General features: G+C 27.2%; 1 protein-coding gene and 1 non-coding gene across 2 annotated transcripts; one reads left to right on the top strand and one right to left on the bottom strand.

Annotated features, from left to right (window-relative positions):
• Positions 1 to 432: 432 nt before the first annotated feature.
• Positions 433 to 32,915, bottom strand: LOC129983966 (ubiquitin-like modifier-activating enzyme ATG7). The gene is made up of 18 exons (XM_056093697.1): positions 32,583 to 32,915; positions 30,412 to 30,469; positions 29,146 to 29,263; positions 27,283 to 27,360; positions 25,269 to 25,382; positions 23,133 to 23,267; positions 22,955 to 23,043; positions 20,620 to 20,741; positions 19,014 to 19,101; positions 16,543 to 16,687; positions 14,257 to 14,415; positions 10,794 to 10,851; positions 10,053 to 10,183; positions 7,427 to 7,588; positions 5,986 to 6,101; positions 4,689 to 4,857; positions 3,303 to 3,422; positions 433 to 797 (listed from the first exon to the last, which is right to left on the bottom strand). The coding sequence occupies exons 1-18, from the start codon at positions 32,719 to 32,721 to the stop codon at positions 765 to 767; spliced, it is 2,034 nt and encodes a 677-aa protein (XP_055949672.1). The 5' UTR covers positions 32,722 to 32,915; the 3' UTR covers positions 433 to 764.
• Positions 32,916 to 38,766: 5,851 nt separating this feature from the next.
• On the top strand, positions 38,767 to 38,838 carry Trnah-gug (transfer RNA histidin (anticodon GUG)). The gene has a single exon. It is a non-coding gene; the product is annotated as a tRNA-His (tRNA).
• The last annotated feature ends 22,110 nt before the right edge of the window (positions 38,839 to 60,948 follow it).

Raw genomic sequence — 60,948 nt, 5'->3', positions numbered from 1 at the left:
TGATTTATATTATTTTCTATTTGGTACTCATAAATATTTACTACTATATAAATATTTATTTTGTATTTTGTGCATTTTGTTTGATCATTATGACCCACAAACTATTTCAAATCATATTGTTAGGAACATTAACTTATAATTAAATATTTTAATATTCTCATCTTTGGAAGCCATGCTATTTCTCAAAGGCACACATAAAGTATACTAAGAATATTTAAAGCAACAAAAATAAGAAAATTGGGATGGAGGAGGATAAAAAAAAAAAAAAAAAAAAAAAAAAAAAACACCCTTTTTTCAGCATTTGCTGCTGCAACATTTTGTTCATCATTTGCAACTGTTCCAAATCTTTTGTCATTGCAAATGTTTTTTTCCCTTACAATGAAAACATACATAAAATTATAAATAAAAACGATACATATAAGACAAAATTAATTAAGCTAATAAAAGCCATCTTTAATTAATTTTATACAAATTGGCTGCTTTGCAAAAAGCATAGCAGAATATATAAAATATATATTAAATAAATATAATACAGGTGTATTATAATACTGCTGGCAATCAATTGCTATTGTGCCACAGTCTGTAAAAATTGCAAATCAGAAAAGAATTTGCATTCTTATAATGATATTGCAGTACAGTAGCAGTGAAATAAAAAAACAATTTTGTGCATAAAATATCTGCCTATCATCTGGGCATTTCTTTTTCCATCTGACTGTTATCAATCCATAAGGCTGAATTAAATATCACTGGGTTATGTTATGGCATTAAAAATCATCATCATCACTGAAAACAAGGACCTAAAAAAAATATAAGATCCTTAAATTAAAATAATATTCAAATTTAAGAATTATTCTTTTGAAAAATTATCTTGAAGAAAATAGTAAAAACCAAATTATGAAAACATCATTTTTCTTAGATTTGATTTTTTATGATTTGATTTTTTAAAAGTGTTAAATTGAATTTAAGAATAATACATTTATTTTGAAAGAAGAGAACAATAATGGTCAACATTTAGATTTCACGCATATCCAAATCCAGAAATACCTTTTTTTATATTTTAGTTCTGTCCAAAAAACTACCATTCAAATTAAATTCACTTTTAAAAGAGGATATACAAAAAAGGGGAGAGGATATTTTTACAATGGTTAAAAGATATCAAAAGAGAGCATTTGCTCATGATTCATGAGTTGGAATTTAATTGCTGTTTATTTTGAATATTGACTTTTCATATTCTCTCCTGTGCATATATATTTTACAACCATTCATTTTTTATCCTTTCAAAATAAGACTTAAAGAAAAGAATTAAACAATGAGATTAATTTTCAAAAAAAAGGCGGGAAATTGGAAAGATTTGAATTTTTAATTTGAAATACCATAAAATTATAAGATATTAGGCTTGATTCACCTATGTTTTACATTGATTGCAACACCCATTGCATTCAAGTAAAATTTTTACATCATGTAATTCAAAGAAAGAAAATGGCAAAGATAATAAACAGTGTCAAAAAATTCATTTTTTGTCTTATTAAAACTGTTAAAAAATTTCTCTTTATATGTTTAATTTTTCAGGTTTGTTTGTTTTTAGTTTTATATTATTTTCAAAAATTAACTTTTCATTACAGCAGTATACACAAAAATGTATTTTAACATCATTACAATTCAGACATAAATTCAGGAAGTAAAACAATGAAAATTAGGGTTATAAAAATATTTTATGAAAAAAAATCAGATAAAAAATTATAGAGAAATGAAATTATTATCATTGAAAGAACTAAATTTTAGAATGCATAACAATACATTCCAAAGTTACTGGGAAAAAAATAACATATCCATTAATTTATAATTAAAAATAGATATAAAATGTTTGAAAACATTTCTTTACTGATCACTTATTACCCAAACATTAACTACATACCAAATTTAAATACAAAATCATATAAAAAATGGCCAAAATTCAAAAATAATTTAAAAGTCATTTGACACTTTTATTCATTTGATTGTGCTATTTGGTTTGTTTTTGTTTTTGTTTTTTAATCACATTTTAAATAGATAAAACACTTATCAACAAAAACATCACTCAATATTCTAGACAACTCCATGGTAGAAATTTCTACGGGCAGTTTTTCAATAATTTCAAAGGATTTTAAAGAGAAAATTATATTTCAAAGATTATTTTATTATTATTATTATTATACTTACACATAGAATTTAGACACAAATTATTAAGATTCTCAAAGAAAATAATCCAGATCAATGAATAAGGGACATAACAAAAACAAAAGACAAATTAAAACAATATGCATTAGTAATCATAATCAAAATTTTATCTGAAATTCCACAATAACACAGAGAGATAGCAAACAATGCAAATATGAAGATAAATCCTTCTCTATATTTTCAAATTAACACTAAATATATAGAGAATTAGGAAAGAATCACACAGGGAATATATTGAGAATTAGGAAAGAATCACTGAGTCAGAATCACAGAGGGGAAATTAAATCTGATATCAACAGAAAAGTTTTATTCAATTAATCTCAATGTAATGGTTTTTCAAATACAAAAGTTTTATTCAATTGTTCGAAATGTAATGTTTTTTCAAATACAAAAGTTTTATTCAATTGATCGCAATGTAATGGTTTTTCAAATAAAATCCTATCTCATTCCTAGGTTTATTGTCTCATATACCAAGGAAAATTGCTAATACATAAGTAGAAAAATACTATCAAATTCACTAACTGCTGAAAAAATATATTTACATACATGCAAAAAAAAAAAAAAACTCCTTATAGGATTTAATTTTATTAATAATCACCATCAATAATTCTAGTAGACATTCTCAAATCAATTCCATCTGAATTAAATTTGTCTTGGAAAAGATACATAGGTGCATTTGTGGGAAAAAAAAAAAACTCATTCTGGATACCAAATGTTTCTAAAATTCCGGAAGCATTACAGAAAAAAAATGACCATAATTCAAATTTTAGAATCAAGAAACTCTTCATCATCTCTCTTCCATCATTAAATTAGATGGTTCCATGAATTTGAAAGGAGTGAAAAAAAAACTTGAATAAACAATAGTTTAATTATTTTTAAAATATTAAACTTTACTGATTTTGATACTTGTGAATTGAATTTTCCTGCGAAATAAATTTTGTATAAACATTTTGCTTGTATAAACATCATTAACTATTTTCATTGAAATTTCTTGTATAATATTATTTTTACAATTATTTATAAAATTTATAATATATAATGGCATTGAAAGAAAGGCAGAGATTTGAGATATAACACAATATTACCTCATCTTCGTTAACATTCTCCATGAGTTTGTTCAGACCTGTGATTTCTTCAAGATAACCAGATGTATTCATGACTTTCAGGACAAAATCAAATCCATGTTTCTTGTATTCATCTAAAACCTGTTCCCAAAAAGAAAAGAATTAGATTGGCCAGGAAAAGTAATATTATTTTGAGAACAGCATCCCACCCACAAAAAACACCATAAATTTATTTATTTTAATTAAAGCAAAGTATTTGTTAGCTTAGTAAAGAAAAAAAATTTTCAAATAGCATTCATAAATATTAACAAATAAAACAATTTCTAAACTCTGAATCTTTATTTAAATTCTGATTGAATCAGGGTGATTACAATTTTATTTTGATAGTTTACAAAATATCACTAGGATATAGATTGTCAACATGGCCAACATATTTATGAAAAATATTAATCTGTTTACATTAATCATTAATCTGTTTACAATTTGGAAGGGATTCTCCTATCAAATGGAACCATGCTTAACATCATGAACAATTTTTATAAATATCTCAAAACATTCAAAAGATGGCCTTCTTCTTATGAGATTTGGCAAAGTCTGCTGCTCTTTTGTAATAGAAATTAAGCAATGCTCACTTTTTAATTGCAAAAAAGGCATTCATTGGAGTTACGCAAAAGAATTATCTATAGTAACTACTCACAGAACTCGTATATAGCATATTTATAAGACAAAATTTTATATAGTGTAATTATATATAGTCAAATGTCTTTAATTATATATAGTTTAATATATATAATTAAAGACATATATATTTATTATATATATTTAATTATATATATATTAATTATATATGTTTAATTATATATAGTCAAATGTCTTTAGTGTCGTGTGCCGCATAACCTTGCATGTATTGACAACACAAGCTTTCAAACAACTACAAAAGTTTATCCAGTAAAAATTTCACAATCACAAAATTTACAAAAACAAATCAAAACAAAAAAATTCAATAGTATACAAAAAAAAAAAAAAAAAACCCTTAATGCGACTGAATCCCTGGCACTAGTAACTTGCACTTTAGACCCAACCTTTTAAATAGCCAAAAATTATGATAAACTTATTTAAAATTATGCAATTGCCCCAAATGGGAAAAAAAAAAAAAGTTAGATGCATATATTTGTTCAAAATAAAAGATCAACAAATAAAATCTAATGAAAAATTAACTATAGTGAGCTAAATAATTTCAAAAATAATTAACAAAATAATTTTACAAATGATAATGAATTATTAATGAATCTTTCTTGTCCTCTCTTATTTTTCAAAACAAGATTTCCTTGCATGCCTTTTAATAAATAGATAAGAGACTATACATCACTTACACAAAATTATAATGATTTTTTTTTTTAGACTTACCGTTGGGGAGCATGCAGTACACTGTTTAAATGATTTACTGATCAGAAGTCTATTTTGAAATCGATCCAAATACCCCCGAATCTGATGTGGAACAATACCAAGAGGAGTACAGAATTCAGTGTTCAATTTCAAAGTACTAGGATCAGAAGTAGTCGCAGGAGCCAAAGCTCTACAAGTTTTAAAGAAAATTATTTGAAATTGTAAATGTTAAGTTATTTCAAAGAATAGTTTATTTTAGAAAAATAAATTCACATAAAAATATTAGTGAGTTTATAGCATTCAATGGTAATACAGTATTAAATAAAAGTCAAAAACACCAATTGTTCAAATTTCCTAGTCTATGTATAGATTTTATAATGGGGAATATTATATAATTAGGAGACAAAACATTATTAATAAGATCTTCTTAAATAAATCATGACTAAAACATTAAATTGCATTTTGGTATCAGATGATCTAGTTTTCAAAATCAATATCAATAATTATTCTTAAAATAAAAAAGTATATAAAATTTCAGAAGTCTTTTAATATAGTATATATTATTTTGATTTGATGGCAGCAAATATCAATCTTAAAGGTGGAGAATGTATCAAATTGAACAACACATTATCAGATATTTATAAAAATAGTTTAGAACATTACATTTTTATTAAAATATTATCTAATAATTTTAGATTGTTATGTTCCATAACATTCTGTAACCATGGCAAATTGTTTAAGAAAATCCATCACAACAATAATTTGCAGTAGCCTCTTGATAATACATCATATTATAAGTGGTAGTAATAAAATACATTTTTGCTTTTTATGTTTTCCATAATATGCTGTCAAATGATAAATTTAAGCAAATTAAATTAAAAAGATATTGTGTTATAAAATTCAAGAAATAAGATTTACAATAATTGACTGTGATTTTTAACCATAGTTATAAGAAAAATGTGATTTCACTCAACAGTTTTGTGCCATTCATAAATTTGTCAAATGCAAAAATGTCTCTTTTCAGGGATTATATGTATTACAGAAAATATTTAAAGAAATTTTTTAATTCCATTGATTGTTAAATGAAATATTTTTAGAAATGGTAATCTTTCTGAGGATATTTAGTTCTAAATTTAATAACAAGAATTAAAACTATGATGAAATATGTATTGATTTTTAAAAACCTGCAATGTTTCACTGCATAGACTACAAATGTATTACATTTTTAAAATCAGAGTGAAACTGAGAAACTAAACAGTCACAAATTGAAAATTTATGTAGAGAATTGATGGAATTGGAATTTATGAAAGACAGTTACTTCTTGGGATGTTGAAGAATGGACACTGCAAGCTCTACAGCAATGCCAGCAGCTATATAAGATACTCCTGGCCGAGTAACTGTACATTGTTGATCTAATGTTCTGTCAGCTAGAGACTAGAGAAGGAAAATGATGATCAAAATCAAAAATAATGATGAGTTTTTCAAGAATCAATTGAAAAATATAGTAATCTCATTAAATTTCAGTTAGATTATTTCAAAAATTACTTTAAGCTCCAAAACTAATTATTTCAGAAATGATTACTGAAATTTAAAAACAAAGATAAAAATGCTAAATTTAGTAACAAAAAATCTTTATTATTATTTTATTTTTAAAAAAACTAATAGAAATATGTTGCATGTAAATTATATGCTTTTAAGCTTAAGACTTTATGATCAGCATAAACCATTTCTAAAAGCTTTAAATATCACACAGATTTTATTTTTAAATGGAAGAATAATAAAAAAGCTAAAATTAATGCACCAATATAATTATAAATCTAACATGATTATAAGCCTAAATATAAAAACCTTATAACAAAATGCAATTTAAATATAATAGCTAAAAAATGTTCTTTTAAGATAATGAAAAAATAGCTTTAAGATATAATATATTCCTCTCAATATAATAATTCATTTTTAAATAAAATTCACAAACCAAATGCCCTATAGAACCAAATTTTTTCAGGATTTGTTCTGTCAGATGAAAAAACATTTCATAAAAAGTAGTCAGATTAAAATTATTTTAAAATAAACAATGATGTGTCTCTCACTCTAGAAGAAAAACTCTGAAGTTATTGGACTAAAGTTGAACTACCACAATAGATACTATCAGCTATAATAATACATATTTCTCGTTTGTTTTTTATCGTTAAAATAAAATATCTCAGTAGTCTTATTGTATGGATAATCTGCAATGCACTCACCTAGTGCTTAGTCAACTTTTAGGTTATTCATTTTGCTTTCTTCTTATTGTCACAAACTTATTATCTAATTCTTTCAATTAATATTTTAATCAATTTTATCTTATTTCATAATTTCTTTCAGATTTTAAAATATTCAGCAAACATATAAAAATGAACAATGTTAATTTGTATATAAAATCATATTAAGATTACATAATTCAACATTCTCTTATCAAACTGAGACCTAAATGTTAATGTTATTTTTTCATGTCTTTCTCACTTGCTGTTTAGGCAACTATAATACAATGAACTGGTTTGTATACAATACTATTATATCTCTATCTCTTGATCTATACTTTCTTCTCTTCATTTATCATTTCATTTTCATTTATCATCAAAGTTTCTATCAAATATTTTTCCCAGTTTTCACTAATAAGTTTCATTTTAGAAACATCAGGATTGCAAATTTTTATATTTTTAAAAACAGATTTAACCTTGCATCTGAAATAAATATAAAAACAAGTTACGTTTACTTACGTTTCCAGGAGCAACAACATCATTACAGAAGTAGCAACCAAGATCATTCCCATCTTCTAGTGTAGAAATAGGCTGATCCCCACAGCCTTTATCGCCTTGCAGTCTATAACCATGGCGCATCACCAAAAATGTGTCATAACCAAGGGCTGCATTGACAACTATCTGGTAATAAAATTTTTTAAGCCCAGTTAATAAGAAAAAGGCAATGACAGCAAAGAACAAAAAATATATAAAATAGTAGTTCTATGTTTTAATGAAAAATTTGTTTCAGAATTCTGTCTGAGAATTTGGCGGAATTATGAATACATATATAATCGATTTCACTGGCATTAAATATAATTAATATCACTGGTGAACCAGCTGGTCGTGAAAGATGACTAATAATAATACTTGTAAAGAGTCTAAAAAATGTTTAAACACTACAAAATTGAACATTGATAAATTTCACATATCAACAGTCCCATTAAAATTGTAGCCTTAAACAGAATTGTACTAAGGAGAAAAACAATTTAAGTAAATGTTGGAAAATAATATTTAAAAAATTATTTTTATTTACTATTAATTTTACTTAAAATATTCTAATGGGGCTGTGCCAATTTTCTGATTTATCCATAAAAATCGATTTTTTTTTCGATGCCAGTTTCGAAAAATATTGATCTATCGAAATCATGTTCATGAATAATAAATAGTTCACAATGAATCTTGATACAATAAATTGATATTCACAATTAAGTTGTGTTTTCGATTTTGTTTTGGTTAATGGTAAGTGTTTATTTTTGTTGCTCTTCATTCTCTTTCACTTTCATACATAATTTTTGTTAATATTTCTGTAAATACTGCCATGTTCTAATATATAAAAATACTTGTTTTAAGTATGTCATTTTGGAATAAACTGTTTTCTGTTCCCTAACACAATGATAAAATTACAGAAAAATAATTGCGGTTATCAGAAATTTGGTGACTATCCTTTTGTTTAATAATGAAATAAAATAAAAAAACAAAAAAGATTAATTCAAATTGAACCCACAATTTTATTCACAATTTGCATTTTCACACTCAAATGTGCTCGCATTAAAAAAAAAAAAGGCGAGGAGGGGGCTTATCTTTCCGTTTTAGCTTGGCAGCTCACAATAAATCACGATACAATAAATTGATATTCACAATTACTTTATGTTTTCGATTTCGTTACCGGTGAGTATTTGTAGTTCATTCTTATTGATCTACATACAGAATATTTGCTAATATTTCTATAAATACTGTCCTATTCTAATATATAAAATACTTGTTTTAAGCATATCATTTTGGAATAAATTGTTTTCATTTCCCTAACTGAATGATACCATTATGGAAAAATAATCAAGGTTGTCCGAAGGTTGTTGATTGTTCTTTGTTTAATTGCTAAATATTCATCTTCAAAAATAAAAGGATTAATTCAGATTGAATCAGCAAAATTCATGCATTCAACTGACTTAAGAAATTTTTTGCGAAATTATTATTTTTCTGTTTTTAATATAAAAATATTTTAGTGGTCATTTTTTAATCTTTTAACTGTTTTTATATACTCCTTTTTTCATTCACTTACTTCATTTCAATTTTTCATGTTTTATTTTAATTTTATTATTTCATTTCAAATTTTATAATATGCAAAACTGTTGATAGAATACTTAGAAAAAAAAAGATAATTAGCTAGAATTTTAATATTCAGAAACACTGCATTGTATTTGAATGTTGGTTATTCTTTCATTGAGATTATATTAATGATATTATTATATATAATGGCATATTCTTTTCTTCTTTTATTAGATCATGATCACGACCTTTTCCACAATTTTTAATGCATTACATCATTCGTCTGTATATAAATTTACTCTCCATAATATTTGTTATTAATGTTTTAGTCATTTTGGAATTACTATTTCTCGTCTCTTTTTGAGTTTTGAAATAGTAAACTGAATGATTAATTTTAGTCATATAACATATTTATTGTTAAAATTCTAGTGCATATTTAAGTTAAATCAGCAATAATACTATTAAAATAAGAATAATGTATGTAATTCAAATACAAAATTAATTTTTCAAGACATCAGATTTTGAATCCATGATTTATTAAAACTACTTAATTTTACTTGTTAAAGGCATTATGATGTCGTTTTCCTTTTTTTCTTATGAAGAATGAAAGAAATTGAAATTTTTTTAAGTAAGTAGTAAAAATGATAAAATTTTAAAAATTATTATGCTGAAAAAACAATGTTATAAATTGTAACATGCAGAACATTACTTTAGCGTTGACACACTTTATTAAAGGGGTTTTAACACAATTATTTTTCTAATTATTTTTATTCAAAAGAAAACAAATATTTTTATTATATAAATTGAAACTTCCTTTTATTTGGAGTCGTTCTGATCAGACAATATGTTAAGAGATACTATTTATAATTTATAATAGCTATAATTAAAAATGATATCAGGATACATCGAAAAATATTGATATGTGTTGGATGATATATTGTGATGATGAAATTTGGTCATTGTCCAGTCCTACTTCCTCATATAACAATTATGCCTGTAGAAGTAAATTATTTTTATTTAAATAAGATGTAAAAATAAATTTCAAATTTAAGATTACCTTTCCTTTTGAAGCACTAATTAATGTTGGCAACCAACGACTTTCTCGTGTATCTGTTAAGAGGAATATGACATCATGGTCTGCTATCAATTGTTCTACTTGTGCCACATCTTCACGAGCTTGGTCCAGTACTATAAATTAAATAAATTCAGAGAGATATGCATAAAAAAAATCATGAGATGTATATAAATTTTGCATGTTGATCACTAAATATACAATAACAAAAAATAAACTATTTTGCATGGCATATATGAAATATAATGCTGGAAAATTGCTAACGATGGATGACTACAACCCATAACAAACACAAGATAAAGGAAATCAAAATGTGGAAAATTATAGATACAATAAGAAGAAACATGATATGCAAATTTTCTTCAGCACACCTGTTCATCACATGATACTGATAAACAGGGCCAGCCATCTCATTAAATGGGCACTTGGCAGAAATTTTCTAATCACCTTAAAATATTTTTATTCCAAAAAAGAAAACAGTAATAAAAATAAATATTAAACTTAGTTAATAAGAAATACACTTATTTAATTATGCAATTTTTTTGTTCGTTAATACATTTACCAACCCCAGGTATATAGACCAGAAATTTTGGATTAAAGATGTGGAAAAAAAAGCATAAAATTAATAAAAGACGTGGCATCTTTTAATAATTTTTAAAAATATCCTTAAAAATATTTTTTAAACAAAAGTTATCTAAGAACAACTAAGAAAGATAAATGACTTACAGTTTTCTGACACAGGATGGCCAGGCATAGGTACACTCAGTGTTTTACCTTCAGATTCCTGAAAAAATTAAAATTCATCATTATTATTAAAAACTAAATTCTTAACAATAACATTTAAAAAAATACAAAAACATTAATTCTCAAGTAAAAACAAATTTCAAAATTCTTAAATTAAAAAATATTTTAGAATTCAATTTTTTAGAAAAATACAAAACACATTCGGTAATTTAAGCAATGTTAATCATGCTTCAATACAAATACACAATAAAGATTTATAAAAAATAAACATAAAATAATTTTCAAATACTTTTTTTACATTAATCTTATAAAAAACTAACAACATATTAGAAGTTTTATTTTTTATTTACATTAGAAGAATCAGATATATAATTCAGAAAAAACACTTTTAGACACAATTAATCAAATGTGTTTCTAGAAATGTATTATAATAATAGAATTAATAAACATTAAATGAAAAGAGCTACTTTCAAAAAACATAAATTTATTAATTTCAAAAAGCATCAATAAATTGTCAATTTTGCACTATTCTTAGTTCTCAAATTAAATTTTCAATTTGCATATTCTTTTAAATAATTACTTTAACATAAATCATATCATAGATTACAATTGTAATTCAATTTAGGCTATCGCTACAGTAAATACCTGTTTTGCTTATATAATGAATTTCTTTGAAACTCTTAATTTTAAAATGATTTTATTTGGCCATTTTATCTTCAATTTATATCAATACTCTTCAAATTGAAACAATTTTTCAAGAGAAATTAGCATTAAAGCAATATGGCTCTTTGTATATTTCTTTACTCATTTTTAAATCAACTATGAATTTAGAATACCAAATTTGATATGCAATCTCACTATGCTTAAGATAAAATGGTTGATGCCTCGATTAAGAGGGCCTCTTGATTGTAGAATATATTTTAAAAAATTTGCTGCTTTTATTTTTTCCACAAATCAATAAAAAAATCAGTATAAATAAAATGAGATTGTAATTAGGATTTGAATGTACTTTAAAAAACACTAATATGAGTTACTTGTTATTTGCAGTTCAACTTTACAATATTCATTTACAAAGTTTAAAATTTTCAATTGTTGTTTTCTTAGGGATTTTATTTACATTTCAGAGTAATTTTAGAACCCACAATTCACAGAACCTGATAAAACTCTTTCCTCCATCCCTACTATTGATTTAATTTGGAGTTTTCAGTTCATAGTTGTGAAAACTGTTCAATAGTACAACTGCCCTTTGAATTTTGAGGACCAAGCAATAATATACAATGGGGCCACCAGTAATATAAAAGGTCTTATTATTTTGCATTATTTCTCAAAGAAGAAGAAAAATCAAAATATTACTGTATAAATCATTTCCTGACAGATGGAATTAATTATACTTACACTAAGCAACAAAAATTTATAAAAAGATAAAAACAAATAGGTTTATACTTATTCACTGTTTAAAAAAAAATTTCAAATTAAAATTGCAATGCAATTAAATATACATTGCATAATTTTGCATTGTAATAATTTATTATTAAACCTTCTCACAATCTATTTTTGGGGGAGTATCAAATAATTTAGTTAGAATATATAATCTTGTGATAGTTTTGATTGATACATGAGATAGAACTCAGTGTGTAGCTCTTCAACACAGAGATATGAGAACTTGTAAGATCGATTAACCTTAGAGATGCTACAATTTCATGATGCTGTAATTTGAGGAGAGAAATTCTACAAATTGTTTTTCATATTCTAAAGACAAAAAAAAGAAAATGTTTTCTCTTATTCAAATACACAGCCACCACATATGGTATACATTGCATATGTACTTCAATTAAAATACCTAAAGATGGCATTCGACAAAAGACATCCATTAAAAGTGAAGAGAAGTCTCAAGCAAATGTTCAATTTCAGGCCTATAACAACTAATCATACATACCCTTTCATAGGAAAACAAGCAATTTTAAAACATGTTGTAGTCTCCCTCAATAGAATTATATGAATAGATATGAACAAATATCTATATCAGTTTACATGAAATAGAATCTAATACATTCTATTTCATATAAAATCTAATTCAGAATAAGTTCAGCATTTATAAAATACCTAGCCTTTCATCAAGTTGCTTAAATAAATTTTCAACAATATCTGTGTATTAGTGCTCTTTAACTGAAAAGCAATAAATCATAGATGAGCTGGAACAGTCCAAGAATCAAATAACCACAAACATAATTTTAATAAGCAGTGATGCAAGAATGGATTATTCAATTCCAAGCCTGACACAATCTAATATTCACTATAAAAAAATCTTATCATTCCTTGGATTCCAAAGAAAGTAATGTAAATTTTATCGTAGTAGTTTTATCCAACATGAAGCAAAATATTAACCTTTTAATGCTATCTGAACATAAAGTACCACAATTATTTAAACTTGTGAATTCTTCAATTGGAATTCAATTTGTCCTTTTCCTAAGGATATACAAATATAAAATCATAAGAAATAAAACAGTTTAAATTTAGAAATAAAATGAATAAGAGAATCAATGAAAGTAAACAGAATTCAGTAAATACATAAAATTAAATTGTGATGTTTGGCCGCCTTTAGTGACGTCTGCAGAAACGATTGGCGAGATTCGTTGCTGCCGTTGGGGTTATTGTGTTTATTTAAATAGATAGGATTGAGAAGAGCTTTTGCGGCGGTGGATAGTTGTATTTTGATTTGATTTTTAATAGATTTTTCTTAAGAGAAGTCTGAGTGGTGCATTTCTTTTTAAGAATTATAACACGCCTGTGTCATTACATAAAGTAATAAGTAAAGTAACAGAGTAATAATAAGTAACAGAGTAGAAATAATACAGTAAACAAGTGAAATAAGATTAATTAAAAGATTAATTGATTAGATTATTAAGAATACAGAAAGTACAAGAACAAACTTATTCTTTTATTTCCAGGGATAAACTTTTTTAAATTGTATTTTTCAAACCCTCTCCATGAAAAAAAATCTGGGAAACAGCATCCTAATGAAAATTTTAAGCGGAGATTATGATAAGGTTTTAATTAATCCAACTAGTGCATATAAAAAAATTACAATTTTTTCTTTTTATTTTTTTATATATTTGAAAATTTTTATCTAAATGACGACAATAGAAATGACACACTGAATTAATGCACATTTTAATATTCAATTAATTAAGAAATGTCAGCATTAATTTGTGCCTTTAAAATTCATGTAGTAAAAAAATTATTTCATGTTAAAGTTTTAAGAAAGTAATTCAATAAAATTATATTTCGTTATTTTCAAAATACAAATAAATCACCAATAAGTACACAAAAGATATAAAAGATGAAAAAGGGAAAAAATAAATAATGGCATAAGTAATTTTTAAAAAAATGAGAACTGAAATGACATTAATGACAAAAATTATTTATAACTAAAAAGTTAACTTACAACACCTGGAAAGATACTTTTAAGAGCATCAGCAGCTGCTGCTGCTTTTGGCTTGCCACCTTGCAGACAATCTTCAAACTTAAACAAGGTTTGTCTCACAGGATTAGAGAATGATACAAATGAGTTATCAACAAAAGTAATCTTTCGAACACCCCAACCCTAAAAGGATAGAAGCAAATAGATTACATTTTATAAAAAGTTTATAGAAATACTACATCTCATTACATACATCTAGTTTAGCAAAATATATTACATAGGAATTAAATTACTTATATCATTATAATTTTTTTTTGTTTCTATTAACATTAAGGAGGGTTCTTAACCAAAAAGTTATTTCTATTTAAATAATCTGTATTTTCAACAATCATGAGGATGGATTTTTTTTTTTTTTTAGTTCTTCCTGAGTGGTTCATTTAACTTCTAAAAATAACACTGCACTTGAATAATATCAATGGCTTAACTACAATGGGTCAGATAGGGCACAAAACCTGGGTACCAGTACCAGGGAATGCAAAAATATGGTTTAAGGAATGAAATCATTCTAACACATAAAACCAAAACAAAGTTTAGGTTTAAATGTCCTACTGGGCTCATTCTACACTAAAAACCCTTTTGAAAACTAATAAAATTAGTTTAATCATGTTTTAACCTATTCTTCGAAATAAACAAAAGGAAAAAAAAGGGGATGGGTGATTACAGAACACAGTGTATTATTTCCTTGTCAAAAGCAAATTTCATCCAGTCATTGACTCGCAGTTTATGGAATATTGTAAAGGTAGCACAGATTAAAACTTAATGAAAATTCATTTCACATGTCAGCATTTAATATAAAATGGTAATTGAAATTAATTTATCTGCAAGAATTCCATGACATGTTTCACAGTCAATTTATCTATTGATAACAAAATAATGCTAAGAGTTAAAACAGTGTTTTTCTCATCAATAAAATGCATCATCTTCAAGAGTTGCTTAAATAATAAAAGTTGAAGCATGAAGATAGATATATATAATAAATAATAATAATAAACAAAATAAGGAAAGGTAAAATCTTTTAATATTTTCCCCCCAAAACCCCATCAGAATATTGTGCATGCGCATTTGTAAATTATAAAATGTGTCAAAAATATTGGAATCTGTAAAAAGCCACCTTTGGCAGCTAGCTGTTTTGATGAGAATACTGATTGTGTTTATTTTTAATTAAATCTCTTAGCTTATTATTGCATAACTTATTATTCATGAAAGAAACCCACACACAAATATTTTTAGGCGTTAAATTGTGACAGAAATTAAAGCATATTAGCTTCATAGATTTATAACTAATACATATTAATTATCCTATACTTAATGTATATTAATTATCTTTCTGATATCAGAGAATAATGTGCGTCACAAAAAAATTTGGACAATTAAAAAAAAATCATTTTATTCACAAACAATTCTTTAATCCAATGACTGAAAAAATCATGAAAAATAGATAGTTTGTTTTTTAAATAAAACTTTTAAACTTTTGTTAAATAAATATATATTGATTTCTAGGATCTTTGTAATTAAATTTGAGTTAAAAAGTTACCTTTATGTCTCCAATTTGAGCAAACTATCTTTAATAACATAGAAATAAAATGCTTTATTTAGTAGCAATTTAAAGAGGATTTATTTTTTATTCAAAAATTTCCTTAAAGTATATTTTATCTCACTACTTTTTAAAAAAAATTTTTGCAATTTTAATTCTTAACCTAACACACATGCCCCCCAAAACCCCATCAGAAAAGTGAAATATCTTTCTTTAATAAAGGGATTATATTTGATCAATATATTTGAAATTACTCATTCAGTTATAAATTGTAGTTTTTAAAGAAGGCATGAATGAATGAATCATAGATAAATTCTAAATTCCCTGGCTTATAATTTCTTAAAATCTGCACAGCGTCATTCTGAAAGAAAATAGAAATGATGAAGATACAATTTTAATGCTTGCATTCGGTAATGTTTCCTGTATATATGCCTCTAAATAATACTATTTCACTGCTTATTTACGTTCCTCTTTTTAACATTGCCCTATCATTTAGAGCACTTTTTATCTGTCCCCTAAGACTCCAAAACTACTTTTTATATATATAAGTGATTTCCCATGATTAACACTTCACCCTAAATTACTCTATAATCCTTCATGTTCCTTAAAAAGGGTAACATATGAGTAATGCTGCAATTTTTAATTTGAAAACTGCAGGTGATTGAAAAATTAGAATGGTTTTTGCATAAATCTTAGAGCTCTGAAATGTGATTTACCAATAAACATCTTGCAACATTGCATCCCAGAGTTCCAGCTCCAAATAATAAGCAACTAGATGATTTGATAACTTGCAGATCAAGATCAGGAACAAGGCGCCAATGCATAAGCTTCAAGTTAAGGTCAACAGCAGCATCAGCTAATCTATATAGATAAAAAAAAATCAAAATCACTGAAATTTAAAAACATGCTAAATTAAAGAAAGCTATGAAGGCAATTATTCTTAATTGATGAATGACAATATCCTCTCCACACACATTATTATCAAGCATGCAAAGACACAGGATAGTAATCGAATAATAATCTAAAGAGATATAAATCTAAAAAGATTGTGAACTGGGATGGTAGGAAATAATTCAAATCTTATAATATCTTCTGAGCATGCAAAACATCTCAACATTTTTTTTAAAAATTGAAAATTTTAATGTATGTTAGCAATTTCTTTCTTTCTTTTTTTTTTTTTTTTTTTTTCCTTCAGTTTTGCTCCCATGTTTACAATTTCTCTTACATGAAGTATATAAAATATTGTAATTGTCAAAAAGTTAAACCTCCAGATTTTGATGAATCTGCATGTTTATGTCCTTCCCGAGTCTAAAAACACATTCTTGGAATTATGTCTGATTGTCTGTGAACACAACAACTCAAAAATGCTTGAATTAAATGGATGAAAATTAGTATATGATCTTTACATCAAATTTACAAATTTCTATCAAATTTTGAATGAAATACATTCACAAGAAGTTCTTTTGTCTGTCAGAGAGCAAATGAATGTGATAACTTCAAATTGCAAAATACTACATCAATAAAATTGTGTAAGTATGTAAACTCAAAAGTGCCATGTTGCTGCTTTGCAAGAATTTGCGAGGAAGCTTGAACTCAAGGTTCTTAACATCTAAGCATTACAGATGGTTGAAAGTTGGCTTAACAATGATATAACTTAGTAGCATGTATCAGAAAAATCAATTACAAGACACTTAACTAGTATTGAAGCTTATTGAATAATTAAAAAGAAAAGAAAAAAAATAGTGAACATTACATAATGAAATAACTGGTAAAAATCAGACACAGTCATGTTGGTATAGTAAAGCAGCAGGAGGTGTCCACAATTTTTACATGGGGGATATGGGAGAAAAAAACCTTTATTACAAGGTATATTAGAATGTTTAGGGGATATCAGTTTTCAAAACTATAGTGCAAAAACTTGCATAGGTTGTTACATAAGAAAACTTAATTTCTCCATCTGAAGAATATCTTTAGGAATTTTTTAAACAATATTTTTGACAATTTTTATATGCAGGAGGGGATATATGACAATTTTTATATTATTTTAAAAACAAATATATCATTTCCTACTGATATGTGATGACTACCAAAATATTCAAATAGCTTCATAAATATTTTTAAAAGAAATAGTGACAATAGTTTAGTTTTAGTGCATGTTATTGGTTTTAATTAATCATTAATTTCCCAACTGGCAATGATTGAAACTCTGGCTCATTCATGCCACTCACTCTAGTAATAGTTCCTCCTAAGCTCTACTGTGTTCACTATCTTGCATTAGCAGTCTATTGTGTCTATATCTACTAGGTTCTAAAAATCAGGTCATTAATGAATGATAACCTTTATTGTATGTCATACCTGGTATTAGTCTCTCAATATTGTTCATTACTGATTAAACTATGGATCTGTCAACATCTAAGAAAATTACAAGATAATCTTTTCTGTAACATATATTTTATAGATGGCTGTTTCTTTAATAGAATAGAAGCTTGAAGAATTTGAATTTTAATTCATAAAATAAGAATTTTCTAATTTTTATATATTATCTAGCATAGAGCTTTTCTTTCTTAATCTTTAATATCAATCTTACATACTGAATTCCAACTATTCAATTAAAAAAAAATACTAGGGGAAAGTTCATATTATAATCATCTAAAAATTGATGTAGTTTCTTCCATCCTTCTATTATTTATAAACTTTTAAATGAAAGAATTTTGATCATAATTGGAGTTTTGAATACAAATTTATTTCTTAAAACCGTCCAAGAAATTTCCATTTCAACTACACAACAATAGCAGAGAAACCCAAACTATTTTCATTCTCAATACTTTTACAGAATCCAAATTTTTCCCTAAAACTCTGCACTCTCCAATGAAAAATTCAACATTTTCCAGGGCATTTGAGCTGCACACGTTAGAAAACCACTGGATAAGGACTTTATTTCCAATAATTTACTTCTTTTAAGGTTATCGTAATTTTTTTTCAAAAAGATGAATGTTTCATTTGTCTATAATTTCTCTCTCAAATTTTCTTTAATGAATAATTGATGAATCAAAAACTTTTAAGCTGTAATTATCATTTTTTTTTTTACGTTACACATTTATTATTTTGTATATAAAATAATACTAAAAAATATTTCTTAAAATGACAGTAATTCCTTAAGATGTACAAAATCAAAATAATTATGTACTTTGTTGGATCCATACTGGAACTCATATCTACTTTTCGAGGTGTAAGCTTTGATTTATGCTTTTCCCAGCCAACTACTTCTGGACATTCTACAAATAAAGAAAATACAAATTTTTGAACTGGAGTAAACAAAATTCAGCTTATAAATTATTAATCATCCAAGTACAAATATCATGAAGTCATTGATATTTTAAAATCTTGCAAATGTATTGTGGTTTGGTTCACTTCTTAAAATGAATGATATAGTATATAAATGGCTAAATACTTATATTTCTGTATAAAATTAAATGCAAAAAGAAGTGACACCATTATATGCAATACTAATTGGAGAACAATTATGACAAATGAAACATATATTTGAAATAAAATTTTATACAAAACTGTAGGTTGTATGATTATAACTGTTAGTTAATATGATTAATGATTTGCCTTTATATTAAATAAATGAAGAAATTGGGCACAAGAATTCTATTTAATCCACATTTACAAAAAAGTTAATAATTCAAAATATGATGCAATTTTCAAGACAAATGATACTAATATTCATGGGATTAACATACCATATGATAAAAATAACATATAATGATTTTTAAAATCTTATAAGATGTATATCACCAGAAGAAATAAAAAATAAAAATGAAATAAATAAATTATGAAAAACAAAAGTAAACAAATTTTATTTTCCACTATCAATTACAAAAATGTTTAAAAAAGAAACTAAACATATGCACATTTTAAATTAAATAATTGAACATGTTCAGTACAATGTTTGAATACATGCAACCAAAGATTTACTGAAATGGATTTAGTAGAGTTTTTATGCTAAATATTCATCAATAAAAACAAATAGTGAAAATATATTAAAATAGAATAATGTTCAAGAATTTTTTGTGGTTTGAACATTAAAAAAAAAACACATTAATTAAAAAAACACATTTTACACATTAATTTAAGTATCTTGATAATGTAATAATTTTTCCTTTGTCAAAATATATTTCTATTTTGTGGGCTAATTTGAATGAATTACATATCTTGAATATAGATCATATCAAGAGGAAGTTTCAATATAAAAGAATTTGGTATTTCATGAATGAGGAACAATATTTAATTATAATTTCTTATTTCAATTATAAGAAAGAATACATTACTTCTGTAATTTCCTACCTCATAACAGATAGTGCTATAATCAATATTTGTTGACAAGTTGTTATATTTTCTTAATGCTAGATTATTTCACATATATTTATTTTCTTTCTTAATTTTTTTGGGAGTGTATATTCCTCTGCAAATCAAAATTCAACTTATTCTTATTTATAAAGTATAAGGTCAAATATATAACCAAAAATATATCAAAAGTCATTCAATAATTATATTTTATTAGGCAAATTATCTCTAGCAATAGAAAGGTCAAAGGGTAAAGACTGGCAAGTAGTAGGATTTTGTTTATCTATTGAAATTATCATAAGAAAATAAAAAAGGAAAAGACAAATGAAATTTCATTCTCAATAAATTAAAGACAAACTTTTAATTTAAAAAATATTTTTATATATTTGTAAATGTTTTACAAGATATAGCATTAAGAAATTTAGAGCTTAAATTATGCATACCTTTTGGAAGAGTTCCCACATTCATTTCAATGGAAATAACAATACTTTGATCGTTAAACCTTTGTCCATCTTTAATGTATTCTCTGAAGCAAACCACATCCCAATTAGCTTGATCTTTTCCCCTGGAATAATTAATAATAAATTTCGATTTGGATGACCCAGTCTCTAATCAACACAGATATTTTTATTAATAATGAAATGTATAGATGAACTTAAAATAAACAGAAAAATTTTCTTAGAAAAGAATATTATTTCATGAAATAAATTAAGAATAAACTGATATTCTGTTAGTAAAATCATATTTCAAGTGGTGTTCCGCTATTTCAATATTGATCAGTAAAATTAGTAGCATTATCAAACACTATAGTTGTTAAAAAAGAAAAATGATTGTTAATTATATGCTTCATGCAAGGATAAATTAGCAAAAGCTTTAAAATATTATAATCATTTTATAGAATAAGCACAGTTATTGAATTCATTTTCATAATTTTCATCGTTTTATTCCACCACTACTTTCCTAGTACAATAACATGATTATCCAAAATATGACTTTGTATTTAAAATTTTGTGTTAATAAAAATTTTTATTTTTATTATACTTATGTAAGTTCATTAACTAATTATTTATTAATTTATTTTTTAATTAATAAAAAATTATTAAGCTTGCATTAATAAATTTCCTTATTTGCATTTCAGATATAACAAATAATTAGCCATGACTTGCTAAAATATGAAGAAATCTAATTTGAAATATATATACCAACAACAAACAATATTTTATATGAAACAAAATCCTTTCTTTTATATGACATTCATTATAGATATTTGATGAGAAATCAATGATTACATTCTTCACAATGATTGTGACAAATAATATTTTGATAATAAATTAGGCTTTTATGGCCCAGTATATTTCATGATGCCAGTTTAAGCTACGTTTTCTGGAAAAATGAATATCCAAATATTATGTAAGTTGAACAATAAGTTTTAGTATCCCTCAGAATAGTATTGCTTGCTACTTTAAACATTTACAGACCAATTGGGAACACCAAAATTCAAATTATTTTAAACTGCAATTTCTTCATATTAAAATATTTTCATATTAAATACATTTATTTTCATTTAAAAAAAATTGTGATTTGTAATTAAAAGGTAGTCAAATTTTTCACACAAAAATTATGTTCTAAACATAAAATGGATGAAATACAGAAATTAATTTTTAAAATGTATTTTTATTTTATTTTCTCACTTGCGCACAACATAGAAATTTATACAAAATTGGAAAAAAAAATCTAAAATTTCTAAAATTTAATAAACAGAATAAAACTCATGCTATTAATAATTATAATATAATAATATAAAAAAGAAAAAACTGCTATAATTCATTAAGTTTCAATCTCTCAAATGATATTATCCAGTTGTAACTATTTTGTGAAAAAAGGAATTCCTCATATTGTGAGTTTAGAGTAAAAATAAAAAGGAAAGAAAAACTCAAACATTTTAAGGTGAGAAATCCTTTTTCTCTTGTAGAAAAAGAAAATTTTAATTTTTTTTTTGGGGGGGGGGAGAAGGGAAGGGGGAAATTAACTTTTATATGTAATCTAAAGTATTTGATTTCAAATGTGAAATATTACTATTTATATGCAACTGGAATGATAATTCTGTAAGCATTATTTCTTCCAGTCAATGAGCACAAAATATGTCTCTTTCTCTCCATTTAAACTCATAAAGTTACAAATGTCTATCTATGCTTGATTATTAAAATAATTTTTTCAATGCTTTATTTATAATTCTGTTTGATCAACTGTACATTTCACTTTTATATATAGCTTAATGAACTAAATATAACACTAGAGAACACTAGTGGACAATGTTTCCAAATAGTAACCACCTAAAAAATCATCCTATATTAAAACTTTTTATCCTTATTTTACTATTTGATAACTTTAAATTAAAGCATTAGAAGACAAAATATTCAAAAGAGTAAAAAATATAAGCCTACATCTGAATTGAGTCTGTAAAAGTTTAAATTCAACACACATGAATCCCTATTTCAGTCATGACCTCCAAGAGACGGAGGTCATGTTTCAGTGCACTTGAGATGTGACTGCATCATATTAAAATTTCAGCCTTCAATAAAAGTACTTAAAAATCTAACTGCAATAAGAAAATAAAATGATAACCTCTAAAAGAAACAAGGATTTAATTTTTACTGTTCAACAATAAAATTTTTATAAAAATTAAGTATAAAGTTTAAAAAATAAAAATTAGAGAAGATAAAAATTTAAAAAGTCTATTGAAATGAAAATGAAAATAGAAAATAAGAACTTCTGTACCAATGATATGCAACTAAAGCTAATGCATTTCTCAGAGGCCATCCAGGATGTTTCTCATATCTGGATGGATCACTAAATCCCAACATAATCTGAAATGATAAAATATTTAAAAAGTTAAATAAATATTAATGTAAACAAAACATACAAAAAAGTATCTCTCAAAGCACAGAACTCTTACTTTTCCATTATTTGTCTTTAGGTTTTCATATTCTTTCAAGTTATGAACAGTACAGCCATTATTTTCTTTAAACACTAGGAATAGGGTTTTGTCAGACGGAAGCAATGCATCATAAGATTTTAAAAATTGAGATACCTAAAAACATTGAACGAAACATGTTGGAATGAATTCAGCAAGATAAAAAGAATTTCACACAAAATATTAGACAATCACCACAAGTTACGATTTAAGAAATAAAAAACATTAGACAAATTAACTGATAATCATAAAGAACATTATAGCATTTTTAAAGCATATTTTTAACTATGACTATTATTAAGCTAATTAATATACAAATTATATCATAAAATTCAAAAGAGAAAAAGCTATCACAATTTATATAATTCAATGTAAAGCAAATCATTCCCTATTTGGTACAAATTAGATTCACTAATAAAAAAAATCACATGTAATGATTCTTTATAAAAAAAATGAACCACAAATAAGATAAGCTAATTAACTATGATGAATATAAACCTATGTCCAGTCCCCTATTAAGTGACAGTTATATAATTTTTTTTTCAGAAAGGCTACAACAAATAATATATTCTTAACAAAATATTATTTGGAAATTAGAACATAACCTATGCAAAGCTGGTTCAACTACTTCCAAAAGAAGTAGACCTAGACCTTTACTCTCTGTGAACATGAATAGAAAGTAAAAGCTAAACAACACAAGATATTTGACATAAAAATTCCTTTCAAAGAAATTAGAGTGGATGAAAGTGAGTTCTCCAAAGTTCATGAAGAATTGCCAAAGCAGAAAGTATCCAGAGGGCAAAGATTTAACCTTCAGTAAATGCTCAAAACGCAAAGCCACCCTTTGTTTAAAATGAAACAAAAATTATGTCACACTCTCTCATTCTAAAGAATAATATGCTACTGCTTTTTAATATTTAATTAATGTGCTTTAAATAGTATCTTTTTTAATGTATTTTCTTAAAATATATTAGTCTATTTATTTTACAGAATGTTAAAAGAGTAAATCATATAAAATAATGTACTTTATAACATTTATGGAACAAAATAAAAAAATTATGAAATTATCAAATAAGATTTTTTATATATCTTTCACACTATCAATACTATTTTACAAGGCATAAATCTTATCCTCAAAACAAAAATAAATAATTATCCAATGAAAGATAAACATACAACACCTTCATGCACAATGTTTTTTAAAAGAACATACTAGTATGTAATTAAAAAAAGCATGATACAAAATAAAGATTTAAGATAATCATAAAACACTTTTTTCTAAGGATGAGGGAAATTATATATATATATATATATATATATGTAACATTATTTTATGTGAAGCAGGATGCAGTTTGAAGACATTGAAGATACTTTTTAAAATTTTAAATTCTTTTTAATCCAACGGGAAAGCATAATTATTTACAAGCAAAGATGCGGACACTGTGCGTCCGCCATAGCGCATCACAAAAGCGGAAGTGGGGAAGAAGAGCGAAATAAATTATCCCTCGCCTTATATAACCTTACATTTTGATAGGGAAAATATTTCTTCATTGTGCTAATATATTATAAGATTTTGATACGGATTTTCGTTATACGGGTGGACAAGGTAGGAGAAACACAGGGAGATTTTAAAAAAGAATTTGCTTGATCAGCGGTATGTTATCTCTTCACGCGTAGTGTGGGAAAGTTAGATTTTAGCTGATTCAACAAAGCTTCTCTTGAATTAATTAAGTAGAGACAGTGGAATTGGATCACAAAATAAGAGAATATTTTAGAATGAAGTTACTATGGGCGAAATTAAGATAAAATCTTGAAAATTATTTAAATTGAAATTAGAGTTAAAATATCATTACACACACACACATATATATATATATATATATATATTATGATGATAAATGGAAAACTTAATGAGGATAAAATCTGAAAATTTACTTCTTACAAAATAAAACATTTGTACTAACAAATAAAATATCTGAAAGTATATATAAAAATGTTGCTAAAATGCAATATGCTAAAATTAAATAAAAAAATTCAAATTTATTAATTTTAAAAAGAACTGATACACCAAGACAGCTTTAGAAACAAAAAAAAAGGAATAAATTGCTCGGTACAAACCTCATCTGAAGTAAAGTAATCACAGAATTTCTTTGTCTCCTTGCAAACAGTGGAATCTGGGTAATTAACAGCTGGAAAAGCTATCCAGTAGTAATAATGATACTTCTTTATATCCTAATAAATGAAAGAAATACATAAAAAATCCAATACTATTTTTAAAAAATAATTTCTGCAAGAATATTTGAAAAATGATTGAAGTAGTTCTTTATTCATTCTTTATTCTTTCTTCTTACTTCAAACTGAAAACTAATGTTGAGTAAATGACAATCACATAGTAGTTTTAATACACTTATAAAATAAAACAGAGAACACATGTGCCTATCTGTTCCAAATTCATGAACATTCTAATGTCCATTTCTATGTCAAATGCACCAGCTAAAATAAATATTTTGATAGTTATGTAATTAAATAAAAAACAAAATTAAAGCAGCAAATTTCTCTGTAAAAATAAATGCTTATTTTCATAATTTCTAATGACTAACAAGAGACTAAAAATATTATATACCAGGGATTTAAAAGTAAATTAATTACAATAGGATTAATAGGATATTTATAATGAAAAAAGAATGCACTTAAATCTGACCTGGCGAAAATTAGCAAGATCAATAATTTTTTACAGAATTTATAGGCTCAGAAATGCATAACTTAAAAATATTTTTTTTAAATGTATCATGTCACAGATAAGCTGTCAGAATTTTAATTATATATATATATACACTATTTTTTTTAACTTAAACAAGTCACAAAAATTATTCTGGCATAGCTTATAAAGACATGATTGTAAATTAATTCTGTTATAAAAACAGATTGAGTTGTTTACAGCATTTCAGCTGTATTACAGAGTCAACATCATTAAAAGTGCTTGTTTGATTAAGCATTAGAAGTTTCATTTTTTTTCTTTTTCCCTTTCTTTTTCTTCTTTTTATGAGTGTATAAGGTGAAGGCAAAATTACATTGATAGATATAATACAAAAAAATATTAAATGCATTTCACAAAAACTGCATGCATTTGGTTAACATACTATTTCATTATTTGACATAATCTCCATAAACCCTGTGACATTAATTCTAGATTATATTAGTTTGAACATTTCTCCATAGAACTATTACTTGACATTTCATTTGAAATATGGAATCAGAATGGTATTTTTCAAATCCTCCAGATCCGCTAAGAGTTTTCAAGCGAAAAATTTCTTTAAAAAGCAGAACAATTGGAAATCCAAGAGAACTAAATCTGAACTAGAGTGCAGGTATTCAAACTTCCATTTCTGTTTAGTCAAGCATGCTTTAGTTTAATTCAATGTATTGGGTTTTGAAAAATAATGCAAGAAACCAACTTTTTACCATAATCATCCTGCTTTTTCTTTTTATAGTTGGATACAACTTCTGCAGAGTTTTACACTATCTTTTCTAGTTAATAATGGTGCAAATCTCAAGGAAATTGCAAAGTAGCTTGCATTTATTATCCCAGAAGAGTGGCTCAATTTTGCAGGCAATTGGGTAGATTTTAAAGTTTTAGCAATAGGGGAAGCTAGATATCTATATATATATAGATACATAGATATCATCGATTGTAGTTTTGTTTCAAAAGTGAATATATAAATACAGATTTCATTTCTGATAGAAATGCTTTCAATGGAAGAATTCTCTTCATGGCAGTATCGGATGAAATATTATTATAATTATTTTTTCCCCATTAGAGAGAATTTTCAATTTGCATTAAGGTGGATTTTATGAAAATTTAGATCATATATGATTTTGTGAACATATCAGATTATGAGCAATATGAAAGTGTACTTATCACTTTATGCTTAAAATACATATATGATTTTGATCTCAAATTTGAAGCATTCTTAATTTTTTTTATTTCAATATGTACTGTCTTTAAAATTAAATCTATTTTAACTATAAGATACAAAAAAAAACCTGATAATTATATTAAAAATAAATATAAAATCATTGAGTGAAAGACATATTTACATTTTAGAAATAAATAATAAGTGTAAAGACTTACTGCAAATGTTAAGCACAGCAAGCTTTGCAACATTAATGGGTTATCCAATACAGCTCCACTTGTTATAGCTTGCCATATCTAAACACAAAAGATGATGAATAATGTGAAAAGAGTATTGCAACTTCAGAATTTTAGATCAGGGAAGAAATAAACTAGTTTGAGCATACTGTAAGCAGTATTAGCTCTATTTCAATTAATTAATCCTAGCACTGCACATCCAATTTTGTTTATGTATCATTAAGATGTAATTTTGTTTATGTATCATTAAGATGTATGTATAATAACATTCAGCATTTCTACATGTTTTCACTGTATATAATGACTTAAAATTAAAATTTTGTTTATGCAATTTCCTTCCTTTTTAGTAAGTAATCAGGATCATTCTTCTCTAAATTATACTAAATGAGTGTTTTTTCATTGCTAAACTTATTTTGAATGTAATGGCTCATACAATCATTCATTCCATTGGAAACTCTTCTATAAACTAAAAATTTTAATTCTGACTTTTTGTGAATGTTATCTTCATATTGGAAAGATATAGCTATTTTAAATCTCTGTCAGAGAAAGAATCTCCTTATGCATATATGAATAAAATTTCAATAATTAATAGATATGTAAACGCTATTAAGACTGAAAAGCAGAAGAATTTCCTTAACTATTAACAACTTAATAGGAAAATAATTTACTTTTAAATGTAAATAAATCTTTTTAATAGTAGAGTTTTAGCTGATATTTGTTTATTACCACATGTAGATAATCAATAGACAAAAAAAAATTATCAATGATATGATACTTATTGCAAATGGCAATTAATCACTTAAAAATATCCTAAAACATATCTTGTTAGTCTATTGCCTATGTTTTGCCAATGGCACACATTTAAGCCAAAAGTTTGCTAATGGAATGTAGTTAATATGTATATAGTGAACTTGTGAACTAATTATAAATTTATATACTGATCTTTTCTGCTATCACAAATTCACATGGCTCAGGGAATGAAAGTTTTAATTTTTCTAGAAGCTTATAACCTAATATACACATTCTTGATTCTATTGGAATCCAGAGGTCTCTTCCTTCATTCTGGATTCTTGGAGAAAATTATATCTTATGATTTTCACAAAAGGAGGTGGAGAAAGAAAGTTTTCATTCTAATATTTGAGTTAATTAATTCTTGATGTTCTAATTTTAACATTTGAGTTATTTTATTCTTGATGTTTTAATTTTAGCATTGGAGTTATTTAATTCTTGATATTCTAATTCTAGTATTACAAATTGAAGAGTCAAATGGACTCTTTAATGGTGTAAATGCTAAAATCATCCTTATCTCACCACCATTTTACATATATATATTCCCATTTTCTAATCCTTTGGATCAGGAATTGATTATATTTCTATAATATTTGTTAATATTATTTTCAAAATCCATTTATAGTCATTTTGGAGAAAGAATTTAAAAAAGATACATCTCAACTGTATCAAAATCACAATGAAAAAGAATAAACTACAAGTCATGATTTCTAAATGTAATACATCATGAAATTAAATTTGATGAATCAGCAAATTCTTGGAAAAAAAAGATTAAAGTGAGATTTTTATCAGAACATATTAGATTATAAAATTTTATACACAGGAAGATCTTGAAGAAAATTTTCTAATGTACCAGCACACACATAAAAGGGCAGGGGGTGGGGGGGGGGGGAGAAACCTTTAGTTCCATGAAATTTCATGTTATGACAACAAATTTGTTGAATTTATTTAATTAAACTCTAGGAGATTATATGTTCCTAGAGAAAGATATGTACAGTTAATCATAAAAGATAAAGACACACAAAAATAATAGAAGAAAAAAAGAAGTACTCTTACATTGTCACCCACAGATTGAAGCAAAGCTTTTTTATCCTTCACTTTAAAGTCTTCTAAAGTATTAGTATTGATTAAAACTCCCTTCATAGGAAAACTGCTGGGTGGTATTTGAATGTCACTGTAATGGAAAATCCTTTAAATAATTTGTCTAATGGTTAATTATCAAAATAATCATTAAATTACAAAGATGCACAAAATAAATATATGAAAATGACAGAAAATTTAGCCCTTTTTTTAATGACATAAAAACAATAGTGCACATTTTTTAAAAAATTCACAGCACAAATTTTAACATAAATAATTATCAAAATTTTAAATTATGCTATACGAATGACAAAACAGAGATAGAAAGTATCCTTGTAATTCATAAAATTTAAATCTATCATATAACTTTAATTCAAATTCCTAAGAAATCAAAGTTACTAATTTGACTCTAATGCACAATTTATGAATATGTAAATTTTTGAGCTGAAAACAACTTTTTAAACCAAATTTACTGTCAGTGACCAGGTCAGACAAAATCGTTTCGAATGAATCTTCAAATCTACAGAGGAGAGACATATCTAAGGATCATAAGCTTAGAAAATAAATAAAAATTGAGCACAGTTTAACCAATGTTGGCTGTGTCAAAAACGATTTTAAAAAGCCAAATTAATCAAAATAAAAATTGATAAAATTAAGGTTAATTCTTTCAATTTGTCTAATCATTTTAAATATATAGATTATACTTTTAAATTTTTATTAATAATATTAGTAATCTAATATAAACCCATTATATAGACCTAATATTAAGTTATTTGTAGAATTTACATTTTTCAAACTGGCAACTAGGCTTATGGCATTTTATAATCAACTTGCCCACAATCCCCTTAGCCTAGTGATTCCAGACATTTAGAAATCTGCTACTATAGGTAATACACAATATAGCCTATATAAAGAACAGAACAATGGTATAATTAGAAATATAAAAATCCTCAAAATTAAAACATTTAAATTAGAAATAATTTGGTCATCTTTTTGTTACATAAAAAACACTTAAATTATAATAATACAATGCAAGTTTTTTTTATTTTTAGACAACTTTGTAATGTATACTTGCAATACTAACATATGGTTCATCAACTATTTTGTTAGGAGAAATGCGATATTTTATTTGCAAGTAACTTTGTGATAAATGGTGGTGGTCAAACAAAAGCATTTTATAATTAGCTAAATGTATGCATTCCACTCTATGCAAAAACACTCTTTGAAAGAAGAAATACTTACTTATCAAAAGCAGAATAATCAATATTTGCAATTGGAGGCAATGATGTAAGTGAACTATCTGTAAATATAGTGAATGAAGATATTAATCTGAAGTATTAAAGAATACAGAAAAAAATACAGTAATATGTGTTTGTACATATATATATATATAAATGGACAGAAAATTATATAATAAAAGGTTTAAAACAATGTAAAGTAATCACATAACACATGTCACAATTTCATACATCCGAGCCCTATCAAACGATTTTCTTAGCTTGTTTTTCTTAATGAGCAGCTCGTATAGGGGGGGGGGAGACAAAATCATAGATCAGTATAAAATAACAACATGAATGATTACATTTCTCATGTGATTGTGACATCATATGCATAATCACCAAAAAAACTACTAATTCCATTAATATTTTACTTCGGCTTGCTTTACCAGAAGGCCAACCTAGATAATCACGAAGTGATGTCACAACAATGGGTGAAATGTTCATGAAACAAAACTGCATTTGCTCATAGAACTTCCTACTTGCTTAGTGGGCAATGAATTGCAGCATATTTTCAATATATAAATTTTCATGTGTGTAGCATTTTCATTGTGTAACAAGGATGTTTCTTAAATTATGTTATTTTGTATTGTATTAATTTAGAACTAAGGCTCTTCCAAAAAAAAAAAATAATAATAACTGCTATCAATTTTTCAAAGTAAAAAAAACAACCAATAATTATTTTATTAATTTTAATTAAATATAAAGTTAAGTGACAGACATTTTTTTTTCTGTGGTGTCTCCTACAAATTAGATTTAAAGGTAGCAATTTAATTGTCAGAAAACTTTTCCCGTAATTTGAACGCATTTTTAAATATATGCAGAGTTTTTATGATATGCAACAACAATTTTAACTTTTTTAATGAAAAATTTAATTCATTGTTTCATTAAATGTTTCAACTTTAAATTAATTGTTCAATTTTCACAATTAGATATTATGAATATTTTTAAAAATGTACCTCAAATTTTAATAAGAATATAACATCAAGTTGTAAAACATTTAAACTTATGGAATAAAGACATTTTTACTTCATTTGATAAGATTTGCTTAGTAAAAAAGTTTGTAACATTGGCTTCAAAAATTATACATTTTATAAAGTGACAATGAACATTTGGTTTAGTTTCTAAGTACCGATTTTTTGTTTAATTTTAATCTTGCAATTATTATAATTAAAGTTTCTTTTGTTTCAGATACTTTGATATTGACTTTTAAGAACTCTTTAATATCAAATTTTTACTTTTCATCAAATTTATTTTATATAAATTGATAGTTAGTTTTTTTGGAAGGATTGTTTAATTCCTTTAATATACATGATTATTTTCTAAAATTTCTCCTATACTAAAAATTCCTCCTAAAATTTCCTCCTTTTTGCTATTAAATTTTGGCAAGTGCATAAATTTAGATCTAAGCACTTAATAATGAAATAGTTGACTTTGAGAGCAAACTTTTAAAATAAAGATTGAAGTTTTTCTTCAAAAGTTGGCATGAATTTCAATACACAAAATAAATTGTATTATAACACTGATAAAAGAATTTCAGAACAGCATATAAGAATCAGTAATACCAGGAAAAGAATGCTTAGTAATTGTATGTTAACCATCAATGTTATTAAACTCCACTATTAATAACATTCCATTGGCTAATATTAAGGTGGCCTATTAGTATATAATTATTAGTTATTTTTTGTAGTAATTAATAGCGGGCATATAATTAAAAGAAAAGTACCAGGAAAAGTTTCTAACAGTTTTATACAAGAGTAAAAAAAGTGAATAACAGCTCAAATATATCAAAATTCATCTATCATTAGATAACGGTATTTTATGTATAATCATTAAACGTAACATATGGGAAACATATACTATTAGATCACTGATTCAGAAACATTTTACAGCTTCTATATTTTTGCTATGAAAAAAAATTATACTTATCAAGGATATATAAAGACAAAGATGCTTGTCTTGCCTGAGGAAAATGTCAGTTCACATGATATAATTTATTTACATTCAATTAGCAAAATTTCAAGCATATTTTAAAATTAACCATGAAGCTTAAATGTTATTACGCATTACGTTTAACGGAATAATAACCAAAATCAAAAATAAAAATGTTCATTTTTTTTTTTTAAATATACTAACTGTAAGAATAGAATCCAAAGATGTCAACAGGTGCATCATTCAATTTAAATACATCCAATTTCTTTTTAGTTAGCTGATACCAAAATCCTGCATCCACAGCAGATGAGAATGGAACGAATTGGAGGAGTTCCTTTGACATCGTAGAATGATAAGGTATTTCTATTAATGATTTTAAATGCTATATTAAAAGAAACCAACTCAGTTGATTTTGTATAAAATTATATCTAAACTCCTTCCTTATACGGAATTTTTAGATAAATATTATTAATATTTCAGGATGAAGAAAAAAAACCGGATATAATATACGTTTTGTTTACACTTTCATATCAAAGTAACAGAAACGAAACCATTATTGATTTGTTGATTGGATTGGAGTCGTGTTTAGTATTTCCACCGCTCAAATAAAAGCTTTAAAAAATTTGGCAATATATATTTTTCAATCTACAGTATAAATTTAGGGGGGGGGGGACATAATTTCTTTGAAAAACATTTCACAAAAGAGATAAAAATAACTTTCTATAGGTGGCAGATGAAAATGTTTTAAGGAATTTCCATTCTCCAGTAAAATAAAATTGAAAAAAATTAATTAAAAATAACTATTTCTTTACTGATAAAAGAGACGCATAAGTTTAAAAGATATTGAGATTTTATTCCTAAAAAATTAACTGTATCATCCTTTATTTAAAAGCTGAAGACTGTATAAAATTATATAATATTTTAGAAACAACACTGAAAACTCTATTTTCCCAAAAGACATTATATTGCAAAATTTGAAAAACATATTGTAAAGTACTGGTACAATGTACAATATAAGACTTTTCTTTTAATGCTTACTATTTGATTTAATTAACTAAATTACTACTAAAATAACTGGATCAACCTTTCTTCAAAAGCCGTTGGAAACAACAATGGAAATTTTATTTTCCCAAAAAACAATATATTGCAAAATTTGAAAAACATATTGTAAAGTATTGGAACAATGTATAATATAAGACTTTTTTTTTAATGCTCAATGCTAGATTTTAATATTTTATAATATAGTTCACAATCTACACAGCGCAGTTCCCCGGTATTATAAATTATTCTCTATGTTATAAATATTCCCAAACCTCATTCTAATTGACAATTTAAAAAGATGAAAAATTATAAAAGTTTTATGACATATCTAAACTATTTAAACTTCGCTTCACTATTTGTCCACTTTCAACTTATTTGCATGCTTGCTTCGGAGATCGTTTGGATTGCCAGAAGAGTCTTATCCGCTAGACTAGGGAAGCCACGAGCTTGCTATCCAGATTAAAATAATTACGTGTTTCCTCGAACGGAAGTTTGCACTTCCGCATCAGATTTGGTCTGTTCTTTTAATTGATAATAAATAATGTTTCCGATTTTGAGTCACGAATGTAGTTTGAAGTCTGTAAGGGAACGATTTCACTAGTGACTAGGATCTTGTATTAAAACAAAATGTGTAAATTAAGTTTAAAATTTAAAGCCTTAAAATATATGAAATAGTAAAAAGAAATGTTCTTTCGAAAAATGAGGCATGATTCACCAAAGCTTTTAAAAGTTTGCATAAGGTTTCAGACTAGGTTGAAAAGACGCTTTTCGGTTGAAAGTTCAGGATTTTATTTTGTAATTTAAAAAGTGAAGTCTCGATTTGTAGACTCTAAAAAAGATTTAATTTTTAATCATGGCAAAATGAAACTATAAATACAGCAGATACATTGATATACAAAAGAGAAAAGCGAAACGGGGGAATAATGATATTTTAAGCCGAAAATTGACTGTTTATTTTATTTTCTACTGTAAAATTCTCCAAAAATAGTATTTGGAACATTTATAATAAGCCGTTTAAAAATATGAAAAGGACTTTCATTAAAATACTTTTGGTATAGTTTTTCATATTCTTTCATCTAACTTTTCTAAAATCATTCTCAAATGATACTTATCCTATTTGTATCGCATTCCCATTCCTAATTATCACGAAGTGAGTTATGAATCAGTTTATGATTCGTAACTCACAGAAATAAGTTTTATTCACTGAATAAAATGTAAATAATATGAATGATGTCTAATCTCGTAGAAAGTATCTTGAAATAGATACTGTACCTACTTATAGACAGGATTTTTTTAATCAGCAAAGGAATCCAAGCATGCTTAAAAATATCATTGCACAAATTTTATATACTAATTATTAATTGCTAAGCTTATTCAAATAAGTTTTGGTTATAATCCTCAATCTCGGGGTTTATATTCTATTTTATTTTGGTTTCAATGAGAAATTTTAAACCAGTTTATTTGGAACACTTCTGTTTTACACCTTAAACTTCTTTCCATTCTTAATGAAAGAATGTATCCTCCTGTTAGGATATCCGATCATGTTTGAAAATGTTTCTTTTATTTTTAATACTGGTTTTTGAAGCCTTTTTTTTTTTTCTTTTTTCCGTGGGTATTTAGGCAAAAATTTCATATATAGTAGAACTAAAAATTGATAACTAAAATATTTTTATAAATATTTGAGAAAACTTAGAATTTTTTTTTATTAAATTTCACTTTTTTCCAAGAATACTCGATCAAAAATAAATGTGCGGCTCATCTTTCAGTATAAATATTCAATGATGACTAAAGACCGAAACAAACATTCAGCAATAATTCAAAATTTTTGAAAATTACAAGAATTTTAATTTCAAAACATAGCTGTTTTTTTTTCTGGAATTTTAGCTTTTTGTTCAAAGTTTAAAAGCTGCATAACTTTGTAATGCTTCATTGTTTCCCTTATATTTCAGTTCAACCCCCTAGACAGTAATATAAATAAAATGCATGCAAGTTTCTTGATGTTTTAAATTAATTTTTATAGAACTAAAAATTGATAACTAAAATATTTTTCTAAATATTTGAGAAAACTTAGAATTTTTTTTATTCAATTTCACTTTTTTCCAAGAATACTGTTACTGAATGAAGTTAGAACATATTTGAAGAATGAAAATTTATGGTAAAATAATATTTCGAGAAAAACGAGTTTAAAGTCTATGCTCTTATTTTTTCAATAAGATGAAAGAAGAAAAAAAAAAATTTTTTTTTCTTCAAAACTTCCTAAAATTATAGGCTATACTTTTTTTTTTTACATAATACAATTTTAATTTTCTCAGTTTTGAAAATCTTTTTCTTTATCATTTTCTTAATTCAAATGAGTGTTTATTTTCATCATCTATGTAACTAGAAAGGGGGTGTCGCGAAAATTTCTTTAAAAATTTAATTTCAAAATGCATATTAATTTACTTTGAGATATTTTAAAACTAAAAATTATACTAAGTATTGAGGTATTTTAAAACTGCACTAAAAACAAATTTTGCATAAATTTATAATATACAAAATTAACTTTTTAATGATATAAATTTAATAATCATGAGATTTTTTTTTTTTTTTGCTTTATTTTCAACAATAGATTATATAGTTCCCTGAAGTTCAAACCTTTTTCATTGTTTAATCAACTAGCTGATAGCGTAATTCCCCCCCCCCCATATTTTTGAATATTAAAGAACAAGGTTTCTGTTTAATATCTGTGTAGTTTACGAGATGTATAACAAATGAAGTTAGAATATCGGAAACTTTAGAAATCATACGAACCGGATATTTAAATATTTACCCGAGACAGGATGTCATGGGACTGATCTCCATTAAAAAGGTTCATGCGCCCAATAAACAGAGCATATGTAAAAGGCAATTAAAATAACACGACTTTAATATTCAGACAGAATCATGGACGACTTTAATATTCAGCTGGAAAGAATCATGGACATGAAATATCTATTCGATTCCAAGAACAATAAATATAACCAATATTTCCAGTGAACTCCCTAATCGCCAAAGGTAAATAATTTTAAATAAAAAGAAAGGTATTGGGATTGAAACTGATCATATCATGAAAATTTAAATATTATTATCTTATAATAATGCGCGATTTTAGACTACGTTATCAGCCATCTCAAAGAGGATACGCTAATCAGGGTCCGGAATTTTCTCAAGGTTGATTGATCAAAAATTATGAAAATGTTAACTATTCGAAAATTGTAATTTTCAGAACTTCCTAATTCGGACAGATTTGATTTCAGAAGATAGAAACAATTTTTTCTTTTTCTTTCTTTCTTTTTTTATTTAAAAGATGCAGTGTCAAGATTGTTTCGTAGAATAAGATTTTTTAAGATCAAAAGATTGATAAGATTCGGCTTTGTAGAAGTATATTTACTAAGCGAAACAAAATAAAATATTATTATGTGTGTTATTTAAAATCTTTTGAAAGCAAAAATTAAAAAGTTAATTTTATGATGAATCAGAGAATTTAATTGAATTATTCTTTGAAATATTGCATAAATTCTGAAAATTGTTTCGCAGGGAGCATAAAGCTTCAATGCCGGGCCATTATGTTTTCTGTTTTCACATTTTTCAAAATACTTGCTTAATTTCAGCAAAAACTGCTTTTATATTAATTGAAGTTTAATTACTTCCACTTTAATTTAAAGCTCAAATTTTAGCAGAAGATTAGATACATATATAATGCAGAGATCAGAATGGTTTAAGGCTTCTGTAATAGTATGAGTTATATGACTATTAAAATTTGAAGCATAAAAATATTTTGTTGAAGAAGTTTTTAAGAGACCAAGTTACATAAAATATTTGATAAAACATTTTAGCAAGTATTAATCTTGGCGAACCAGCTGATCGCCAAATGCTGTTAGTCTCTTAAAATTAAATAGATAAATGTTTGCGGGTTAGTGTTCTACAAGGCAGATCGTTTGGTCTATAGCTATGAAATTTGGAAAATATATACCATGGAGGGTGATAATATGTATATAAAACGGATTTTTTTAAAAAATTTAATCAGAAGTTAGATTAATTTAAATTAAGTTGAAATTTGTTCTAAGATAACTTCCAAAAACAAATTTCTACAAATTGTGCGCCGTCTTAAATATAAAAAAATTTGTATTTTTAATGTAATAATTTAATAATCGTCGCAATTTTTGCAAAATTTTACCAATTTTTTTTAAAAATATTTTTTAATTTTCAACAGCACATTGTCACCCGGAAATTTAAACTGTTTTCCTTATTTCATCAAATATTTATTCGCATGATATTCTGATTGCTGAAAGCTGAAAAAGAAGGATTATTTAATATCTGTGCAATTTGCAGGACAAAGCAGTCGAAATGGTCTCCCCGAAATTTTCTCTATACTCCATAATAACGTTGTCATACCAAATAACTTCTTACTGGCATTGACTCTCAAGGAAAGAGGACCAAGAAAAAAAATCAATAGTAAAACCACACAATACAGTACAGTAAAGTAAACACAATGCAGAAACTATTCATGCACAATATTAGGACGTGCAATGCCCCATATAGACAGTTTGACTATTCACTGCTTCGTCTAGGGTAAAACAGGCTTCATTCGTACGACAAAATATCTCAAGCTTGTCATCCGCTTCTGATACATGACTGTTTTGATGAAGCTTTTTGTAACTCTAGTAGTGCTTCAGGTATATTTTCATTTCCAGTGTAGACCACGTGACTTTTATTAATTATAGTAATAATAGTAATAATAGTAATAAGTAAATGAATAAAGAATAAATTAATTTTGTTGGCTATAATGTTGTGGCCTTTTGGATTAGGTCTGTTCACTGGAATTTTATTTGCAGATTTGGCTCTTAAAATGGCTCTGTAAGAATCTGTTCTCCTCGCTACTAAACCCCTCTAGTTCTTCACTCATAAAGTAAGAAAAAAATATTCAGACAAATATTTTAGCAATATTTCATTCCTTATTACATATTGCAGCGCAACTTTATGGAAGATATTAGTCATAAGTAATTAGAAATTGGAAGAGACGCCATTTTCTTACAATATTTACTTCTATCCTTAAAATTCTAATTTTAGTACATAAATTTATTTGAAAGTTCTAAGTATGAAAAATAGTAAGTTGTGATAAATACATGACAATAATAGAATAAAAGTACGCCATTTAATTTTTGAAGTATAAAATGAAAAATATCAGTGTTTGAAGACTTATTAGCTCGTGCTGCCATCTAGTGTAAGTAAGCCTACAAGTTCAAAATCAATTTTTTTTCAAAATATATTTACGGAAGTTAGTTTTCTCCCCTTTATATCGATGCTTTTATTACCTTCTGCTTGCGTAGCCGTGATCGTATAGTGGTTAGTACATTGCGTTGTGGCCGCAATAACCCAGGTTCGAATCCTGGTCACGGCAAGCATTTTACTGCTTGTGGAATTCGTTAATAGAGAGAGAAAAAAATAAATGTTTATTTCTTTACATGTAACAACGAATGAAGAATATTTTCTAGCGAAGAAGTGTAAATATGTTATTAATGTTAGTAAGGCTATTAATTATGAATTAAATGATAAATTACAAATCATGCAGTAAAAATGATTTGATTTACACATTTAGTAAATGAACTACTATTTATTTAATAGAGATATAATCCCTTATTAAATATTCATTTAATATCAAATTGGCAGGATAATATTAAAAGCGTCTAATTCCTTAATTCATTCTATGTCATCAAAAATTGTCTTCTAATAACAATTCAATATGATGAATTCGAAATAGGTATCAGTCTAGCCAAACTTCACTAAATATGACTGATGTTTTTCTTTATAAGGATATTCTGTATATTTTATTTTCCTGTCTAAACAGTTTTCAAGCAGTTGCAAATCTATGAATTTCTGCATCTGTCTGATGAAATTTCTATGGCTGTAAGCAAATAACAAAGACTATTATATAACATTGATAAAAAGCTTATCGAGATCTGATTATACAGTCAGAGATAGACAGAAATATAAATTCTATTTTCACCTTTTAAGTATGGTGTTTCTATCTGTGGTATCTTTCAACGAAGATACTATAAAATAAAATGTATTATCAATTTTTAAAGAAATGTAGCTTGAGAAGAGATGAGACTTTTTTTAAAAGAATATTTCTTTTCTTATAAATTTTACTTCTTTTTAAAAGACTCGCTTACCTATTTGTTTGAAATTCATAATATCAGAAGTACGAAATAAAATGAATGATAAATGTAGCTCTTAAAAGGATAATTTAATATGTCTTTTTATCCGAAGTAATATTTTCATCTGATGTTAAATTTACCACGAATCTGATCATAAATATAGAGTTGTTATCCATTCTCATTCCTTTAGAATTAACAATATATAAATTAATCTATTTTGTTTTTGAAATATGTAATTTTTTCTGTTTTTGTACCAAAAAAAATGTAAATTTCATTCATTAATTATGAGGAACATAGAAAATATAATTAAAAAGAAGAATTTCACCTTAACGTCATGAACAAAATTATTAAATTTAAAAATATAATTTAAAAGAAAAAATATTTTAAAATTAAACTTTTGAACAACTCTCTGAAACTTAACGATTTCTTGCTTATTGAAGCATTTAGATAATAACATAATTTTATTAATAGTTACTATATAATCTGATTGTTTTAAAATATATTAGAACTGTATGCATAAAATTAAAAGTTTTTTCCTTTGCCCTATGATATCCAAAATTAGATATAAAAATTTAAAAAACAAGCAAACATATTGAAAAAATGTTTATATCTCTTTTTATTGACCTTGTTTATTTAACTATGTTATCAAAACAGTAATACTAATTGAAATTTCTTCACAAATTGCCTCTAGATTTCCATTAAAAAGACAGCTTAGTTCCTCACTTCATCAACAGATGGCAGTATAGTCCTGAATAAATAAAATACAACGCGGACACATCAGTTACTATTCCTATTTCGCTGAATAATTTTGTGAGCAAAATGCATTCTTTTGCCTCTTTACATGCAGCAACAGTCAGCTGCATTGTCAGTAGAGAGAACAATATCTTTTTCTTTTCGACTTGCCCAATATACAAAACTGATGTAATTAACAAATTACATCAGATCTTGTGAGCCTGGGCTTATAAATAACAAAATCAGCATCACTGCAGGGCATAATAATCCGTAGTTTGAAATCTCTTTCTAATATTTAAAAATTTGTTTCACAGAATTCCAATTTGAGATTTAAGGGCAATACAATACCTCGTACACACAATGTTTATTGAATAAGCAATATAAGGTTGAGTTACGAGGCAAATACATTTCGTTGACAACTCAGCTTGATATGGAATGTTCTCATTAACATACTCTTCATTTGAATCATGTTTTTCTCATTGAACAGCAAAAGTATTTGGCTCAACAATATGAGACAAACTGAGAATTCTTTTTAAATAAGCTGGTTTAACAAATACGAAGCCATTTTTTATTTATTTCATATTTAATCCAATAAAGCAGTATGGTAATTGTTCAGAATTAGACGCTAAATTAATCTCATCCTCGTGGGCAAAATTGTTGCCTATTTGATTTGGTAGTCTGCGTATTTTGGATGGATGAATAGCTGAAAATTTATAAGCATCTATTTATTATACATTTACACTCACATTTATAATATTATTTGTAGATATTTACATATATTTACATTTGAAATAGTTAAGAGTAGATATATTGGCGTATTTGATCGTTCGATAAAAATTCTATAACAATAATGTTAATGTTGCCAACTTTAAAATGCTAAATAAAGGAAGGATTAAAATAATCTAGATGTTCAGTTTAGTCTTTTGGAATAATAGTAATTAAGCTTTTGTTCGATATTTGCCATGGAATATGTTTACATACTGATGCCTTTTCTTTGCTGCCTCCAATAACAAGGCCATCATCCCTATCATTTGCCATAAAATACTTTTCCTTTCATATTTCTTAACCAGATATGTAATAAAGCAATTTATATAAAAATTTCAGACAGAAAAAGTACATTGGACATGAAGATTCAAAAAGATATCGGCGCTGCAGCAAACTGAATTTCAGTTATTCTGTGAGAGATGGAAAATAATAGCTTTTCCACGAACTGAAAACTTTTTAAATATATATCTTCGTATTGTTATATTAATTATTTAAAGTTTAGAAGTATACCAAATACTTGTATATGCTATTAAATTCAGAGAATACTTTAATTTGAGATAAATTTGACATTATCAACAACAATTAATTTTATTAAGTTATTTACATTATTTTCGTTTAATTTGCAGCATAATATACAGTATATAATTAAAAGCATTATATATTTCATTTTTGTTTATTTTACAGATGCATCTGTTACTAATGTGGAGTCGCCTTTTGCAAAGACGATTGCTCTGTGAAGAAAGTTACCAATTAGTTCTTGAAATGCTTCAGCTTCAATAGGAATTTCATTCTATTTTCACAAAGGAAAATTGGTAAGCTCTGCCACTTATGAAGAGCATGAGTTTGACATTATAAAAGAAGAAGAAGAAGAAGAAAAAAAAAAAAAAAACAATTAACTCTTGCACATGTGCATTTAAATATTATTTACTTTCAATAATCATATTTTTCTAATCATCAAAGTACTCGTATTAAATTTTAATATAACTTTTTTTCTGTATTTTATATAATTCGATTGAAGCTTTCCACGCCATAAATGGTAAAAAAAAAGGTTGGAGGGATTTTGGATTTTTAAAGAAAACCTCCATATTTTATCGAATATGCGCATTATTTTTACTAAAATATATGAAAGCACTACAAATTACAAACAAAATTAATAATCACTTGGTCTGAAATGGGTTGGATTGAATCATAAATACTCTCATTACTGAATCGTCACTGTGAGATATGATGAAATTAAAGGGCAGTTCATTAAGCCTTTCTGCTGAAAGTAATATATATATATATATATATATATATATATATATATATATATATATATATATATATATATATATATATATATATATATAAACGTGTAAATCCAAAACTGTCCGGATTTTTTCATCATTTAGGATGCATTTGGATATATATATTCGTAAGGGACTATTTTTAAATGGACGTATCTGTTGGAACGTCATATTAATGATCGCTAAAAACTAAAAAAACAAAAACACGTTAGTTAAAACCGAAAAAAAAAAACTTTTTTTTATTATTGTTATACTGTGGATAAATTTCAAAAATGCGAGAAATAAACAAAATATTTTTTAACAAATTTATAAAATATTTATAATATCATTTATAAAAATTTATCTGAAACTTTCGGTTGCATATTCCCAGAAAGTAGACAAAATACGTGAAATGATTTCAATTTGAAATTTTTAGTTCCTAATTATCACTACAATCTTCACGCAACAACTTGTTGTTTAATTAAAAATAGTACGATGTATATGCATAGTATAATATTATTTAAATAAAAAAGATCAATCTCATTTATTTAACACTTCCAATTACACATTGAAAATGTTAATTACAAAACTTGAATAACATTTGTCAGCTTAGAACAAATGAAACCAGCGCGCAGAAGTCTTTCCAAACCTTTCTCGCATGATCTCTAATATAATTGACGGGCCAGAGACTGCCTTATGTGGCATTGATATATAATACATACGAAATATTAGCTGCTCATTAATCACACAAGGATAACCATTAAGAGTTGTCTTCTCAAAACTTTCACGTATACTCTCATATAAATTTCTCATGCCAGAGAACATCTCTGGTAGGAGTTATAAGAGTAACAAAATATTAACTTTTGGTGTGGTGTAGGATTTTTACTGAATCTATTGTGCCATCCTTGGTGAGTATTTTGGCGATTAATCCCTGACATGCGTTAATAGTATCCAAAAATCGAATTTGTATTTTAGACGAGCTTTCCCAACCGATTGAAATAAAAATGTGACACAAAACTGCACTTGTAGTCACAAAATCCATATAAAATTTGATGTATTTAAGTCATTGTGTTTTTGAGCTAACGCATTTACATGTGTCTGAAAGTACAGACCTACAGACGATTAACTAGTAGTTAGATTTGGCTCAGAATTTCACAAGTGTCTATACTAAAAATGTAAATCGGTGCACCGAATTTTATATATTCAGCTCTCTTCATTTTATAATCATCGTGTTAACTTATATTCGAATAGCCGGACAGACGGACTGAACAGATTTTACTCAAAATTTGATGGAAATCTGCAAAATTTAGTGTAAATACCGCATACCAAATTTCACCCGTCTAGCTCAAAGCGCTTCTGAGTTATCTTTTTCACACAAAGATACACAATTTTAACATTTATATCTTGACATTTTCCAAAAGTTTGTTTTTCGAACTCAGGGAAATCTAAAATGTGGAGATTCGTCGAAATCGCGAATTCGAATTTTTATGGCGATCACAATATTTTCTCGATACTTCGTATACGAGAAAGTAAAAATTATAGAAAATAACTAAAATTAGGAGACCTTTGGATAAACAGTTATCAACACAACTTGATTTTTGTGTGTATTTTACTCTTTCTTTTAACCCCCGGGGGACACCTCGAAATGAGGATGAGATGCTTCCGGCGTGGTGGTTGGATCCCGGCACCCTGGAGGGTACACTAATAGGTGGGGGATCTGACTCCTCTCATCGACGACGGGACGTACTTCCTTCGGGGAGGGTTGTACCGTGGCTGGTGACGGCCCTTAGGACTCAACCACTGTTCCCACCAATGTTGCTGTTGCGGCGGTCCGGTCATTCAGTTTTTATGATTTAAATCCGTGTGCCTTCGTGGCGGGTCGGAGAGTTAGATGGCTGACTTATTCTCATCTTTTAACCAGATATTTTTCTTGATTAAAAGTTTAATGACTGAATTCAAAAAACACATTTTTGGCACTATGCCTGTTATACCCGTGAACTCTATAACTCAAAAGCATTTTGCACCTGACGAATGACATTTGGTATATGGCATTTACACCAAATTTGCAAGTTTTTATGAAATCCACTCTGAAAATGTCTGTTTGTCCAATTATCCTATAACTATAAATTAACACAATAGCTCTAAAACGAAGGGAGCTAGATATATAAAATTTGGCACACAGATTTGACTTCTAAAGTGTAGATACTTATCTAAATTGGAATCAAATCCTTCAAAGGAATGATCATCTATCAATATGTACATTCACATGTAAATGCAATAGCTCTCAAATGCAATGTTTTAAATATTTGAAATTTAGTGCTTTCATTTACAATTGTAGTTTTGCGCCAAATTTTAGTATAAATCGCCAAATTTTCTATAGTTTTGCGCCAAATTTTAGTTTCATTCGATTTGAAACAAATGTGCCTAAATCACAAATTTAATTTTCACGTTCTATTAACTGCATGCCAGGTATTGGTCACCAAGGATCAAGCGATCCATGGTGATCTTTTTCTTCTATTAAATATATAAAAAAGCCAATTTCATTTCAAATATTTAAATTTCTTAACTATTGTTCGCCAATGCCAAGCAAAAAATCCATGATCTCACCTAAGGTATACAGTCTTATGCGGTAGTAGGGAAAAGGATTATATTTTTATTAGAGAATATACGAGAAAGTTTTGGAAAGACCACTCTTGCTGGTTTTTTTTTCCTCTTATTTTTAATTTTGATTTGTACAGTTTTGATATGCACATTGTGTATTATTAATTAGTTAATTCTAATTATTAAAATATCTTGTCAATGGATAAACGGCTTTATCATTCTAACAAAACGAATTTCAATACTTTTTCATTCATTTTTCTACTTTAATCCTGTTATATTATTTAAACTAACTTTAAAAGACTCCGGAGTTTAAACATAAATCAATTACTAGTACTTAGCAGTTAGTAACGTAACCATGAAGTGTCATTGAACTTTTCTGGTGGTTATCGTTTTTATCGAAAAGGGATGTGCGCATTCAATCAGGTGATTCATTTTAAATGAATATTTAGAAACTTATCAAAAAAAGACCTTTTGATAAAAACCAGTTGTCGCGTTTCCTCTCCATATCATCAGCAAAGAAAGCAAGCTCTGCGCTTTCTTCTTCTACGACCATTAAAAAAGAAAGAAAAGAAAAGAAAAAGAAAATAGTAGAGAAAAAAGAAGAGCTTCCGTTCCGTTTAAACAAAAATTACCGCTGCTTTCACAGTTATTGATAGATACGGAGATGTTTTGAAAATATCCGCATAGGCAACTCTTTTGCAAGAAAAATAAGAAAAGGAGCGAAAAAAAAATTTCCCTAAAAACATCCTTTATACCTGCGAATTTTTAGCAACGGACGTTGCAGAATAAGAAAATGATTTGTTTATCAACTCCTTAGCTCTCAAAGGGTCGAACTGACCATTGTCCAGGGTCAGGGGAAGGATCTTCCGAACAAGTGGGGGGTCTTTTAGGAGTTGCGTGCCTCAGAATAGCATCAGTTCGTTGACCAGAGGACTGAAAGGAAGAAGTCAGTTAATCGGGGATCGACCTGTCAGAGCCACCCCTTTTCGAAGGGAGTTAAAAATGTCCAGTTTGGGAGGGTCTCTCCCAATGCCACTGACCTGTAGGTACAAATAATCTTTCAAATTGAATTCACCCTTCTTGGGGGTTGACAGATTGAAAGGGTGTACCAGCTATTGTTGAAATTAGGAAGGTAAACATCGGAAGGGATTTATTTTTGTTTATCTTTCGTTCGGCTTTTCCGAAAATAGCTTTACGTGGTCACCGTTCAATTTCCGGAATTTTCCGGTCTATTCTGATGTTTTTTAATGAGTTCCGGATTTGAAGCTGGCCAAAGGCGTGAGAAGATTTCGATGCCGAAAATGTTCGAGAAGTGGAGATTTCCGGCTTGAGTGGAATAACTTTTATTTGGAATGAAAATAAAAATAATGTTCGTCTGTATCCGGTTGCTGTTACTGGCGAAAAAAAAATTAAGTTAATATTCGAGGAATAACGAACGAGCATAAAATTATTTGATTATAACTTTAATTAATCTTTGATGGAGAAACGCCTTTAAACCCCCTTCAAATATGTGGGATAGAATCCTTAAAAGATAAAATATAATATTGTCACAACTTTTAAAAGTACATTATTTTTTCAGATGCTTAATAACATCTTATAATATTGTAGTAGATTTTAAGAGATTTTATAAGAAAAGTAGCAAATAATTCAGTATTTATTAGCATTGATCTTGAGCTGATAATGTACAATACATTCCCGAATATCCGATTCGCTACTATCCGGCCTTTGTACTATCCTGTCTAGTTTTCTTTTATTCTAATTAAATAAAGAAGGCATTGGTATTTTTCAAAAACTAAAAACTGTAAGTTTTGACTCTTATCTTAGGGTTACCTTTTCATCTCTGTGCAATCATTTATCAGTGGAAAATAAAATAAGTTTGAGTCAACTTTCTTAAGAATCAGGCCTACGATTTACGTTAATGTTTTGTTTATGTTTCCTGCATTCCATTTGGGCATTACAGAATTTATTTCAAAATGCGAACAGTTTTTATCCTTTCACTTACTTTTTTCTCTAATAAATTCTTGAAACGTGCAGTGTAATGTATAAACATATATAAAATACCAGTACAAAGCTTTCTATTTTAACTCGACAAGTTACAGGCAACTACTTCTATGATTCACAGGGCAGTGACTGCGTTCACATTCTACGAGGCTTGAGATAAATGGAGGGTTCAGTACTCAAGAGAAAATATATATTATAACGATGAGTTCTGGTATAAAAACTTTGTCTTCTGGTATTGTTGGGCAAAGAAACGAATTCATAGAACTCCGGCCTATCCGGCTTTTTTGTTAGCCTTCCGCCCTATTAAGCCGGATACTCAGGTGTGTACTGTATATTGATTGAATTTTTTGCAATGTAAACTGATGATATGATAGTGTATGATCATAAAATTTTGCTTTATCCTCCATGAAATTTCATTACACATTTATTTTATTTTCAGATCTGGAGAAAGACAGAACAGTAGCATCTTGTGTAATAAAATTCTACGATCAAATCCAATCGCGGCATTTCGCCAGTACTGTCTTCCTATAGTTGGGCCACTGTTTTGATGCATAATGTATGCAATAAAAACACATTCTTGAGCGCTGACAATTAATAGAAAGAATTATACCCAATATTGTAAATGAATAATTATGACTTATTTCTCCTCATTCATAATTGAAGAGCTGAGTGGACAAACACTTTTAGTGACATTTTAATGAATTTGGAAAAGAAGATAACTTTAAAATTTTGATGATTTGTTTTTATTCCAACTAAATATTGTTTTTTTGACATTCTTAAAAAGAAATAGCATTTAAGATGTTGAAAGCATAAATGATCAGACATAAATCTAACTTTTTTTTTTTTTATTTCCATGTTGGTCCACTCTTATATAGATAAATTTGTTTATTTTTCTTGTCATACGCATGCCCTGCATACATTTCATAGTTATAGGAGATAATAAAAGGAATTGTAACAATTAGTCAAAAATTGCATATTACACATCTGTACACTTTTTTCAGCAAAGATTAAAGCAGAAAAGTCAAACAAAATGGGAGTATAAAACAATTAAAGTAAAAGCATTGAAAGAGGCTAATATGTGTTTCTTTTTCCATTTTTTTTTTCAAGAAGTACCCAAGGTATTCTAAAATATTATTACGATATTTTTGCGATATTAATCAACATTCAGAAGACGGAACAACATTGTTGAAATAAAGTACCATAGTTTTATGTTGTCAAAGTTCATAAAAAGCTTACATTTTAATAAAGACAGCTGTTTAAGTTTTTTTTTCCCATTGTTTGTGTCGCTTCTTTTTCAATTTTCCTTTCCATTTTAAGTACAACTATGGCAAATTTTTTTTCCGTTCCCAGTTTTTTTTCTATAAATCAACTTCTTTGAAAAGTGTATAAAAAGCATAGCAATCCTTGAATCTGAGCCGAATTCCTCAACTTTAACCAACAAAATTGTCTTTGTTAGTCATTTTTACATTTTTAAATTAAAGTTATTCATATTGAAATTGATTAATTTGTATTTCTAAGCTGAAAATACATATTAATGATCCGATTGGGGTTTTTTTGTTTCATTTTATAATTATTTTATGGCATTTGTTTGACAGGAATGTGATCTCGGGTTTTCTTTCAAATCCTTCGAAAGTTTTAATATTGTAGTGGGTTGGCAACAACAGAATTGAAAAACTCTTTTTAATTCATTGGCTGTTTGTTTGACTGCATAAATTTTATTTTATTAATTTTTCATTGTTAACTGTATTATTATTATTTCTACTTAAGCATTAGATTAACTGTGACTGTGTTCACTCTCACATGCTTCGCTTTTATTCTCTGCGATATTTTTATTCGCTCAATTTTTTTCGAAATAGATAAAAATAAATATTTTTTTAGTAAAAATGATTGAAACGCAAACAATTTTATTCCTCATTTCGAACTAGATTTTCAGAAACTAATATCTGCATTTGATATGGAAATCATGAATACCAAATACCATAGTATCCATCAAGATATCCAACCTTTTCTTGAAACTTCTTTTTAAAAATTAAATACTTATACAGAAATTATACAACGCTGCTCTTTTTCTGCCTTGTACAAAAGATGAGAAGATCTATACTATTGTAGCGATTTGTTATGAGCGAGGATAGAACCTTGTGGACAGTCGAGTAAAAAGACTACGAGATAAAAGTAATTACTCGTGTCCCGTAGCTGTTATCTGGCTTATAAGTTTTCACCACACTACTTGCTTCGAATTCTAGGAATGACAGAAGAGAAGTAGTCGCTTCACTTCTTCTCAACACGCAGTATTCTCAATCCTCATAAAGAATTGAGGAACATTCAATGATTCTGTAAGATCTGTATTCCCAGAATGTAAAATAACATTTGTTTGAAGTAAAGAATCTTATTCAGGCTCAAATTAGGAAGAAATGTGGTTTACTTCAACCCATACAAGTGACTTCACTATTCCATTAAAAAAATTTCCAATCGAACTCTTGCTTGTGATAATCTAAACGATAGTTTAGCAACACAAGTTTCATTCGTATTTCTCTGCTCGCACGTGTCACTTCACGGGCAGCCAAACGATAAACAGAATTTGGAATATATATATATGATATTAAGTAAGCTGTTCAAGCAATAATTCAAGCAGATTCTTTGTTCTTATTTCATCTGAATAAATACCATACATCTTCTAAAAATAAAGCAATGGAAACAAACTTATATTTTGTATATATTTTGACTTCATTTATTTCAGGTTTTTAAAGATGCTTTCGTTTTCGTTCATTTTATGAAGTGCTAGAGTTTCCTGTTTTGTACATGTTTGTATAAAACGGATCAGTGACTTTAACTATTTTAATACTTTCAGAACTTCATTAAATTTTGATTTCATACTAGAGGCACCGTTTGGTAAAGAATTTGAAAAATAAAATCGATTTCAAAAACAAATAATACTTATGAAATATAAATTAAAGGCTAAAAGGCATGAAAACGACAGAAAAATATGCTTTTTATTTGATTTTTATTTGAAGTCTTTTTTTTATTAAATTTATTTTTCTTATTTTGCAAATAACAGATTTTTTTTTTTTTGCATGGGAAGTCTTATATCGGATCTTAGATCTAATGAAACAATCTTATGTTACCCCTTCTTGTGTTTAACATCAGGAAAGATTTTTATAATCAATTTTTTCCCTACAAATAAATAGCCGAAAAAACTGTTTTGCGTAAACGGACAGTCTCACATTCAAGTGATGGAGGATTGAAGGAAGGAAATGATTCATGTTTTTTACTTATCTTGTACACGTAGTACAGTGAAAAAATAGTAATTGTCAAAAAATTCGAACTCAAAATTTGACGAATCTCTAGATCTCCCTGAGTTCCAAAAACATGTTTTTGGAAAATGTCCATCCGTCTGCCTGCCTGTGACAAATATTACTCAGAAACGCTTTGAGCTAGATGGTTCAAAATTTAGTATACGGTCTTAACACCAAATTTGTTGATTTCTGTCAAACTTTGATCAAAATCCGTTCAGATGAAGTCAATATGAAGGTTGTTCAAGTATTAATTAACACAATAATTATAAAACGAAGAGAGATAGGTGAATTAAATATGATAGACATATTTATCATCTATAGTGTAGGCGTTTATCAGATTTTAAACCAAATCCAACAAGGGGTTGACCGTTTATCGCTGTGTACTTTCAGAAACACATAAACGTGAGAACTTAAAAATGCAAAGATTTGAATGTATCAAATTTGGTATGGGATTTTGTAATTACAAGTGATGTTTGTTTACATGGTTTTTTTTTTCAATCGGATGAGAAAAAAGCGTCTATAACCCAAATAAAACCCAAATTTCAGGATATTAATAACCATATGCCAGGGATTAATAGCCAAAACACTCGCCAAAAGATCACATGATAGAGTCAGTAAAAATGCTATATTCACTCCAAAGTTTAATATTTCGTAACTATTAAATGTCGATGCCAAGCAAGGTGTTTTCTAGGATAATATCTTTATTAGAGAATATGCGAGAAAGTTTTAGGGAGACCATCTTCCTGGTTTACACTTACGTTTTTTAATTACAGTGAATTCTTTGAAATATTTCCTTTACACTCTTTGATCTCTTGATTCTCTTTTAAAAGGATATCGACAGTTAAAGCTAATAAACGATACATTATAGGAGTGTTAGGATTTCGCAAATTCTCCCAAGGCGTTCTTTTAAATACTTTATTATTTGGCAGCAAGATTAGATTAATAATATTATTTTGACAAAAATTTAAAAAATAAATATTTTAAATTTAATTATATTTTAACAAATATTATTATTTTTAATTTAATGTCATGAACACAATCTGAATATTGGTTTTCTTAAAAATAGTCTAATACCTAGTACCATAGCAATTGTAAAATAAAAACTGAACTAATGCTTTACTTAAATTACAGCAATTTTATTTGTCACCCCATTTTTAACATCCGGTAAAAATATATACGGCTGAGGTTTGTTTGTTTTTTAAATTAAGGGTTACTCATTTTTTTTTTTTTTTTTTTTGCTTCTTTAATGTAAAGAACATTTTAAAAGTTCCGATTTAGGACCTTTGTGTATTACATTCTTGTTCATTAGCTATATAAACAAAAAGTACTGTAATTGGGGAAAAAAAAAAGACATCGACATTTTGAGGAATCGTCACTACCGAAATAAAAATTCTTTTTGTCTGTTAAAATAAAATAATTTAAATTTTATAACATATTTTTTTAAATTATTGTCAGCAAACTAAACGACAAAGATGTATTCTTCATTATCTAAGTTAATGTTTCTAAATTCCTTTCAATTCTTACAGAAAAACACGAAATATTTTATATTGAAACAACTATAGACGATGACTTTATTGATATCCCGTAATTTAATTTTTTTGCAAAATAGATTTAGAATTTAGGAATTTACCTTAATATTAGGAAATAAATAATATAAAATTAAAACACCGAAATGTTTTCCCCAAAGATATATCATTGAAAAACTTTGAAGTATTTGAGCAAATGCTAAAGATAGCATTAGCCGATGAGAACTAAAAATTTATCGTCTGCATTTTAAACATATTTGAAAAAATTAACTATCGTTTGCAATTATTCTTCTTTCAATTAAATGAATAGAATAACGTTTTATGATACAATTTAAGACTTTATCGCTTGCTTTTTCAATTACGTTAGGGAAAAATATAGTCTGACTTTTCAAAAATATTATTTCAATTAAGATTTTGTCTGCTACATTTTTGAATATTTCAGTAATAGCAATTAATTCGAATAAAAGATTATATACTGTGAATATTTGATATATTTGAGGATGTAGCGATTTTTTTTTCAGTTTGGCATACTCTTAGTAATACGACCGACATAGACGCTAAGATAAATGGATAAATAAACGCTCCGGATCAAAGAGTTTCATTTTTAAAAATTCATCTAAATGACAAAATTCCTGTGTAGTACACAAAACATGGCAAAAACTTTTGTGTTAAAAAATTTTTGATAGTGGCAATTGCTTAAAAATTAGAAACTGAAATGTGTTATCAATTACTAGCTTCGACTATTTTTAACATAACATGCATCGTCACATTTAAACAGATATTTTAAAAACATTTAAACTTACTTTCTTCCCTTCATTAGAAATTCTTTAAATGCGCATCGATTAAAATTTAATAGTTTGATGAAAACTAACGAAATAAAAATAAATGAACAGAAATATCTATTGAGACGTTATGTAAAAAAAAAAAGAAAAAAAAAAAAAAAAAAAGACAGTTATAGAAAATTTCAGAAGCTGGGCATGTCATAGTTTTTTTAAATATATCGGATAATAATTATACGCTTATTTAAATATGGCAACACAGGTCATGTTAAATCTTTATTTTGCAATAAATGCTGAATTATGCGGTATCAATAAAGTCGTTATCCACGGCTTCTTCGATATGTATTATTTCATTGCTTTTACATAAAGATTGAAGAGAATTTGAAATTTTAACTTGGATGACAAGGAACTTATCTTTGCCTTCCATCTTCCGAGGGGATATTCTTTAATTTGATGTTATAAAAAATGGAATAAGAATTTTTTTTTATCTGAATTTTACAGTACATGTTTACACTTTCGTAATTTAATCTTGAGATCAGTCTCATGTCTTTAACACTAACAGAGTCTTCTCATTCGCTACTAATAGTAATCACTCACTATACTCCACCACTGCATAGTAAACCTCATTCAAGGTATCGTTAATCACTGAAGTGGGAAAATAAAATCATCAAACTTTAAAATTAGTTTGACATGAAGAATTGTGCGGTTAAAGAACTTATTTATTACATATTGTACTAATTTAATTTTACAGTACATGTTTACACTTTCGTAATTTAATCTTGAGATCAGTCTCATGTCTTTAACACTAACAGAGTCTTCTCATTCGCTACTAATAGTAATCACTCACTATACTCCACCACTGCATAGTAAACCTCATTCAAGGTATCGTTAATCACTGAAGTGGGAAAATAAAATCATCAAACTTTAAAATTAGTTTGACATGAAGAATTGTGCGGTTAAAGAACTTATTTATTACATATTGTACTAATTTAATTTTACAGTACATGTTTACACTTTCGTAATTTAATCTTGAGATCAGTCTCATGTCTTTAACACTAACAGAGTCTTCTCATTCGCTACTAATAGTAATCACTCACTATACTCCACCACTGCATAGTAAACCTCATTCAAGGTATCGTTAATCACTGAAGTGGGAAAATAAAATCATCAAACTTTAAAATTAGTTTGACATGAAGAATTGTGCGGTTAAAGAACTTATTTATTACATATTGTACTAATTTAATTTTACAGTACATGTTTACACTTTCGTAATTTAATCTTGAGATCAGTCTCATGTCTTTAACACTAACAGAGTCTTCTCATTCGCTACTAATAGTAATCACTCACTATACTCCACCACTGCATAGTAAACCTCATTCAAGGTATAGTTAATCACTTAAGTGGGAAAATAAAATCATCAAACTTTAAAATTAGTTTGACATGAAGAATTGTGCAGTTAAACAACTTATTTATTACATATTGTACTAATTTCCTTACAATTAAGTGAATCATTAATCATTATATTATAAATATAATAACAATATTTATATGTAAATTAATTAAACGTTCCATAACTGTTATTTTTAAATAGTTATAAAATCTGTAAGGCTGTTCAACTCAAGTTTCATTAATTAAATGGCTATAATAATATCACTTTTTATTTTTTGATGAATACTTTGCAGAATAGAAAGTGATACCTGAAAGCATGTTGTATCATTAAATCGCTTTTAATTCCGATCTAATACTTAGAAACCAAAGCATTGTTAAGGAAAAATCATAACAGTAATGAGCTAAATGTTTCAATATTAACAATTATATTTGAATTTCCATCATTCATTTAACATTTTAAATGCCTTCTTTTTCCGATATTTCTTTATTTCAGTATTTTCTACTCTAACTTCGCATTTATAAAAAAATTTAAGATGATAAAAAGGAGTTTATACTGCAGAAAAATAGTTATAAAGTCGGAGGGGGGGACAAATTAAGCGATTGTGCTAATTGAAAACTAACGAAAAATCTAACTAACTAAATTTTTGTATGAAATATTTCTTGTTCTTTAAAAAATATCTCGAATACTAAAAAATACTCGAATACTCTTATATACTAATTATTTTTGTGTGACCATCTGGTTCGCCTTTAATTTGAATTAATTAAAATTCGGTTTAATTTCAATTATATGTCCTTTATGCATAGCCACATATTCATTATCCCCTCAGTGATGTATTCTTAAGCATCCAATAGTGACAGACATTAGAGCCAGGCTATTTTAATAGCCAAACACTTGTTCTGAATTCAGTGTACATGAATCATTCTGAATGCATGAATTCGAATTCTACAACATATATATATATATATATATATAGTGATCGGAAGATCTTTTAAATCGGCAGAGTGATCGGAAAGATCTTTTAAATTTATTAAATTTAAAAGGTCACAGCTACCCTAGAAACGGAATAAGGAAGTTATAAAAGTAAGTAAAAAATTTTGGTTAGATTGGATAAAAAATTCAGTTAGAAAAATGTTTGTAGTAAGATAATAAAAATACGAGAAAAGTTTCATGGAAATATCTATGAAACTGGCGAAGAGATTTGCAATGAAAATTATAAACTTTTCATGATTTGAAAAAAAGTTGTTGTTTCTAATGGCACTTGCCACGGACAAGCTTGCTGAACGAAGTCAGCGATTTTAAGCCGACAGGCTACTTCTCTTGTTTTAGTAGCGCAAACTAGGGCCATGAGAACGATTTTGCTACTCACGCATCACATTCGCTTGCACAGCCCCTTTTTGCAGGGGGCACATTCGCACATCTCACAGAGAGAATCGATGAAGAAAAATCATGCCCGAACTGGGACTCGAACCCAGGACGCCCAGATCATGGCGAAGACGCGCTACCCTTATGCCAGTACACCGGCTGAAAAAGAGTTCATTCTAAAAATGAAAAATATATCTTCAATAACCAAAATGTAGGGTCTATCACAAAGTAAGCCATCACTTTAAAAATGTTAAAATAATAAATCTTTTTAAAAAAACCAGTAAATGAATTTGCAATTTCTTTCAACCTGGAGAATAATTATTATATTTTAAATATCAAAATTAAGAAACTCCTGTTTGATGCACCATCTCCTTTAATACCTAGAAGAAGTCTGTGGAGTGAAAAGGTTAATAATTAATACGACTGGCAAGTTCGAATCCTCCACTACAAAGGTCGCCATGCCTTGATAATATGATTTCTGCTGTTTGACTGAAGCATTCCAAATTCGAGACCGATTACCCAAAAAATCAGACAAGCAGGCTTGACTTTCATCAAATTTGATACTGGAAGTCCGAAATTCCTCCTATCGATGTGTCAGGGAAGCTAGGAAAAGGAATGTCAGCTCTGTGCCATCGTCATAATCAAACATCGGGAGAAGATGATGGCAATCATTCCAAAAATAACTCTCTCGTTGCCTCAAAATGTGACATTATTATAACTAAACTAAATTCATCCACCACAAAAGTCTGCCAATCCATGAGATAACAGACAGCTAGACCAACGAATTACGCAATTCCCACTTGTATGATGAATCAGAATGAAAAAAACATCCGGAATGCAACTACCTAGGTCAGCCACGACCCAACAAAAGCGCGCTTTCACGGTTTTACTTTTGGCATGGACAGGTCACCTGTTGCTGAAAAAGTGACTCACACGGTAAGACAATGGATTCCCATAAAGTAGCCTCAACATCCATAACCGATATTTCCATTCAGTTCCGCTGCCCCCGACCAGGGAAAACAAAAATAAAATTCGAAACCCGCTTCTCTTTCCAAGTAAAAGTGGCGCTTGCCCATTCTCGAACTTACTGAACTACTGCAGCAGGAATTAAGTGGTGTGTGTGTGGGATCCGGCTGTGCTCCAGTGGGCAGGCAGGAAGTGCTCCGCATCCAGTTTTCCTTCACCTTAACCTCTGGAGAACTTCGCTTCATCATCATGAACTTGATAGCAGGGCAATTGTGTGCGTGTCTTTTGTTATTTCATTTTCGGGTTTCTTTCTTTTTTTCTCTCTCCCTCTCTATCTGGGCGTTGCGACACGGTAAACTTTCTTAAAGTAGAAAGAATAGCACATTTATTGAAAAGATGACCGAATAGAGAGAATGTTTTAGAAAATAAAAAAGTGATAAGAAGAAAGCTGGATAATAACATCCAATAATTTAAAGTTGTAACTTCTTTATGCAGTTCGCCTATTAAAACTCGATGTACAGTGCTTATATAAAATCCTTATCTGTCGACATTAAGAATTGTTAAATTGCATTATAATGATTCTTGCACTATTTATTTTTTAAAGATATAACGTATTGACATGTTCATTTAAGGTATTAATTATGTATTCGCAACTTATGAATTAAAAATAAATGGTCGCAAACATTTTTAATTTTTTATTTAAATTTTTAACTGAATATTTACTATAAAGTATGAAAATTCGTAGTTTATCAGAACTCAAATTGCATAAAAAAAATAATTATTTACATCATTAAGACCAATTTTTTTCCTTTTAAATGCATATACTGAATACTAATGATTTAGAAATGTAGAAATCTAATGATATAATAATGTATTAATGGTCACAATGGTTATAATGTAATGTTCATTTAAGGTGCTTATTATATACTAGCAATCTTTTTTGATCAGCTGAATGATCAGAATAAATGGTATCAGAAATTTTCAATTAAATATTTTAATTTTAATTTTTTATTTAAATTTTTAATTGAATGTTTACCGTTAATATTTAAAATTTGTAATTCATCCGAACATTTATTGACTCAAATTGCATGAAATATAATTCCGTACTTCATTTAGACCATTTTTTTTACTTTTATATGCATATGCCAAACACTAACGATTTAGAAATTAGCTATTGAGCTGAGACTGTAGTATATGATCTGTACATATAAAACATATTTGATTTAAATATTATATAATTATTGATTTAAATACTATATAATTATCCTCTAATAGTGGATATAATAGGATGGTGTATATTCAAAACTTCCTGACAGGTATCTTTATTGTAATATCCATGCTTTTAAAGCAAGTACAAAACCATAAAATTCGCAGGGTCACAAGGTCATACCCTAAAATTAGTAACAGTCGATTTTTTTTTCTATCTAAACTTCCTAAAAATTTATTCTCTGACTTACAGCAATGATGTAAATGAGTATTAATTAATTGTATAACACTAATGCGAGCTGAGAGATAGCCTCAGTAATAAAAAAAAGTCTGTAAAAAGCATGGAAATTTCTCTATTCAATTTTTCTATTTTTTTTATTACCAAATTAAGTTTGCAAATATTGTTAGCTATCGTTTTCCGAAATCATTACTCTTTGATTCTTTTAATAATGCTGCCTGAAGTTCACATACATCATTTCCTGGCATTTGGTTCCTTTATAGTCTTTTGGGGTCTGAAATATAAAAGCTATAGACAGAGAAGATTTTAAGGTATTCTTTCTGTATAGGTGGTGGTTAAAAATACAACATTCCTATCATGAAAGGTATATATAATAAAAAATATCGCCAAAACCTTTAGTTAGCATTTAAATCTTAAAATTAAAAATTCTTTTTCTTTCCGAGTGCCATCAATGCATTTTCATTTCATTCGGAATCATTCATTTCGTTCGAAATGAAATTTCAAGCACATTATATATTAAGAAAGGGGAGAGGGAAAACACATATATTTACGTAATTACTGTTGTAGCAATTCTATTTATTATTAATATGTTTTTTAACTCGCTTTCTGCTCTGTCTGTTTGTCCGTTCGTTGCAAATTTTGCAATCGATTTTAAATAAACTAACCGTCGAGCTAAAGCCTTGAAGCTTAAAAGATAGCTCAGAACTAAATGACAACGCAACATCATCTCGTTTTCTAATTTTTTTATTTGTTTATATGTTCGTTACAAATTTTGCAATCAATTAAATTCTTTCATTACCGACAGATGGTGCCATACCATCGTTTTAACTCATCGGAAAGTTAATTTAAAATCTATTACAAAATTTTATACACACAAAAAAATAAAATAAATAAAAATTATTAAAATAAATTTTTTAATACACAGCGGATTTTTTAAAGTATTAAAAGGCATAAGATATTTTTTCTTGCCTCATATAAATTTTTAACTCCGTAGAGATTCCTAATTCTACATAGATTGTCCTGAAAATATGTAATTTTTTTATAACTTCACACTCACAAAATAAATTCCTGGAAAATCTAATATATTAAAAAATTTTCATTTTAATATTTCTTTTTAATTTCTGTTGTGTAAACATTAAAATAACCTGATATATGCAAAAGGAATGAATTGTTTAAAGGGTTTTCTTTCTTTCTCTTCTCTCTCTCTCTCTTTGGGGGAGGGGGGTGTCTGTTTTTTAATTGCAACATGCATCAAACAACTTTTGTTTCAAATTGTACATCAAAAATCTAAATAAATTCGGTTTCATTGAAAAACAAATAAATAATTTATGATTCTTGGAGCCAAACGCGAGTTCGATGCAAAAAGACTCATAAAAATTTTACAATTTCAGCAGCATGGGAAATGAATACAAAAGAATGTAATTTCATAAATTCTTTTATCATTTATTTCCATATTCTAATAGTATAAAAATTAAGTAAAGCCTTTAATATTGTGCCCGCTCTTACTTAATAAGAATAAAATTGGAACAAAATTATAAGCACATTTAAAATTCGCCATTTACAGCTGACAGGGATGGCACACAAATACAACAGCGTGGAAAATGCTGAGCAATTTGTGAACAGTCCCCCCTCTAGCGTGATGTTATCAGTTGTCGAGTTTAACCGATTCACTGCCCTTCCACCTTCACCTGTGGACGTCGAGCGAAAGGTGAAACGTTGAGCGAGTAATTGCCTTCCTGTTTGTATTCTTCCACGACCAGGAAGCGCACTTCACAGTTCATGCCACATTTGGTCACTGGGTTGTTGTTATTTTTTCTTCGCCGCTACTGTTCACTTGCCAGTTGTGGGCAGCTAAGTTCACTTGGAGGAATGCTCCAGTGCCCCACGGTCTGGGGCTGGCCGAGAGGAACATTCCTCACATCGTTAACAGAAAGTCGGATTTCGTGTAGGAATTATCGTGTCTGCAATGCCATAGCTTGAGCTTGTCAAAGAACAGCTGAGTTTGACAGTAGGAGACATGTATAATTACGCCCAAATAAATAATCCCGATATGGATCCCCATGTATTTAAAAATATTCGATGCATTTGACCGGAAATACATTTTGTATATGTATATTTGAGGTTTTTTTTTTGTTGTTGTTTTGTCTGAATTTAATATTTCCTTAGCTATTTCTATCGTTCTAAGAAATCAACAATCACGAATTATATTCATTTACAAGAAATTCATTTACAAAGTAATCGATGCATTTGACCAGAAATACATTTTGTATATGCATATTTGTGCTTTTCTGTTGTTGCTTTGTCTGAATTTAATTTTTCCTTATCTATTTCTATCGTTCTAAGAAATCAACAATCACGAATTATATTCATTTACAAAGTAATCGATGCATTTGACCAGAAATACATTTTGTATATGCATATTTGTGCTTTTCTGTTGTTGCTTTGTCTGAATTTAATTTTTCCTTATCTATTTCTATCGTTCTAAGAAATCAACAATCACGAATTATATTCATTTACAAGAAATTCATTTACAAAGTAATCGATGCATTTGACCAGAAATACATTTTGTGTATGCATATTTGTGCTTTTCTGTTGTTGCTTTGTCTGAATTTAATTTTTCCTTATCTATTTCTATCGTTCTAAGAAATCAACAATCACGAATTATATTCATTTACAAAGTAATCGATGCATTTGACCAGAAATACATTTTGTATATGCATATTTGTGCTTTTCTGTTGTTGCTTTGTCTGAATTTAATTTTTCCTTATCTATTTCTATCGTTCTAAGAAATCCGCAATCATGAATTATATTCATTTACAATCAATCGGTTTACAAGCAAAGTAATCGATGTATTCGACCAGAAATACATTTTCTATATTATATTTGTGCTTTTCTATTGTTGTTTTGTCTGAATTTAATATTCCCTTAGCTATTTCTATCGTTCTAAGAAATCCACAGTCAGAATTCTATTCATTTACAAGCAATCGATTTACAAGCAAAGTAATCGATGCATTTGACCAGAAATACATTTTGTATACGATATTTGTGCTTTTCTGTTGTTGTTTTGTCTGAATTTAATATTTCCTTATCTGTTTCTATCGTTCTAAGAAATCCACAATCATGAATTATATTCATTTACAAGCAATCGATTTACAAGCAATTCATATACAAACAAAGTAATCGATACATTTGACCAGAAATACATTTTCTATATTATGTTTGTGCTTTT

This window comes from Argiope bruennichi, chromosome 9, assembly GCF_947563725.1.
Source record: "Argiope bruennichi chromosome 9, qqArgBrue1.1, whole genome shotgun sequence".
Classification (NCBI taxonomy): Eukaryota; Metazoa; Arthropoda; class Arachnida; order Araneae; family Araneidae; genus Argiope; species Argiope bruennichi.
The sequence above is the reverse complement of the archived record's forward strand: the minus strand, read 5'-3'. Positions and strand labels throughout refer to the sequence as shown.

Coding starts and splice junctions, on each gene's coding strand:
- LOC129983966 (XM_056093697.1), bottom strand. CDS start 32,721: ATGTCAAAGGAACTCCTCCAATTCGTTCCATTCTCATCTGCTGTGGAT. Junction 27,361..29,145: donor TTCAATCTGTGGGTGACAAT/GTAAGAGTACTT, acceptor TTTTGTGTTTAG/ATATGGCAAGCTATAACAAG. Junction 7,589..10,052: donor TTAGTGCTTCAAAAGGAAAG/GTAATCTTAAAT, acceptor TTTTATTACCAG/ATAGTTGTCAATGCAGCCCT.